Source organism: Contarinia nasturtii, unplaced genomic scaffold, assembly GCF_009176525.2.
Source record: "Contarinia nasturtii isolate CC-2019 unplaced genomic scaffold, AAFC_CNas_1.1 Cnas_scaffold_129, whole genome shotgun sequence".
Taxonomy (NCBI): domain Eukaryota; kingdom Metazoa; phylum Arthropoda; class Insecta; order Diptera; family Cecidomyiidae; genus Contarinia; species Contarinia nasturtii.
Genome location: NW_022197486.1, coordinates 9,253,866 through 9,325,954, shown reverse-complemented (window position 1 = coordinate 9,325,954; position 72,089 = coordinate 9,253,866). Strand labels below are relative to the sequence as shown.

Below are 72,089 nucleotides of genomic sequence, written 5' to 3'. Positions count from 1 at the left end.
AAAATTAAATTAAACTAACCGTTGCTCTGACATCGGCTAGACCACAATTGCATAAATATATTCTTGACCAAAATCAATCGGCTGGAAATCAAACATGCCTGGTTATGCAATTGAGGAATTTGGAGATTGTGACTGTGTAGGAACCCTTGAATTTAACCCCGTTTGTGGCTCGGATAACTTAACTTATAGTAATCCAAGCTCAATTAAATGTCGAAAACAGTGCCCCAACTCGGAAAGCTCCAACTCGAAAAGTACCTATCGTATAAATTGTTTGTTAAGTTTTGTCTTAACACATTTTTTTGGTTATAAATATTTTCAGACTTGACTATTGTACATGATGGTGAATGTGGAACGCGAGATGACGAAAGCTGAAATACAGTGCAGCATTTAAAATTTTGAATATTTAAAATGAATGGTTCAACGAACGTAATTTAGATGCTTTACTGTATAAATCCAAAATAAATACACAGTAGTGTCCAAAAATTTATTACTTTCTCTCAATGAATAAATATTTGAAAAAGCTGTAATCCTCCAATAAAAATGTAATAAACATAAAAAAGCAATCACTTTTAAAACAATTAAGAATAGACTTGTTAATAAATTACGCATTTTCACTTAATATATCAGAAGTTTTACACGAGGTCATATCAATGAGAAACGAACATTTAAGGTCGAATAATTCCATATAATTATGGAATGAATTTTATTTCTAAACATATTTAGAACCGCATTCTCTTTAAAAAAAAAATCCCTGACTCATATAAGTGCCAACATCATAGTTCTTATTAGATTTAAGGTCCATTTTCCAAGGCGGCGATTACAATCGTGTACGATTTCAAATCGTTGGCCAAAATCGTTAACGATTGAGATCAATGGTTTTTTTGACGCCAAAATCGTGAACGATTTATTATTTGTGGTTTTTTTGACGCCCGATTTGAAAAAAAAATCGTGGACGATTGCAATCGTCGCCTTGGAAAATGCACCTTTACGAGTATTCAAGCGGTTGTGCGGTTTCAGAAGGAAAAACACATTTTGGATGCACATTTTTTGAAGCACTCTAATGTTTGATTAAAGGCCATATATATCCAACAATCCATCCGTGTCTCGCTCACATTCGAATGTCGAACAAATACGAAATATACAATTTGTGTCCGTATTACAGGTCTATTTTTGTTGTCGTATGTCTAATAATACAAGCTAATCGGGAGTGCGCAAGTAATTGTTACAATGTGTATGTGAGTGTTTGTGTATATTAATAGATGCGTGTATGTGATAATGTAACAGTGTGCTATAGCGGAACGTGTGCCATATTTCAAGCCCACCTTTACATTATTCACTGTCACCGCTATTCGTTTTATTTCAATTTGGCTATGTATTAAACGGCTGTTATCTCTTTTATAAAAGTCGCTTTTAAATTAAACATTAGAGATAATAATTGTATTTTGACGCTCTACACTCAACAAAAAAACACACAGATGCAAATCATCATTACACTAAGACGATGTATTTTTGATGCAAACAAAAAAGAATCATGCTTTTGAATGTAGCAGAAGAGTAGGATAGTGTATTGAGAATAGTAAGGAAATAACAACAACAAAAAAACCGTTGAAGAAAAGTGATGAATGCTGCGCAAATAATCCTGTTGATTGCATGTGATGTGAAGGACAACATGAACATGCTCCAATTCACATCCATAGAGACACTGTTTTTATTCAAATAGTTAGACTTGTTTGAAACTGATATGATTACAAGGCAGCTTTTGAAAATTTATGAATAATAAAACAAATTGCAATTTTTCCAGAGCATTTTCTTTTATTTGCGAAATTCATCTAGATTCACAAAATTATTATGGTTGTTTTCATTATATAGTGGCAGTTGACATCCTTTCGGCCTGCTTATTAGATGTCGTATATAATAGTTTTTTTGTCAATGCAAGCAAGTATATAACGTAGAATGTAAACAAACAAGAAGTTTTGTGTATGTTAACGGGATATTGCTTGAGTTTTCCATCAGAACTATTATGCAACATCGTCAAAACGGGTGCCATTAACAATCTATTCCTCCTTCACAATTTGCTTAATTAAAGCTTTAGATCACATGTAATAAAAAAAGATTGCTTGATGTACATTAGGGTGTTTTTCATATCTGCAAATGAAAAAATGGTAGTTCTCAATTTAAAGAGGGTCAAATTTCATGCCAATTGATAGCAATCACAAAACATAGAGATTGGCATTACGACTTCCCGAAGCAAACAAAAAACTATGGTCAAGTCAATGCCAATTGCCATGCGGTGAATAAATACTTACATGAAAACTCTTCCCGAATGTACTCTATCTATCCATGAACTATTATCGAAGGACTAAAATATTGGCATAGGAATTCAATACCTATTCTATGAACATCAAATAGAATAGATAGAGAACAACCTATACATATTCTTTCCTCTAAATTCTATCGATAGAACCTGGGTCACTAAATCGACCCAGCTACATATAATATCCTATTACATTAATTAGTTTCAAATTTTAAATTCATCGATCTTAATTCTATCTCGTTAGTGGATTCGAATCCATCTTGGATAGACGAGGCGTTCAACGGTGAAGTTACGATGCAGCTCAAATCCGAAAAGTCCACAATGGCCTTGACAACAAAGAGAAAACACACATAAATTTGTTAATTAAAACAAAATAGTATTATATGCTTCAATTTCAATCACTTTCTCATTCGGAATCCAATTTTAATTCAATGAATAAATTACCTTTGTATATTATCAGCTTTGCAGCTGCAATGTCCCGGTGCCAAATAGTGTTCAGGATGGCTTCCTCTTCGGCGACATAGAAGTCATCATCAAGAAGCATGTAATCCTCTGTAAAATCGATGACATTTTCGTCGCGAATAATGCCTGGTAGCTGAGCAACGTTGTTAACCGCATCGTATGCCGCGTTTTGTCGCCAGTTTTTTCGGTAACAAATGACCTTTGACACAAAACCAACAGCTTGATTTGGATTCGCAACCATTGCATCGCGCAATTCTTGTCGTTCCGATAGCAGCATTCGTTTGCTCTTCATCGTCACGATTTTTTCGGGTAGTTTCAATCCTTCTGGCCAGTCGTTGTTATCTGGCACACACCATTCGCACACTTTGAAACGATGACCCAATGTTTCCAAAGGAAATGGCTCGAAGCAGCGTGCACACAGTCGAGACGTTCGGAACTCATTCACCATTTTCACCACGTTGCCCAGCATTTTCTTAAAACTTTTAATCAGCTTTCGGTTACCAGGGCAGCGAATGTTCTTTTTAATCTTTATCGGCGAGTTGGGTGAGATATTCGCCGCTCCCAAGAAAATTATGCAAGGCTTACCATTTGTCTATTTGGACACAAGAATATATTTTTCTTATTAACAAATCAAATATATTCAACAAATGATCTATGTTTTGTTCTTACCAGCATGGCAGCAATCTTGTCACATACTCGATTCGATTCGATATATTTATCAAATCGTAGACGGGTGTATCTTTCGCTCGTATACACGTCAATGGCTTTCTTCATAATCCTCAAGCGATGACTTATATAGTCTCTCCAATTTTCTCCTTTTGGACTCGGCATTTGCGGATAACGGGTTCTGTCATTTCGATCGTTTTGTTCAAAGGCGACAAACCCACGTGTCCACCGCTTCGCTTTTCGGTTTCGTACTCCTTGCTTCGTCAGGTAATGATATTTCTTACTGCTGGTCTTGAAATTCATCTGTGTGTGTGTGTGTGTGAGAGAGAGAGAGAGAGAGAGAGAGAGAAAATGAATGGAATAAATCACACGATGAAATGAAATGCATACTGAGAAATCACAAACACATACCTCTTTGCCGGAGTCGATATGCCGTCTAACGGTCGCGTTCCACGTTTTCATGCCCGGATCGATTCCCAATTCGTAGATGTAAACGCCATCTTCGTAACGCTTTTTTATGAGTTCATCGCTCACCAACTGTTCCAATGTATTTCGCGATACGTCGTATAAAATCGATGCTGACACACCATCGGTTACAACATGATAATGAAATTCTTTGTTCGCGTTCAATATTCCATTGATTTTGTTCATATCGAAAATCTCATTGAAATAATGAACCTTGTTTTCACAGACATGTGTACCATCAACTTGGCGTCCATACTCATCTAACGGGATGATTTTGGTTTCACACATCATTCGATACAATATATCGGCATTAATTTTAATATTCTTTCGCAAATGTGTGCAAATTGGTAATACTGAAAGATTTTTGATTATGGGAAGCTCAATGTCAGCCGGAATATTTTCGAGGTTGTTTTGTACCCAATTGTGATAATCATCGATCTTTTTTTGCATGTGAAGCCACATTGGCAACGTCGCGAACCAATTCTCTTTTGTATCTTTTGCGATGTTGTCGTCTTTTGGTCCGCCAATATTTCGCACACAAGTGAGCAACCGATTCCGTTTGTCCAATCTAATCGCATCACCTCTGGTTGAATCGTATCTTTCAATGGCCCACTTCACTGCATTGTTGACATCATGTTCATCAAATACGTCGTTTGGATCCAGATTGTCGACGTTGTGTTCCCACACCAACAATCTCAGGTACTCACGAAGTCGTTTGTCATCGTGTGTGGTGAGGTTGGTTATGGCATTTCGTGCATGTTGTTGGAATAAATATCTCATAAGATTCCCAAAATAATCATTATTGGGCCATGCGAACCGATTGTCTCCGTCCAATGCCTCGACTATGTCTCGAAATTCAGGCACCATGTCGTTCTCTTCTTTATATTTGCGCAACACAGCAAAGAAGCATCCTTCAATTATGTGGATACCATCACCTTCATCGAAAAATTTCCAGTTGTTCGTCAAAATGGCCTCTTCATTGGCAAGTTTCACTTTGTGTAAAAACAAAAGCGACGCCAGCTCACAGATTTTTGTACACTCGATACTCTTCTTCGCAATCCATGGCAGCACAATATCGTGATATTCCTCTTTGACTGCCGTTGCGGCGGATACCTTTATGGCTAACAATCCACTTTCTTCTGGAAGTTTGCCCACTTTACGTCTTTTCGGTCTCGATCCACATATAGCACCAACTCCTTTTCTTTTTCGTCCGCTCATTGTCAATATCGAATTCTAAAAATAGAATTTTAATGCAATTGCAATGAAGAATAAATTTTTTCGATACGACATAAAAAAATGCTACTGAACACAATGACTTTCTATTGTTTTTTTTTTTTCTTTGAGAGCACAATAAAATAAATTTCTAACTCACTTTAACTCAATTCCGAGTGCAGCAATCAGTTCAATTCAATTGGCACAAAAACACTATAAAATGAATGTTCAAATGAATCTAATTGCGGAATAGAGAAGAGATAAATATGCACACAAAAATTCAAACTTCAAAATGATCTTACTTTGATGAACTCAGCGACATAACTGATGTCTGAATTTTCGTCTTGTTGCGAAATTCAGATGGCGAACGGTTCAAATACTCAAAAAGATCGAAAAGTGTTGAAATATTACCATATTGTTTTGCAAATATTCTGCCCTCCATTTTATAAAGCAGAACCAAATACAAAATTAACGGAAAAATGACAATAGAATGCATTATTATTGCAAACAAAACATTTTCTTGACTCGAAATACAGTAGTGGAATTTATTGATTATAATTGTTGTGTTCTTTTGCACATTCAGATGACAAACTGAACACTATCGAAAGAGTTGTCTCAAGTTTGATGTAAATGAAACTGGAACGTTGACTGTCAACGAACGGTCAAAAAACGAGACAGTCAGCAATGTATTATGTACAATCGAATCAATGGTATTTGATATTCAAACAAACGGATACATATTGCTTGCCTTTTGACGATGCTAGTCAGTGACTAGTAGTCACATGTATGTGTGTGAGTGAGATGATGAAATTATAGGAGAAAAATATTAGCATACAAAACGCAATACTTTGTTGATTTGAAACAGTAAACACAACGCTCATTTGATATAAACAAAATTGAAACTGCGAAATGTCATCGCAGTATTGATGGACTTTTGAAATTTGGCCGTTAACAAAAATAAAAATGTATGTACATTTTCCGATGTTGTTCAGAATATTTATTATTATTTCATTAGTTCGGCAACGCTATGTTTATGTTTGTTTATTTTGAATTTCCCATTTGGAGCCTACACGACTTTATATAACTAGAGGTGTACGAAATTACGCATGACTCAACAGTCCCGCTTCGGGAAGTCGTAATACCAATCTCTATGTTTTGTGATTGCTATCAATTGGCATGAAATTTGACCCTCTTTAAATTGAAACATACCATTTTTTTAATTATAGATATGGGAAACACTCTAATGTACATATGAAACGGAAATCCCTGAGTTGATAACTGAGCAAAAGAACTTGAGCAATGAATAAAAAAGTACCGCGTAAACAAGTTTTTTTCTCGCCTATGACGGTAGCCGGCATACACTATAAACTACTCTGAACACTGAAATAAATAATGATGGCTACAACAGTAATGTTATTGTAATTTTAGCGTGTGTATGTGGGTTTTTTCACACAATTAATAATAATGAAGAAATGAAATTCATACGATTGGCGACGACAAAAACCAGATGATTCGGTTGACAAGGTTATCACTGTTAAGTAAGATTCCAGTTTGGATTTTTTTTTGTTATTTCGAACAATTTTATTCCTTTGCTTATGGCATTTAAATACGAAAAATTCTTTAGTCTGAATTTTAAACTCTTCGTGAGCACACCTCGTTTCAGCGTTAGTTTAGTTGAAATTGTTAACTAGTTGAAAACGGTTAATTTCAATATTCATTTGATTTTTAAATTTTCAACAATGAATTATTTCACCATCTTTACATTTTGTGGTAAGCATTTGTAAACAATTTTTTGAAAGTATAATCTTTTATTTATATATTTTTTTAAATTAAAGTAACCATTGCCTTGGCATCGGCTAGACCACAAAACTTTGAATCGAATCCATGGCTAAACCCAAATTTTGATTTCCAAACCCCAAGTCCAAACCAAGTGAATAACCCAAATCAAATTCCCCAGAATACATTCACATTTGTACCGAATCCTAATAATCCCTTCTTGACGAATCAGAATACAAACAGCGTGACAAATCCACCAAATATTGATGGAACTCTTGATCAATTCTTACAACCACAACCACAACAGCAACAGCAACAACAGCAACAACAACAACAACAACAACAACAACAACAACAACAACAGCAGCAAACGAATCAAAATCAAAATCAATCGGGCGAAAATCAAGAAACAACAACTGCAAATTCAGCAATTGCTCAACTTAAACTTTCGTCACCATATATAAATTGTAGAGCAAATTGTCCTACACTCAGTCAGTATAACCCTCTTTGTGGTTCGGATAATCAAACTTATGACAATGTACAAAAATTGGATTGTGCAAATAGTTGTGGCCGACGATTAACAACCAACTGGGAAGGTACTAATCGTAAAAATTATTTGTTAAGTTTTGTCCAGAATAAAATATTTAACACACGTTTTTGTTATAAATATTTTCAGAAATCACAGGCCGACGTGGTTCATGTACAACTGGACCCAGAGTTCCATAAATATTTCAAAAAGCCGTAGAGCTTCAATGCTAACTCAAAACAAACAATATTTTTTATATAAACTAATAATAATAACACTTTTAAAACATTTCTTAGATTTGACATACAAAATACTGTTTGTCTGTTTGTGAGTGCAAATTATCATTATCGCACATTCATATATACGAAATGACCGGTCACATTTTTTCAATTTTTTTAAAAACTATTAATAAAATATTTGTTCAATTTTTCACATCTATACAAAATGCTGGTTTTTATATAATCAATGAAACGTTCAATGAACTCAACGTTGACACTTTAACAGTGTGAAAACAAAACAGGTATTTGCTGATATCTTTAAGAGAGAAGAATGTATAATGTATATACTGTAATTTTGTTTCATAAAAATAATAGTGTGTGCGAACTTGTGTACAAAAAAACCCTCAAATAATGCTATCATTGTTCGGATCCGATTAATTTTCGAATTATTTCCGCTATTTTATTAACAATATATTCTACGCTGAGAGCCATGTGCTAAAAATGTATGCAAATAACGAGTTTATCTCTGCGTGAAAATCAAAAATCATCTGATTAAACTAGGAGGTAGACAACGCATGTCGAAGATTGTAGAACATTCCATTTGGATTATAATGAAAACTTTTTCAGTCAGATCAATCGGAGAAATGTTTTAAATAAATTTAAATAAGCTGAATTCTGGAATGGTAAAGTATGAGTCAGTTGTAGTAATCTAACTAGTAAAGCTATTTATTTTGATGTTTGATATCGATATGCCAATGCCTGGCGGACGGGGCCTCATTACAATTTTTTAACACCTTAAAGTGGTTGTTTGGTTGTTGTCATTTAGTTTTTAGATCATGGACACAGGACCACTGCTCCCTCACATTATTTTTAATTTTCTGCCAAACATTGAAATTACATTTTACAAGTCACCGAAGGTTTGAAGGTTTAAAGCTATGTTTGGCAAAAAGTTGAAGTTATTTATAGATTCTATTAAATTTCAGATAAACGTCGACGGTACTCTTCAGCTAACTTAATTGAGATAAATACACACTGATTACGCCAAAGGCGCTGCCCAAATGCACGATCTAAATAGCAATATTTTAAAATCGAATTTAATTGGAAGAGTGGTTTAGTACTTCGTCCTAGTCCTAAACATATATTCAACTTATGGAAGAAAATGAGATAGGTCTTGATCTAAAGTTAAAAAGTCATTATTGGTGATTATTGTCTTCTATTTTTAACGCTATTTCAACCAATTTCGGAAAAAAACATTCAGAATCTGAATTTCAGGTTATTCCTGTTCTAAGTGTGCTTCCGTTGTTGATACCATTGCATTTTTTTAAAAATAATAATTCAAAATAATTATAATCAATTCTATATAAAGACACATGAATAGGCTATGATTAAAATGACCTGCAGTCTCAGTTCACAATAAAAGAGCAACATGATTTCAGGTCATTTTAATCCCACTCATTCATAAATTGCTATCACTATCAAGTTTATCAAGTGTGCGAACAATTCTTAGTCCATTGATTATGGCGTATAAATACGGAAATTTCTTCAGTCTAAATGTTAAAATCTTCGTGAGCATACCTCGTTTCCTCTTAACACAGTTTGTTTAGCTGAAATTGTTAACTAGTTGAAAACGATTAATTTCAATATTCATTTGATTTTTAAATTTTCAACAATGAATTATTTCATCATTTTTTCATTTTGTTGTAAGAATTTGTAAACAATTTTTTAGAAGTATAATCTTTGGTTTATATTATTTTTTGTAATTAAAGTAACCATTGCCTTGGCATCAGCTAGACCACAAATTTGAGTAGGATTTCCAAGTCATGGATCTCAGCAAAACCAGAATTTCCCAAATCCATAGAATCCATGGCAAAACCCATCTGACTTCTCTAATCAACATTTCCAAAATAATTTCTTAAATTCAGTCCCGTCACGTCCAAACCAAGTAAATAACCCAATCCAAACAGCGTGACAAATCAAGGAAATAATGATAGCACTTTCAATCAATTCTTACAATCACAACAACAACAGCAACAACAAACGAACCAAAATCAAAATCAATCGGGCGGAAATCAAGAAACAACAACTGTAAATCCAGCAATTGCTCAACTTAAACTTTCGTCGCCATATATAAATTGTCCTACACTCAGTCAGTATGACCCCGTTTGTGGTTCGGATAATCAAATTTATGGCAATGCAGAAAAATTACAATGTGCAAATAATTGTGGCCGACTATTAACACCCAACTGGGATGGTACTTATCGTATGGTATAATTATTTGTTATGTTTTGCCTAAAATAAAATGTTTATTATCGATATTTTTAGTGTTTGAAAAAGCTCAAATGAATCGTAGCGGTGAAAAAGTGGCTCTTATTTTTCTCCAAATAATACTGCATCAAGAATCTGACAAACGAGGTTTCAAGTTAATAACTGATACCTTGCTTGAAGTAAACCCGGCAATAATTGAAATTTCATCACAGTTTGCAGGATTTTTATTAAATTGCCTATTATCAGGGGCTTTTAAAAAAAGGGGAAACAAGAGTTCAAATTAGAAAAATAATGATAACATAAAAATTGCTTACTTTCAGTTGTTTTCAGTAATCGTTGACTTTATAATTTCCGTTAACATGTGAAGGCGTCAATGTTCCATATAAATCGTTTTTGTAAGAAAATAGTCGCTGGATCAATATGGAATGACGATTATGATATATGGCGATTTTGTATTGAAAAAAATAATCGGCGTCTTGACCTAAAACGTTAATATGATATGGTTGTTTGAAATGTGTCCGTAAAAAATGGCAATACAAAAATGGAATCTGAAGAACGTTACATAATTTGTTTTTACATAGTACAACTCCATACAAAAAAAAATATGTAACGTTCTTCATTAAAATGTTTCTTAATTTTCTGGGATTTTCCTGCTCAAGTTCATTTCAAGTATATCGGTGAATATTATATTCTATTTTAAATCCAATTTCATCCACACCAAAATCAATTCTGGAAAACCCGTTAAGATTATTTTTTTTCCAAGTGTGCTCCATCGATATCATTTCATTTTTTTTTTTAAATTCGAATAATTATAATAAATTCTTCATTAGTCTTTCATGCTTATCACTATCAAGATTATCAAGTGCGAACAATTCTTAGTCATTTGCTTATGGCATTTGAATACGAAAAATCTTTAGTCTAAATGTTACACTCTTCATAAGCACAGTTCGGTTTCGACTTAAAATTCGGTTTTAGTTTAGTTGAAATTGTTCACTAGTTGAAAAAGATTAATTTCAATATTCATTTGATTTTTAAATTTTCAACAATGAATTATTTCACCATCTTTACATTTTGTGGTAAGCATTTGTAAACAACTTTATAAAAATATAATCTTTTATTTATATCATTTAAAACAAATTAAAGTAACCATTGCCTTGGTATCGGCTAGACCACAAATGGGAGGATTTCAAAGTCAAGAATCTCAGCAAAACCAGAATTTTCCAAATCCATGGAATTCATGGCAAAGCCCATCTGACTTCTCTAATCAACTCCCAAATAATTTCGCAAATCAAGACCCTGGATTTACATTTTCAAACCAAATAAATGGCCAAAACTTTAACCAAAATCAAAGTCCCCAGAATACATTCGGATTTGTACAGAATCCAATTAATGCCATCGTGCCAAATAGTGGTACAAATCAAGAAATTAATAATGTTCAGGGAACTCTGGATCAAATCTTACAACAACGACAACCACAGCAACAACAAGCGAACCAAAACCAAAATCAATCGGGCGGAAATCAAGAAACAACAACCGCAAATCCGGCAATTGCTCAAGTTATAGCTTCGTTGCCATATGTAGAATGTAGAGCAAATTGTATTACACTCAGTCATTATACCCCCCTTTGCGGTTCGGATAATCAAACTTATTACAATGAACAAAAATTGCAATGTGCAAATAATTGTGGCCGACAATTAACAAACAACTGGGAAGGTACTTTTTCTAAAATATTAGTAGTTAGGTTTTGTACAGAATAAAATGTTAACACGACTTTTTTTTTTGTTATAAATATTTTCAGAAATCACAGGCCGACGTGGCTCATGTACAACTGGACCCAGAGCTCCATAAATATTTCAAAAAGCTGTAATGCTAACATGAAAAAAGCAATATTTTTTATACAATATGTTTAATAAAGCAATCACTTTTTAAAAAAATTAAGAATTTGCGTGCTCGTAAATGTGATGGCGAACATTTTCAACGAAACCAAAATCATTAATAAAATATTTTCACTTTATATATTGCAAGTTTTATATTATACCAAATAGTCAAATTGGATAATCAACATGCATTGGATTTTTGACCGAAAACAAAATAACCCTTGACATAAAGTTAAAAAAGATGTTGTTGTTTGAAATGTTTTCTGGAATTTCCCTGGAGTCTAGGAAGAAAATAAATATTTACGAAGAGTAAACTTTCCAGTTCTAAAAATCATTCATGCTTAAGTTCATTGTCAAGTATATTGGTGATCGTTATCTTTTATTTTAAACGTTATTTCAACAACAACAAAGTTAATTTAAAAAAACGTTGTGATTATTTTTACTTCAAATGTGTATGGTGGTCTGTGTGTGTGTGCTTCCATTGGTGCCATTGCGTTTTTTACAAATAACATTTAAATGAATACAAATGTTTTTACGGCAAATAATAATTATTAAAGACCGAATGGGAAAGCCAAATATAGAAATGCGTTTAACGCTTTTAATGATAATTGTTGAAATTATATTCATTATTATCGATGACTATGTATACTTTAATGCACTGTCAGTATTCACTGTGCATACGGTGTACGATCACATTCAATATTTAATTCGTATTTTGTTGGGAAGCTCCCCAGACTCAGCGATTCCATATGATTGTATGTACGATTGACGTCTTCTGTTATCATGGGAAAAAACAAAAACCATTTAGTATATTTCAATCAAGAGATTCGCGCAGTCAATATGATTGTATTGTGACGTCACATATCCAAACATTATATTGAGATATTTTTAGCCAGATGAATCAGCTCAGCCAGATATCGTCAGGAGCTGAAATTGAGTGAAAACCTAGGGGAAAATGACTCGTTGTAAGTTCATAAGTATATGTAAGTTTCACAAGTTCGCGTAAATTCTCTTGAGTTCTACATACATTTTTGTAAGTTCGTTTAAGTTTTACGTAAGTTCCCATAGATTATTAGTAAGTTTTTCAACGTCAAGTGAACATCGCAGAATGTTGTAAATGGTAATAAATGTTAGTCATGTTGAATCAGATAGAAAATAATTTGTATAAATAAGTCAAGCAGGTTTTCGGTGAAAAAATACCAGGAAATATAAATTCGTCTAATTAGACGTCATTTTTGAAAGAGTCGGTTTTGTTAGTGAATAATCAGTAATAAGTATGAGTGTTGAGAGCGATGCTTCAATATCAAAATCAGGTCTTTTAAGGATGATATCCAATTTACTAATTGGATTGGTAATTTTTATTTTAAAATACGTTCTACTTTTTTGTACAAATTATTTGCAGCGTGAGATGTAATTAAAAAAAGTTGACCAGTGGCACTCCAGTGCGACTGTTTCGGCATGTTGACGCACATCGAACTTACAGCAGTGTGTTAATGTATATGGACAAAGCGTAAGTTCGTATAAATTCTCATAAGTAGCGTGCGATTTCATAAGTTCGTCTAAGTTTTTTTAAGTTTTTCGTACAATTCGATAGGTTTCGTCGAAGTAGTCATTTGCCCCTAGGTGAAAACAATAGAAGTGATTCTTATGGCTATAATTACACCCACATTGCTACAATCACTATAACAATCACTTTTCTTGTTTTCACTCCTGAGCTGATTCATCTGGCTGAAAATATCTCAAAATAATGTCTGCACATATCTTACGGAAATATTTTCCGGGAATAACGCCATCTGTGTAAAACAGACATACTACAATGTGAAAATATAGCAAGAATAAAAGAGGGGAAGGAGACGAAGAAGAAGGAGCAATATATATACGTTTGTTTTACATTATAGTAAGCCTGTTTTTCGTAGATGGTGTTATAAGTATCTATCAAAATAGCGCTTGTTCTTCAATATCAATATGCCGAATTTATCACCATAATTAAACATGTATATAATATGTTTTTTTTAACTCAGCATATTAACACGAACGACCCAAAAATATTTACTCATTATTATTAGAAATTGACGTGGATGAATCAATCAATATATTTCGAAATTATATCGTTCTATAACGAATTCTCACAACAAAACTTTGTTTTTATAAAATTTGCAACAGAACGGTATGTTTTGTCAATTCCCAATTTTTAATATTCTATTCGCAAAATTTTACTTCAAATTTGGTTGTTCACAATACAATGTAAATAATTTCTAAAATCAACTGTTTAGTATCTCACATGATTGTAAATTTGCCCTTAAATGACTTCATGATTGTGCACATAAAATATGTATACTTTAATATATTTTAAGAGATAAAAAAATGCAAACATTTCAAGTCTTATTTTTAAGTTGACTTCTCCAACTGGTTTGAATGACTATTTGCATTGAAGTCAAATGAAATGATATAAAATATTCGCTTGCACTTAAAACCTTAGTGAAGTGAACAATTTTGATAAATATTAATGCGATTCGTCGTTCACATCGTTGAATTTAAAAATGAAAAGCGACATACAAAAAAGCGAAGCGACCGGCAAAGTAAATAAATAAAGTTCAAAGAGATGTGTAAAAGCCTTGAGAATGTGTCCCGAGATTGTGATTTGCACCATAAACCGATGACGCTTAAATCGTTTCAATGTTGAGATCCTTTCTAGAGAGCGAACGTTTGAAATTTCGTTTCCGTAGTGCACAAAATGCAATGAACAATTTCAAAAATGATAATATTTGTTTGCATTGCGTCTCAATTTCAGTCGGTTTGTATTTTAATCTTCTCTTCGATATTTTATGTGTTTGCAAAGTCCAATTGGGGAGCCTGGAATTAAATCGTGTCAATGCAAATAAAATTAAAATAAAATAAAGCGACATTTCGTCGTTTGTTGTCGTCAATAACGTTTTTTTTTTTGTTCGCTCTATTTAGATGCTAAATCGATGTTTGGTTGGTTTGCAATGTACCGTCGTTTATTTTGCAATGATTTACTTTTGTATTGACAATCATTTACATTCTTTCATTGCCACTGCATTTCAGTTGATTGACGTTTCGAAATCATTTCAAATTACTCTGAATGAATGAACGAGAGAATCTTTTCGAAAAATGCCCAAAAGGGAACCACACATTTCAGGAATGAAAATGAATATTTAGTGGAGGCGAGAGGAAAATATTTTTATTAGTTCCAAATTGGAATGTCTGGTTTCTTTCGCGCCTTTTCGTCACGAGACACACGTATTGATTAACCTCGTCTGCAATAAACAGATAACGAATGTATCAAGAATAAGAGGCTAAACGAAAAAAAAAAGAGAACGCATTAAAATTAAAATAATGGCCAAACACGAAGTCAGTCGAAACGAAGTTATACACCAGGACCAACATCACCGACAACCGATGTGAGGCGGAGATGATTCCGATACTGTCTCTCGACGTATAATTTATACAATATATAATCCTCTTAGCTTGTCTCTCGTGGTGATCCTTAGTCCCGTCGTCTATTATACGAAAAGCGCATTCACACTGTACACACGCACCAAGACACATGGGCCGGTGTATACACGTACACATTTGCCGTCGTCTTCGTTTGTATTTTTTTCTTTTTTCTTTTTGAATACATGAGCAACGTGAAAACATGATCCAAACGAGATATTCATTTATAAACAATTTATCGCAATAAAGCTTCAAAGGACAAAGCGAACAGGCAATCAAAGACATAAGGATAAGAAAAATCTTATCGAAAGAACTTAATGAGCGTGATCTTGAGCAACTCTGCTTTTAAACACATATTTGCTTCTTCTTCTTTTTTTTGTTAAAAATCTTTAATTGCTACATTTGTTTCAATGGTTTTGAGTCACATCGTTATATCGAAAATCAATTCAATTTTATCAAAAGTTTCGATAGATGTTCAATTAGAACTATTTTGCAAACAACGGAAAAGCATTCTCGAATGGCTAACGTGGCTAAAGTTTTCTAACTTTTCAACTAAAAACAAAGTTTAAAGTTAAATACAATATTCGTGGAACCATTGTTGGAATATATAAATTTAATTATAGTTTGGTATGGATAATGAAATTTCCACAAATGGTGCCGACGAGTATAATTTTTTAATGGTTTAAATTTCATTCGTTTTTCAGTATGAAATCGGTGCGCGGACAAACATCGTACATGTGCACGGCTTCCTTTGAATACTTTACATTCCGTGCGAAAATTAAATCTAATCAATGTTCAATGCTTGATACATGAGAATGAGAATGGAAATCTCTTGGAAGAATTGATGCAACAACATTGCAAAATGAATATGCGGCATTGTCGATGGATATATGTCGGTCGGCTCTCTAAAAGCATATCGGCGGTCACTCAAACAAGTGGATGAAGAACGACGACGACGACAACGACAACGACAACATGAACATTTCACTGCATGAACGCCATACACACTTCCATACATAAGCATTGGTATTGATTCAACTCCACGCCGACTATTAGTTTTTAATAATGAAAAGTGTTTGTTTTGCTTTTGTTAGCATCGCAAAGTCAAGATGCAAGAATGGGACAGTGAGTTATATCTCCCTTCCTCCCTGACGACTTCATTCTCATCTAAATCTGCAACCTTTTCATACTGAAGCAAATGAATTCAAAATATTGTAGGGTACTCCACTGAGTTGTATGAGGCTTTGGATTGAATAAAAAATAAACAATTCAAAAGCCCATGGCGGCTCCATTTGAATCCGAAAGTCAATATCGTGTGAATTTTGTTGAACGTAAAAAAGCGGATGCAATCAATATCATCACTCCCATGCGCATTTTCATCCAAATTTGCAATTAACAATTCCTCCCGCAGTTTCCATCTATGCAATCGAAGTGTCTTTATTAATCTCACAGAGTGTATACGTGTCGGCCAATTTTCCCAGCACCAACTGTATCAAGTTCAGGTAAATGTCTGTTCTCGTCGGTACTTCAGCCGAACGACAGCAAGCGTTTTATTTCAAGTTGCCATTTTTTTTTTCTTTTTCGATTGGCTTAAACTTGGTCGGCAATACAATGTATTTTAATTGAACGAATTTACTTGGGCGCTGAATTGAGTTGTATTATGTGATGAGGCAGGCCATGCGAGACATTGTCATGAGCACGACTTTTTTTCTTCTTATTCTTCATGCAAGAACAATTCTTTGTATAAGAAACAAGATTAAATGACATTTTGATTGCAACGTTAAAAGTTACATCGAGTTCACCATATTCAAGACGAAAAAAAAGTAAATAAAAAAAAAATAATAATAATTGTGAGTGATGCCGTACGTAGGCCATGCAATTGTTTTGGCTGCAACCGTATGCAACAGGTTTAATGACATACACGACATTGCAGCGAAACCAAGTGGAAAAAATTCCCTCGACGTATAACGAAATCATTAATACACATAAAACAAGACAGATGGAAGAAAGAAAGAAAGAAAACAAAATGAAATAAAACAATTGCAATGCGTCTGTCTATCGGGTCTCTGTTGTTGACAAACACGATACCACGAATTCATTTCGAATCAATTGTAATGGTCATGGTGTGCAACGACACAGCCCCCTGCAATTGACATAAAAATAACACTACTGTATATGAGTGATCGGTTCAGTGGCTCGGTCGCGAATCCTTTTTAATACTTTTCAATTCAATTGTCAGCCAGTGAACACAGACATACAAATAGAAGCAGACAGACGGGCGGACACACATACACACGCATACAGTCATTCTATCTTACTGTTTCTCTTTCTCTCTCTTTCTCTCTCTTTATCTCTCTCTCTCTCTATCTCAAACACAAAACAACCTCCACGAAATTAATTAAGTTTGAATTCGGCAATTAGATTTCATTGAACATTAACCAATAATCGCCACGAAGCAGTCAGCCATCAAACAAATGAAGAGATTTGGTAAACCTATTGAGGGAATAGAAATAGAATAGAGAAAATTAACAAAAGAAAATGGAAAAGAATAAAATTAAAAGCACGAAACAAATCAAATAACAAGCACTATAGCTCCAAGTGAAGCACTAACATTTTACGATAATAATTATACGTATATTGACACATCTTCGTAAATTATACATGCGAAGGACAATGCGATGCAAGCAGACGAAGCATCATTGAAGGAGAATTGTCTGCAGTTTGCGTGTCGCGTCTATTTCACAGTAATCATTTCGATAACACAAAATCAGTACGAATCATTGTAGTACTCCGGTTCATATGCTTCGATCGTTTAAGCAAGCCCAAAATCGAAAAGGTTCAATCAAAAAAAATTAGTGTCAGTATAATTCTTATTGGACAATAATCAATTGATAAAATCGCTGAACCAACATTTAAAATGAACTTGAACTGATCGAAACAGTATTTTAAGCAATTTACGGATCAATATGAATGCAGTAGTCAATTGAATCAAAAAGAAAAAGCGCATCCGATTTCGAAATGTCAATTTTTTTTGTTATTGTTGTTGTTATTATTGCGTTAATTTAATGATACTCAATGAGCACACAATGCATATACCGTTTAACTGGAACATTATATTCATAAAGAGAAGAGAAAAAAAAATGTAATAACGATTAATTTGTCTCATTTTGAGCGCAGCTCAAATTTCACGTCAAAAGAGTTGCAAATTGTTAATAATTGAATAGCAAAATGAGTCTCGGTATCATATATAGTAGACAACGAGCGGTGTGCTTTGGAGCATGCGACGATACCAAAAATGATCAAAAAGGTACTACAAATAGCAGACAAACAATTACAGAGGTCAGCATCGCATTCAAAATATTAATATGCAGTCTCAGACAAACGACGTATATGCCAAGGAACAGGAGAGAAAAAAAGACACACACACACAATCGACCAGCGAAAAATATCATGAGTTCAACGCAATTTGGCCGCGTACATTGAATGCACATTGACGTTGCCATAATAATCAGAATTGGCCTTTCGTAAATAAATCAAAGCACTCTTTTTTATGTGTACTCTACTGATTGCCGCTGTCAGACGATAATTTTATCAGAATCTCTCTTGTTCGTTCTGTCAGTATTATCATAACCGTCACTAAATTTTTAGTCCAGCACTAACGAAAAAGAGTGTGCATAAATAGTTTACAATGAAATCGCCTATCTAATTTCAATTTGAATTTTATGAAAGGCGATTATTTTTGTTGCGATGAAACGATTACAAAAATTAAATTGACAGATTGCGATCAAAGCAAATCTTCTGAATGCACATCACTAGCATTTCTTTCATACATGCATTTACATTTTGAATGGATTGTTATGTATCGCATATGAATGGTCTTGGTGCATTTTATTTATTTCTGTTTTGTATCAATACGATGCCCAACATTGTCGCCGGTCAAATGCGACTGAATTAAGTCCAACAACATGCGTGAGAGAGAGAGAGAGAAAAGAACAATGAAACCAAACAAAACGATTCAAAACAGCCAACGACGACAGGCCATATAGCAAAGAGTTAAAGCGACACACCGAAGCGAAACAAAAACAACAACAACATCAACAGCAACAAAATAAAAATGAGTAAAATGCACGAAATATGTATACCTATATTAAATCGTATTATTATATATATCGACCTTGATGGATAATTTTGTCTGTTTACGTTCCTTCTTTTTGCTCTCGTTATTCGACGCGCATTTGTGCTTTGTATGTATGCTGCTATATTGTAGCATTTGATACGATGCAGCGATTATAACGATGGTCTGTTAAAATATGTACACATGCATGCAAGGAGGTAAACAATAAACGGATAAATTAATTTCAGGCGACTTGAACACAAAAATCTTTACAATCAACACAAATTGAAAAACCACAGCAATATTTATGTGAACGAAATTTACTTTCACATCATCTTCAAATCGTATCGACTCGATACTATCGAGACTATTTGCCATATTTTCAAATCTTTGCAATAAATTTTAATCCAGAATAATGTCAACCTAGTTGACCCCCTGACGCTATACATCTATATGTAGATTTTTGTATATATCCGTCTGTCTGGCGGGTGTAAAATTATAAGTAGCAAAAATATCCACATACACGAAGGTAAAACTATTCAGAAAAAAAAACAAAAACAACAATAACAACAGCGTCAAAAACACACCGGACCAACCGAAAACTCTCTAAAAAGCATATCAAACGCAGAACGTAAGCGGAATGAAGGAAACACTATAGTGCAGCACACGCAAAATAGCGCAAAAACGCGCTACTTCTCTATCTCTTTCCGCTCACTGTCTGGCGATAACGCGACCATACTTACAGCCTGTGTCTGTGTGTTAGAGCTGTATTTAGAAGGTTCTCTTCCATTTTCCTTGTGCATTTTGCATTCACTTTGGCGTTGGATGTGTACCGTGCTGTCAACGTTTTGTTCAACAAAATGCGGCCGACACCGCCACCCGTCGCCGTTGTTATTGTTGCCGTCGTCGTTGTCTGATTCATTCGCTGCTTTCCCATACCACAATTGCACTCTATGCACTCTATAATTCTAATATAGTACAAAAGGCTTATCCATTTCGATGCAAACACAAATATTAGTGAGAATCTGAATTTCCACCTCCATCTCATCCATTCAATTTTTTTTGAGTCACACGTTCATTTCTCACTCTTTCTCTCTCTGTCTCTTTCTCTCGCTGTCTGCCTCTCATTCTCTTCAAATAATACTTTGATCGATCTGCGCTGAGTCAAGGCGGTCTAATTTGTTTTTCTTCGTTTCGCGACCAAATAAATCAGCAGTCAATTGAATACTTTTGACTTTAACAATCATTTGAATTTCACACTTGAGACAGAGGTTACGTTTTAATTTTGGCGGCAAATGAATTTGAAGTCACTTTGCAATATTCATCGAATGCGCAGACGATACCTTTTTTTGCCTGTCTGTGTGCTGCTTAATTTTGATGTTTTTATTTCAGTTTTGAGAAAATTAATTATTTTTTCCGTTGCTTATTGCATTGGTCTTCTGTACATTTTTGCTGTTTTACTGCAAACTTTAAAAGGTTTGCAGTTGAAATTGCGTTGAGTTTGACATCAAACTCAAAGCCAAAATCAACAATGAAGAAAAAAACTATGTACACACGTTAAATTAATGTTTTCGCATTGGTGTTTTTAACTCTGGAAGTCTTACACCACATCTGCATCTCTTCATGTGCTGCACTTTTTTCTCTCAGTCGCTCAGTTTCATTGGTTTCTCTGTCTCTCTATTTCTCTCTCTGTCTTTCTCCTCGATGGTGCTTTTTTTATTCGGTGTTACTTTTTTCGGTCGTCGTCGCCGTCATTTGTATAATTTTGATTTTGGAAAGAGAACCAGTGGGGGCAGACATTGTCTGGTTGTCAACCATATTTTTCGGTTTTGTGTTGCAATCGCTATGTCTACGTTGTCGAATATGTCGTACGTACTGCAACTTCAACAACCGCACGTATGTAGACACCGAAACACACGACACCGAGAGACCGAGAAAGAGGCCAAGAGAGAGAGAGCAATGGCAAAACGGTAGCAACAGTAGCATAGTACGCGTTTATAATATTTAGTACAACCACATGCACATTTTATATGCGTCTAGATGGATGGCTGGATAGCAAAACTAAATATAAAATTCTATTACACATCCATACCGATTGAGTGCATACTGAGAGTTCTATTGTATATCGATAGACTCTCGCATTCATTTTCGTTGTACGTACGAAATCGTTACGTCGGATCTACTGTACAAAACTGAAAAAAAAATGAAAAAACAAAAAAAAAAAAAAAAAATTCATCAACAACAACAACAGCGCACACATAAAATATAACAACAAAAAAGAGCAGATTTCAAAGTAAAGCAAAGACGAAAACAAAAATATACCGAGAATGAGAGAATGAGAGCGAGCCGAGTTGAATTTACTCGGCGAGTGTGTGGCGAAATGAATGAATACGAGACTGTTTGGGCTTTAGTGAATGTATCAGTTCAATCATCCCTTGTGTTTTTACGTCACTATAAATTGCATTTAAGTCTCGCTCATTCTCTTACAAACGCTGCCAGTCTGTTGTTGCTGTTGCTGTTGTTGTTCATTTTTTTCGTACAATATTCGGAATGTTCTACGTGTGTGTATATGCTTATCGTCTGGCTGTATTATATTTATGATGAGAATCCGTCTGCGGTACTCACACTTCAGTGATATACTTTCAGTTATAGACTCGCTTTTCGACTAAGACTGCAACGACAATGATGAAGGCGCCTATGACTACTGAGCGCTCTGTACTATCCATGATGTTAGATAGGTATTTTTTTATTCGCTTACGTCTTTTCTACTTCATTTTTTGTGTGTTTATTATTATTCAAAATATTTTAAGCGTGATTATTGCTTGCATATGCCATGAACAAGAATGTCCACCGTTTGCTCCTTTACAGTTGAAAGAAAGAAGAAAAAAAAACAGAAGCCGAACAAACAAAACAAAAATTTAAAGAGCAACAACGTCTATGAAGATAAGACAATCAATGAAAAAATAATAAAGGCGAATACAAGAAATAAAATCAAAAATTCAAAATACATAGCACAATAACGTCTACATTGTTCCATTGTTGCTATTGGAAGGAGTAGCGACTATATTGACGGGTGAGAGGAAAAAATATTCGGGAGAAGTTGAAAAAAATCGGTTTATTTTTTGTTTATTAAACGTACTATATATATATACAATGTTTGTATATATTATAGAACATTCAGGACTCTTAACAAAACAAGCTGTAGTTTCATATTGAATCCAGACAGATCGTTCGGTTCTTAACTGCTTTCATCCCATACCTTTTGCGTTTAGTCTCTCTCTGAATTCATTTTTTTGCCCTTTTGGACGCGCCTGCAGCATACAACCAAAATGTCTCACTTTATTTATAATACACCATGGGTTTTTATATGTACCCCATCTCTCACTCTCTATCGCTCTTTCTTTCTCCTGTTGTTTGGTATACAATATTTAAATATCACCGGAACAATCAAAGTCAAATAATAATTGGGCAAATGCGGTTTACGGATCATGCAGCACGATCTTAATAGCATCACTTCACGGAAATCGGTTACTTTTTATGGTGAGTCGCTCGTTGTCTTGGAAAAAAGAGACGGTTGAATAATAGTATTCAATAGACTAGAATGGAATAATGAAAATGACCTTCCTCCCATTTTTTTCGTCTCTTTCTCACTTTCTGCTGCCAAACATAGAAAACAGAAAAGTGGAAAAAATGTGTATGATGAAAAACAAAAGGTAATTGTGGTGATCATTTTGGTGGTAAAATAAAACATTTCTATTGGATGCATGTATATATTGAGTTTTTACATTAAAGTATTTTGGCAATAAATTCCGTCTGGTATTGTAGGTGTCTTGATTTTGAATTCAGAAGGGTTGGATTTATAATTTTTATTCGAGTAAATTTTCTTGGGCCAAAATTATTGTTGGACGATACCATAAATCAATTGTAGAAAGCACATATACCAGATGTGATTATAGCAACAACAAAAAAACTGACTTCACACAAAAACACTCGACATGATCTCAGACTGGAAAATATCTATAGCGATAAACATGATGCAAATATAAAAAAAAATGTAAAAATAATATGAATCTGATCAAGAACTAGACCCAAAAAAAAAGAAGAAATAATAAAATACGATACGACCAAGCAAATGATAACAACCATAAAAAATTCCAACGAAATCATAACCTCGAGAACAATAATAGCAATCACTTTGTAGTCTCCACAGCAACGAGCATGAAAAATTATGCTGATAATAATTCGAAACGTATAATCGAGTTAACGATTGATATTGAATCAATTATAACTGGAATTCAGTGAGTGTGACTCATGCAAGTGTACTTGCGTTTGTCGAATTATTATCATCCTTACTGACGAGTGGTATTCGTTTTCTTCCTTCAAACTTTCCAAATGAACTCAAGATACGACTACAAGAGTTGAAAAATAAAAAAATAAAATATCGTCCCAACGAAAAGCTTTAATACAGATTGGCCATACGCATTTCAGAGCATACACTTATGTGCACTGAATTTCTATTTTGAAAAAAGAAACGAAAAAAAAAACACAGAGAGAGAAGAATGGAATGGTGATTACAGTGCAGACATTGAAGAATGGAAAACATCGAACGAGTACACACAGAAATAATTGAGAATAATTCGAATTGTACATTGTCGCATACAAATATGCATTAGCAGCAATGCATCAATGATGTTGGCTTCACCATACAGACTCTCTATGATTGAAAACTGAATAACGAAACTTAAAATCAAGCGTACTATAGCTGAATAATCACCATTATACCCACAAACACACACACACAGTCTCTCACTCTTCGTACTATCAAAATGCTTTTGCACAGAGATACTTCAAGCGCTCACAGTCACCGAGACGAAATGGACATTTTTCCACATCAGCTAAATGCATACAAACACGCACGAGAAATGCACGACAAACATCCAATGCCAGACGATCGCATCACATCATATCACAGTAGTTTGCTGCTTTAATCGCGCACATTTTAAAGTTCAATTCAAGGGTTATTTTTCAAGGTGAAATCATGCCACCAAAATAACAACAAAATTGATTAGTGACTGTATATTTAATTGGAGCCACCACAGGTCTGGGTGCATTGAAAGTACACATTTTGAAACAAAACACACACACATATATGTGCCCATTTATATATATATATATATATATAACTTAGCAGACAGTTCGAACAATGCAAAATAAAAATCGTATTATTTCCTTTTGCGTCCCATTTCTCCAATAATTGAAAAAAATAAAATAAATAACAATAACAACGAAGTGAGTATGTTTTTATGATTGAAGCTGCTTACAGTTACGCCTCTTGCTTAAAGGTTGCTGCTTTGTGCGTCACATCCATTGTGTGTCAGCTCTTTTATTAGTCGGTTTTTTATTGAATAAATTTGTTTATCGTCTGCATGTTTTGCAATTCTTTTATATTGACCCTCTGAAACTGTTACAATTATTGCCTAATTTTCTGTGATTTTTCGTTTTCTCTCTCTCTCATTCGCTCTCTCTCTCTCTTGTCAGGACGTACTTTTTACAGACTGTCGCAAATATGACCATATCATATCACTTGACTCATAAGATCGTTCGTGTTGGCGTTTTTTTTGTTAAATGATGAATAATGTTCCACTGATATGCATTCAAACAAAAAAAAATCAGTTAAACAACAAGCGAATGAGGCAAAGACAGAAATAACGACACGCCAAAAATATGAATCATCAATGCGCAAAAAAAAAATATTGGATTTCACTGCAAACTATAAATGAAATGTTTACATTTGATTTGATTAAATTAATTAATATCAATGTCGTATTTGAACGAATTGGTAATTCCATTATTACTAGCCAATTGATAGCAAATTTAATAGAGATTCAAAACTTCGTACATCGTATAGATGCGTTTAGTTAGAGAAAGCTCCGTCTAATCGGCAAACTTTCTTTGTCAAAGACACTGCCGCCAAATTCAAAATGAAATAAATTTTAGTGAACCATAATAGCAAAGAGTAATTTATGACTATCACAAAATGTGTCCGAAATGTCAATATTTTAAAGCGGTTAGAACGATAGATTTCTTTGATGTTTGTGTGTGCTATTTCATCAAAAACATTCCTGTCGAACGTTAAATTTGCATGCATAACTCTCTGAGCTTGTTGCATTCTATTTGGTTCGGTTTATATATTATTTCCATAAATTGTACGCTCTCATCATGTGTCTGCGTCAATTCATGGGAAATAATATGCATCAAGTGTTTTTTTTCTCTTATTTTTATTTTTCAACTTTCTCATCAATTCTATTTCGGTGTCCAACGCAATTTTATGTATGTGTGTGTAATGTACCGAATGGAAATTCAAACAGTTTTCCACATAAATTCAAACATATTATGGTTTTACTCCTCATTTGTCCTTGAGTGTTTCTCCTTCTCTTTCTCTCTCTCTTTCGGTCTCTGTCTCTCTGTCTCCCCGAAACGCGCAATGATCCTGTGCTTAACTTGACTCTTTCCATCGTCATTTCCATTGTAAGCTGATAGTATCTGCCGTATGCATACTGCCATTTATTCATTTCATTTCGTTCTTTGTCCCTTCATACATATGGATGAAATTGTACACAAAACGCTTTTGCGTCTAGTTTTGATATCTTTGCTGTAGTTGTTGTCGTCGTCAACGTTTTCGTCTTTTCAGTTGCGTTCAACTTCGTCTTCATCGTTTGTTATTTTCACTTATTTTTTTTTTTTTTTATTCTGTTCATATCATTTCTTGGAAAATTCTCCATTTTCCTTTCGATTTTTATATTTGCTATTGTTTATCGCTGTCTTGCCCGTCGCTCTTCATGTATTATAATAATTGTTATACTGATGTACGTGTCGAATTTATCTAGATAATGCTATATGCAGTTGGTAATGCATATATTTATTGAAAGATGGGGGGAAACATAGTTTTGCTTTTTTTACCATTTATTTTTATTAGCTTTACCTTTCAACCGCTTCAGTCTGGGCTAAAACTGTAGGCGAAGAATAAGTTTTTTTATTGTTTTTCTTTTGAATAAACTGATCACAGGAGATGATGAACGAAGATAAAAACCGCAACGAAGTCAACGCTTTGTATAGAGAAAAAAAACTCGCAAGAAGAAAAGGAGCAAACAATTTTGTTGTTGTTGTTTCTTTTAAACCGATGAATATTGAATTGCTTACATTTTAAATGGAGAATCTATTTTTCATATTTTGAAAACTCATCAGACACATACGAGCGCTACAAGAGAAAATTAAACAAAGCTTTCCCAATTAAATCCACCACCTATGTTCTATTTTGACCTTGAGCAGTAAAAATTTAAAGCTCCAAACTGAATCGGATTTCCAAAATCGAATGCATATCATTCAAAATTTATAAGAGAGTTTATAATTTAAATTAAATTTTGCGTTGCGAAAATCAATGAATTTGCGAACATTTATTTATAAAAGTACCAACGAAAAAATGTAGAGACAATTGTTTGGATAAAATTGACTGGATCAAACAAATTCATAATGTATCAGTTTTGCAAAGTGAAAATCGACGATAGAATAATTGCACATGAGCAGGGATATTCCAAATGAATTTAACAAGATGTTTCCATTTTGTTGTGATTTGTGAATTTTTTCCACTGGCTTTATGCACAAGTTGTTGTCTCACAAGTCAAGTCGCAAGTAACTTCTCGTAAAAAAACAAAATCGTAAGCTAGCTGCTGTTGCACATGCATTATACCGAACAAGGACAAATAAAGGTTGCAAGCGAATGTGTCTGAACTGAATAATACGTCTGCTGGTTGTTGCTTTTTTTTCTCTCTTTTTTTAGTCGTTCGTTTGGTGTGAGTCGTGTGTCGCCGTCACTGCCGCCGTCTTCGCTGTAACCGTCGTTCAAATCACAACTGCTTCGCCTCTCTCTCTCTCTCTTTGTGTGTGGTTGTGTTGTTGTTTTGCCGTTGATTCCTTTATTTCTCCCATCGACAGACACATTTTGACATTCCTAGCCACATGAAAGGATAACCAAATGTGAACATGGAGAAAATGCGCTTACAGTGATAATAATATTGGCATAAATGCATCTAATGAGAAAACTTATGAGCACACACACACACAGAGAGAGAACACTGGCACAATGTAAGCGCTGCAGAGGACACAAAAGACACAAGCATAAAGTGTATGTGGATTATAATTGCTTGACGTCTATTTTTGTTTTGGGTGAATTTCGGAGTTTGCACTTTTTTGCTTGTCTCCTTCTCTGTCTCTAAACCCCCCTCCCCAATGGCACATAATGCGCTTTGTTATTGGGCTATTGACTGAAGAAGGATTAACTTCCAACTCATAAAAATATAATCAACCGAAAATAATATTGAAAAGTAGTTACTGCCAAAAGTTGTTTGTTTTTATTTTGACTTGAAAAAAAAAAACGGCAGCAACATTAACAACAAGCAAACTCAAATTGTAGATTATGATGTGAAACGTAATGCAGACAGGTCAAATTGCATGCAATTGCACAGATCGATTGTGAACTTTGTGAAGCATTTTGGCGTTTAGACCATTTGCCATCGTTAGTGTCAAAGATTTAACAACGAAAATCCAACGACTAGCCATTTATCCGCATATTAATATTGATTCGACAGCAGCTTAAACCAATTTAAAGCAAAGAAAGAAAAAAAATCCTGTCAATCTTTTCGTTATTTTTTATTTTCTTCTTTTTTATACAATGTTTGCCCACTGGCACCGATGGAGACTGATGTTTTCAAAAGTAATTTGTGATTGTTTTTTTCTCTCTTCTTTTTAAATAAAACTTTGATCCTTTGTGAGTGTTAAATGCGTAGACATATCGCATGTGACATTGTTTGATGCACGATGGAAAAGGCTAAGATGTAAATTTGTTTTTGGAATTTAAATCAAATGAGAATGCCCTGTCGACAACGACGATGGCAACGACAACGGAGACGGAGTACATTCAAATGTTTATCCAGACTCGGCGAAATAGAAATAGAATGAAAAGGGAACAATAAAGAGAGGGCCAAAGAGAAAGAGAGAGAGAGAGAGAGAGAGAGAGAGAGAGAGAGAGAGAAAGAGACAGAAAGAGAATTATGCGAATATACGCTTTTATGAGCATTTCAATCAAACGTTTCAATGTTTGCAACGAAATTATAAATGCATTACAATGAATTAAGAGGCGAAAGAGGGTATGAGACAGATGTTCAGTGGTGCGATAAACTTTAATTTTAGCATAATTCATAAGCTTTCATTTTATCATTTTCTTGCTGTTTTTGAATTCAGTTTGCATCTCATTGAAAGCCATCATTGCTGTTGTCATTTACCCATTCCTTCCGTTGCGCCCAATTGGACTTTAATCACACTTAGTTTATTGTTTCAATTTAAAACACATACTTACTCATTTGGTCGCGCCAGTTTTTCGGGAACAGCGGTCAAAAGAGAGCGAGATCGAGAGATGGACATAAAAAGCGACGACAACAACTACTTTTAAAAAAACTGCTCATAATTCGTATATTAGCACTTGAAGTCATTGTATATCAATATGATGTTAAGCGAAATGGTGAACGTGTAGGATTGTATATCGTAGGTATGGTGAATAAGCAATCGCACACTTTCTATATAGATTAGGGTGATATGCATGCATACTATGGAAAAGAAAACAAACATGTTGTTGATTTGATCACGTCAAGTAATGTCAAATCATTCGATTCAAGTTCAAAATAATCATAAATTCTAATTGCCACCAAATAATGTCACATAGAGTCTACACTCCCAGCAGAGACGAAGAGAAAAAGAAAAGAAAATAAAAGCGGGCAATCAGGTTCATAATTGTGCGAAACGTTCCTCCCTATCATACATAGATAGCAGAAAAAGTACATATATCCTTTATGGTGTGATTATTAACGAAAACCAAAAGAACGCAATGAACAAAATGTGTAGCCCAATGCAAGTGCATTGACAAGGTCATGTCAAGTTCAATGAAAATGTTTGGATTGAATGCGACGCACTCGTTTAAATATTTCAACGATGACTGCTGCTACTTCTGCTGGCGTAATTGATCTTGGTGTGTTTTTTTTCGGTGTGTTGTTGATTTTTTTGGCTGGTGTTGTTGTTGTTGGCAGTGGTGGTGGCGAGCACCAATAAACATAAAGACTTGGTGATATACTATAGTGTCATATTGAAGATTTTCGGTGTGTTTTTATTTCATTTTTTTTTGTTCCTTTGTTAAATTTTTGGGTGTGCAATACAGACTGCAGGCACTCAATTCACACCGCATATATTTTAGCGATATTGTCAAAAGTCGAAAATATTGTTTTACGTCTGCTCATTCATTTGATTTTATGTTATATTTTATCCGTTCTCTGTCTCTCTCTCTCTCTCTCTGTGTGTGTGTTTGTGTGTCTCATTCTTTTTTACTGCGGCTGTCGCTGTTGTTTTTGTTATATTTGTTGTTGCGTATGTGAGTAATTTTCTTGGCACTTGCCATTCGTCATTCGGTTGTGAATCTCTTGTCGTATGTTAATGCCTGCGAGTCTTGGGAATTGAAGTTCGACGAATGGCGAAAATTCCAGCCACCAATTGAATAAACCAATCGTATCAAAAGTCATATATTTTTTTTGGCAGAGACTCGTCTGCCATTGACGCTTTCGATGAATGTCATTCCTTGTAGCACACACTTAAAATGCAATCAAAATCTACTTTCGATATGAATCGAAATTCTTGGCGAATTTTATGATTTTTGACTGGTTGAATTTTTTTTTTCGTCGTATCACATTTCTCCTTTTTTTTGGTAACCAATTAAAATATCATTTAAACGGTGTTTAATAAAATGTCTCTTATATAAATATATATAAAAGCGGTTCAACGAAATCAAGAGCACACAATGTCAAGTAGATGAGTTTCATACCATCAATCGTTGAAGTAAGAGATAAAATTTGCCGCAATCGATTATACATTCATTATTAATTAAACAAGCACAATTGTACGACACAGAATTTGTCCCATTGTGATTTTGCCGTTGGTTTGGTGGAGGCAATGACTTAGTTTTATGCATTATTTTTGTGGTACTTTTTTATAATTTTGCTCATGGTCAATCTCTCTCTCTCTCTCTCTCTCTCTCTCTCTCTCTCTCTCTCTGTCTGACAAATACTAAACCGCTTTTAAACGGAAGAATGATTTATTATTTACCAGAGAGATAGAGTGCGTACATGCATTTTAAGAGAGAAATTTAAATAATTGCATGTGATCAACCATCTGCTTTTCGATTCGATCACGCGCAAATATACAGCTTAACAATTGCGCTATTTTATAAACATCGTTTCGTCTTTAAATATTTATTAATAAAAATGATAATAATGCACTGATCTACATCCAATGTCTATGATGTCTTATTAAAATATTTCCACTATTAACGATAATCTATCTTATCGTATGAAAAATATTTTTACATCGACCTGTTATGGGATATCTTATTAATAAAATGTCGTGTGTAAAGCTATTCGCAAACATGCCTACGAATGTCGCATCGTGTCGAGACAGATATCAAATAGAAAACAGATGTCCTCGATATCGTTCGTTGTGCACATTTTTTCAATGCGTTGATAAGTGAAATATGATCGGTTACTATGAACATGGAACTTTTACCGATGAACAAAAGAAAATAATTAATAACAAAAATTAAATTCAGCTATCAATTTCAAATTTGGAATATTATTGCATGGAAACATGGTTACATACGTTTCACATCCGTAGACCACTTTATTGGAATAAAATTACTGAATTCGTGGAGAAATGCGTATGAAACATTACTTGTGGCAATGACATAAATAAGCAAAAGAACAAACTCAAACAAAAATAAACCACCAACTGAAATATGTATCGTATATTTACACAATGTACTATCGTCAATGCTAAATTTAGCCAATAATGTGGTATTTTTATCATTGACACAACATATTTGTTTCAAACTTTTTGTATTTCTCCAAAATAAGAACAAAACATATTGTTCAATGATTAAATCCACGAAAAAATCTTAGATTGGTATGATCTTTTACATATTAAGATAAAATTGTTTTGCAAATAAAACAAGATCATGTCAGCTTCTTTTCAGTGTCAATTTGCATTTTAATACATTTTAAAAAAAGACCGATTTCAATAAAACGTCGGTGTAAAAAATTAATGTGAGAAATTATATATGCTACAGAACAGACGCCTGTTGATGATTAATTTCTGACGTATTTTTATTTTGTATTTATAGACTAATTATAAAATCTGCTCACAGAAAAAAGTGCGGATATCTTGAACCCAGAAATCGGTCTTTCTGCTATAGGCAATCTTATTCAGTTGTAATACGCGTGACTCATGATGTTGATCATATCGTCACGCTAAAAAAAGAGACTTCAATATAATTGAATTGTTTAGCTCTGAACGTTGAAATACAAATTTAAGTCTCATTGAAATGCAAATGTTAGAATCCTCATCCGATTTTTCGAGTAACCAAAAATCATTTTGACCATTTTAAATCAATCAAAATTACCGCAAAAGCTCTATTGCCTACTACCATCAAGACAAATTTGTCATTTCTTTTTCGGTAGACATATGAAATTCAGGTTTTATTCTAAAAGTACTTGAATAGTCCCATTTCTATGAATTATTGAGTGGAAAGAGTGTTAATGATAATTTTTGATTAGCAGAATGATATTTTTGAATGTGACATTACTTAGAACGCAGTTCGTATCAAAAGGGTCACTATTTTCTCATCATGAATGCCGGTTATAAGTGAAAATGAGTGAATATAAAAATGTTATTAATAATCTGTTGTTTAAAAATACAACAGTGCAATCGCCATACCGGCCACTTCATGGTACGTTGCATATAATAAAAAAATGAGTGTAAAGCGTAATCGAGACGGTATTTTTTTCGTACATCAAAATATATATATATATATAAAGCAGTTAAGAGTAATGAAAGCGATTTTCCATTTCTCGTGAAATGGCTCGATTTTCGTTGACTGCGCCCATTCATGTGTCACACAGTATAGCGCGCATTTAGTTTTGAACTGTACCCCAATCACCAACTCAACTGCATGTTACGTTTGGTCGGCACGATTCCACGTGGAAAATACGTATATATTTGTATAAAGATATCTGCACTCATTCAATAATAACACACATTACATTGTATAACGCAACACAGAAAATTTTCAAGAGACAGACAGACTCATAATAATAATCAATGTGCCGTTTCAGTGTATATTTGTTATGTGTATGTATCCCCTCATTCGAAGAATTCGGTAGACCCTTTCACGAAATAGACTTTCAAGACGGCAAAATGACGTGAAAAAGAGAAAAACATAAAACCAACAACAAACAATTTTGGCTAGACACGAGTCGATGAGAGCGAAATATATGCGATTATTTTTTTTTTCGGTTTTTTTGCTCTTCTGCGTTCGTTCGGTTGCCTTCGCATCTCCTTTTCATATCGGCCACATTCCTAGCTACGATGAATCGGTTTTGGCTGTGCAGACGTGCGCTTGGTACGTATTTGTATATATTTTTCTGAATAAAATAGGAAGAATTTGTCTGACAAAAGAGAAAGAAAAAAAAATCGTTTGACTCTCTAAACAATCAAACAATTCGTGGAAAAATACCCAAAAACTAGTCAAAAATTGAAGGCGCAAATGATGTCGTTTGATTTATTAGTGGATTTCAATGTAGCCTCTCGATACTTTTTCTTTGTCGCGATTGTAATAAAATGAATGAAAGCGAATTGTGCATAGTATGCAAAGTAAGCAAGACAAGGTGGAACAGGGGAAGAGTTCGAGTGACAAAGAGCAAGAGCGAAAGTATCTCGGTCGTTTTTCCATCACTCTAAAACGCAATGAAAATGGTTATAGACAATATAGCGTTAATAATTCCTTTAGACTTACCCCCATTGCGGTGACAGTAAGACAATATAAATGCCGTCGTTTTTAGTATCCAAATATACAGATATATGTATATAATACTTGGCAGACTTTGTTAATTTGTTCTCCATTTCAATGTCTGAAACAAATCATCTCCCTTATATAGAGAAGTCTATAAACGAGTTCTAGCATGCGGATGTACTCGGCAAAATCAAAATGATTCGGTAACGACGACGTTTTGTTTTTGTTTTTTTTTTCTTCTTTCTCAATCTCTCTCCCGTTTTTTGTGTGTTTCAATTTTTTTACTGTCTGGCCGAAAGACGCTGTCTATGTCTGTTGTTTCTGCAGTGCTTAAATTGAATTGTTTAAAACGATTTTAGCGATACGTACTAAAAAGAAATACATTTTTTCATCTGATATCCATTTTTAATTTTGAGTCTATTAACATCTCACGAGATATGAAGAGAAGATAGAATAAGCTGGATTGAATTTAATCCAGACCTTTGCTTTCATGCAATAAACGATGCACACGTTCATTTCATTTTAATTGTTGCATCTTCTTTTTAAGTTGATTTTGTCTAGTCGAAAACCAAAAAATCCAATGAACATCCATACCGAGTCGATACATCCGACTGTGTGTGTGTGTGTATTTTTTTAACATGAAAAAGCTTGTTTGCACAAGCATTGAACTTAATGCATTGCAAGTGAAATACATTTTTTGAAATAAATTGCTCACATCGATTTGTCATCAAAGACAAATGTTTGGATAATGTTTTGTTCGCTCCCTTTTGTTTTGTTTTTATTTTCATTCGAAAATAAATGATTCTTGTCATCAATAATTAACATTTATAAATTATTTGAAATGAAAAATTGACATTTCCTTGACGTTTGCTTTCATTATTTAAAGCAAATAAAATATACTTCAATGAGGGAACATTCACGCTATTTATATTAACTGAATTGGAAAGATCGACAAATAAATGCGAGCCAGAAGAAGAGTGTTGTTAGAGATATTGTTTTTTATTGCTGTCGATGGATTTTACTTATGACGATGGTTCGAGTACGCTATACGTACTCGCAGTAAATAAGATTAAGTCAAATATGTCATTGAATCTGCTTCCTTCGATCAACGGTCAAATGTAACCATTTGATTTTGCAATAAATCATCGAAAGCAGTCTGACTAAATTCGTTCCCTTTAAATCGTCGAAATGTACAGATTGCCGAAAATATATCACTCTATTATAGTGCCGGCTGCCAAGTTAAAATTGTTAATGTTAAAAATGACATTTCATAAATGAAAGAGACGACAGCGGTTGAAATATTTTAAATACAGTGAGAGAGAGAAAAAAAGAAAGGAATAAACTGACAAAAGTGTTTTCATTGTCATTTTTTTGGTGCTTTGTTTCATTGGTACGACGAATGAAGAGAAATAGATGGGGATAAAAAAAAAGATTGTGTACAACCTCCAGTCTAGTCATCGGGTTCTCGCTATTTTAAATCCGTCTACGAATACAAGACCATTTAGTACATAGAAATGCACCGTATAAGCGGATAAACGAAAACTCGCCATTAGAATTTATTCCAAGTTAGTCTGATTGCACACATAATGCGAAAAAGTGGCAGCAATGATTCAACAACAATGTAGGGGTACTTCAAAAAATTGTAGATAATGGGTATGTTGCGGCCACTCTCTCTCTCTCTCTCTCCCTCTCCATTTCCCTTTCCATCTCTCTTTCTCTCGCGCGCGCTATCAATTTTTGTTCTCGTTTTCGGCATTTCGTTCTCACTCTACTGCTGTCTGCGTCGCTGCTGTAGCAACATTTTTCCTGATGAGTTCATGAATTTTGCACAAGTACACTCGGCGAAAAATTGCACATAAAATGTCTACAATGCGTGCAGAGCCGAGTGATTTGAGACACTTGTCCAGTATGTGTTTGCTGTGTGCATAGCACTGACATCGACAGCCAATCCACAGATATCTACGAAACGAAATAGAATACTTGCATCCTCTGAGACTACATAACGGATTTATCAGTTTGGATATACAAAAAAAAAACACACACACACACACATAAAATCCACAAAAAGTATGGATAAAACAAAAACAAAAAAGGTCTCACTCACATACTTTGCTGAAGCAAAGCTAGATATTGATTAGAAGCATACGTTGCAGTCTGCGATAAACGAACATTTTCCGTTAGTTTTCAAAACGCAGCATTTCAAAAGTGCGCCATTAAATCATTATCGTTGTCATCAAAGCAAATTCATGTTTCAGCAAATTTATCAAACCAAAAATAATGCTTTTTATAGCACATTGAATTGAAATCGATTTTGAAATTATGCAGTCTTACCGAATGACATTTTGTATACGGTTATTTGCGTGGCACTTTATGAGGATCAGTATTCACCTACACAAATATCATTGTGATTACGAACGGAAAAATTAATAGAAACGGTGACGCATCGTGATCTTGTTGTGTCCTCAGGCAAATGGCAATGCTCTCTGTTCAAATGTGCTAACACACATCGAATGAAACTAAACATTTAAAATTGAAACGGACTTCTGAAACTAATATGCTCATTTCAAATGAATAAAATCAGAGAGAATTCATCAATTTTGATGACCAACTTTCTTCCAAATACATTGCATCATCGCAAAGAAAGCAAATAAAATGACTTCAAATGGAATGAATGGATTCTAATCATGAGATATAACTAAATTAGTTTACATGCACTACACACATCTGTGCGTTGAAAAGAATACTCAACAAACGATTTGTGATCTTTGAACTTTGAAACGATCCAAGCGAATTCTTATTTTTTTAAACCGTATTTTCACGCGTTTGAATCTGTTTTGCGAGCATTTCTGCTGGAACGTGTCATTGTAATGTCCTTGCACTGTTTCTGCGTCGCTTCAATCATTTCCACTTGGCCCATGACAATTGCGACGTAGTTTTTTTTCGACAAATAAAAACTTGAGAGACACTTTACACCTAATGAATACTCACAGAAAAAAAAAAACTTCATATCATAGAATGCGCTATTCTGCATTCAAAGCGGCAAAAGAGGAGTGTAAAAGAGAAAACGAAAACCGAAGAGCTTTTGGCAATAGTGGTGCTACATTTCCAGATGGGATAACCCTCAGATTCATTACTCACTCAGAAGAATTTTCAGTTAGAGTTTTATCAGCTCTTTTGTGTTCATTCAACATGAATAATACAATTAGTTTCTGGCGCCTTATTTCTAAGATAAATTCATTGCAAACCTTTGAGATGTGAGTGTGCGTACTTCTTTTTTTTTCGTTCATGTTGTCATCGTTTATTCTGCATTTTCTCTGTGCATTTAGTGATTTCAATGGATTTCATCGCTGTTGGAGTCATTTTAAAAATGCATTCTAAAAGAAGTAAATGAGATTTAAAGCAAAGGGCTTTTATCTATGTGACTGAACTTAATTTGATGATGCTGACATAATACAATATGCGCAATCTTCTTGTTCAAAATGAGTTGGTTTTTTTTTTTCGTTTTTGTTGCTGTTGCTGTGCATTATGTGTATGGTGGTTGTCAGCTGTAAAAACGAAGCGTCAATTTTCGGGTCGTCCGATCGGAAATGTGCGGTCTGGTAATGTTCAGTCGCAATCTCCAGCATTTCATTGAAAATATACGTATGACCTTCATTATGTCATGTCCTTCAATTTCTTGTGGCATCACTTTTTTTTCTCTTGCACCGTTTTTATTCAACAACGAGAAAGAATGAGATATATTGGTGAGAAATTATGTCGTAAGTCGCATTTGTATCACGTTTTCTGCTGACCTTGCATACAACTGGCTTCAAAATGATTATGTTTAACCTTAATTCATTGGTAAGAAGGGAAATAACTGAAAGGGTCTTATAATTTTTTTCTTTCGTCAAATCGTACATATAAAATGACATCGATAGTCTCGATTTTCAAGTTTTCAATTCAATGTGGTTCGGTTTGCTATTCAACAAACAGCAAATGCTGATGTACGACATCATGTATGAAATGACGAAAACAAATTAAATGAAATCAATAAACAATTTTCAATTTTTCGGCGTAATACACATTTTTCATTCTGTAAATAAAAAAAGACGAAATGTCGTGTTAGTTGTGCGCACGGTAGGTAGTCAAATAACAAAAATCGAATAGTTGATATTTGTGTTTATAACGTATGTAGCATGAAGTGGTTGCCGTACATACGGTGCGAAAGCATTTGAGAATGCAAATCGGTTGGTCGCAAGAATGGGCACGTTTACGTTCACTAGATCGTTATGTTACATTTTGTACGATGAATTTAATTCTCATCTAATTTCTATCTTGTTATATATGTATATATTTTCAATGGAAGACAATTAGTTATTGTCTGTCGGTGGCCTTTTTTCTATCTCTCTCTATCTCTGTCGCTCTCTCGATCTTTGTTGGACTTGTCGCTGTCGCTTTTTCTCCCAACTTCTACTGCTCTATTAACTTCAGACGTAAACAAATAAATTGCAATCGCAATAAATATGGTAAAAATACATATATATATACTCTTACACATAAACTTTGAGTCTCGCTCTCTCTCTCTCTTTTTTTCACTCACTTGCTTGGAACTCACATCCCTGCATGATACGTGCCATGTTTGCGAATTAAACACAAGCCAATTCTTCGCTCCGTTGTCGTTGTCGTCTTCTTCTTCATCGCATTCCGACTTTCTTTGTTTTGTTCTTGCGCAATTAAAGTGTGGTCAATTTATTTAATTTGTAATTAGCAAGAGTTTTGCGGTTGTTGTTTTTGTATATATATATTCTGCGTACTGTGCTATGTGTGTGCACCGTTTCTCATTGGCATGTTTTGAATTAATTCGACACAACTTTTCGTCGACTTTTATTTATTTAACTCTCTTTCTTTCTCTTCTCGTACACTTTCATTTCATATGGCCATTGTGATAAACGTGCATCGTGCAATATGCACTTTTCATCACTATTCATTGTTATGTCTAACTTTGGTTAAATTATACGTTCGTTTCTTAGTTTCTGATTTCAAATAAACACATTTAATTCGGTGTATTTGAGTTTGTTACCACTTCATGCATACATTCAATACAGTGTGCCGCAAAATAAGGTGAGCCATGCTTTTGTTTTGCTTAATGAAAATGGATGGATCTTAATTTCGTTTTTTTTTTGTTAAATATATTTTTGAATTTATAGATTCAAAATCTTTGAACATTTTTTAGTTTAGATTTTCATTAAATTTTCAAAATTACATAACCAAAAAAATCGCCAAAATTAACAGGAATGAAATTGAAATCCACCGGTCTGGACTTGCTTAAGACAAATTATGATATTTAGCTGAAATTATGAATTTTGGCACTATGCGATCGTCTGATATGTTGCCTCGTTTAGGATTTTATTATGAAATTTCTTTGAACACAATTAATGAAATGTCATATTTGGTAAGAGTTATAAAATACATTTCCAGAAATATTAAAGACATTTTGTTGAATAATTTATTAAATGGTCAACGATCGTTTAAATTTGAACTAGTTTGAAGTATCTGAATTCATTTTGAGATACCCTGTATTTAGTAGTTGTTGATGTTATTGTTGTTATTGTTGTTATTATTATAGTAAAATATCCTCGTTGGTGATGTTTTGGTTAAATTCAATAAATTTGAAATTGAGTCATCATCGGAACATTTATTCATTTACATGAGTTTCCATAAATGATTGAAATTGATCATTGATCTGTCCAATGCAGTTGCACATATATCTTAATGCATACCGATGAGATGAAAAGGCATACAAACTACTTCATATTCAGAATACCGCATATAACGCTGCCATGGCGGCATTGAAAGATGCATATTTGACATCTTGCATATTTTATACAAATATGTACATATCACGGATCGTGTCGAAACCTAATGCGATTGAGCAAAGTACAACGAGTTGCGATATGTCTTTCTTTGACTCTGCATATAATAAAAATGAAGTATATGCGTGTATGCCCAAAATTTAATCAACGAAATTGAAGCATATGCAAATCGGAATGGCTGAGCGTTTGTTCACAAAACTCAGCCTTATCAACATGAATCGTCAAAAACGTGCGTTCGAAAAGGGACAACGCATATCAACTCTTAGTGATGTTAGCACTAACATTTTTTTCCTTCTTCATTGACAACTTTCTGGAGGATAAATGCAAACTGTGAAACAGTGTTGGGTGTCTCTGTTTCTCCGAATGTGCATTTGAATGTATGCGTACGCAATTTTTTTGTGAATTCACTTTTCGCTGTGTATGGATTTTTTTGCGTCGCATTTTGGCACGACAAACAGAGTGCACATGTGGCACGTTTTTATGCATTCAACACATCGTGTGCAATGCAAGACGAATGTCAAATCCAATCCATTCCAATCCAAAACCAAAACATTTTGAGATAACATGACAATTTAAAAGTTTGCACCGAGCGTATCTCAGTCTTTCTGCTTGGTTGGCCAGCTGCTTGGAACATAAAACGAACGGACTAATATCAATCATCTAACAACAAAAACAGACGAAGCAATACGGTAGAAATGTTCAAGACCTTGGAAATTTCTTAAAACTCCCCGAAAATTGAAATGTTCCAAGAAGAAGAACATATGTATATGAATAATGGCGATCATCAACAACGAGATATTTTATGATATATCTGAAAGTGACCCTTTCTCCACACATACCAAATGCGGATAAAATCTTTTATACGGTTTCACATTATTGAAGCTAATGTATTCAAATTAAAAGCAGACAATTACATTTTGGGCACAGACAGGCACACTCACCGACAACGGAGACCGAGTGAAGGCTGAATGAGAGGAACTGTTCGCGCATATACAAATGCAAATGACGCATTTGATTGAACGCAATTAATGCAATTAGGCTTACAATCTATACAGTACAACTATGCCGTATTCCGTTTGCCTTTAGTCAAAGATATTGCGTTCGCCAACATATAGAATGCGATTAACATTGCCGGCCACATATACAAAATGGACATGAACGCATACAATGCAATATAATCGCCATACAATGCAAATATTGCATTTTTGTATTATGCAAGCGCATTTGTGTGCGTGTTTAAATACAAAACGTACTTCAGAAAATTCAATACACCAAAGCCCATACACACTCTATATTCATTTCGAGTTCAATGAAGAAAAAAAAAACCAACAACAACAACATTCAAACAAAACGAGTCAAATGGGCAAACTTAATTCTTTTTCGTTTTGTTTCGAGATATTGCGCGCAATTTAACGCTTTATTTTCTATTTTAGAAGAGAAAGAAAGGATGTGAAAAGTGCGTGTTCTGTTGTCGACACTGAAATCTGTTTATGGAATTTCTGTTTTTTTTTATCCATATTTTGTCATTAAACAGCAAATAATGATAATAATAGTGTGCGATATTGTGTCTCCTGTTAAATGAATATAATTATATTTTTCTATACATTCTCTCAATCAATATTCACTCTTTGACATTAGTTCGGAGAATGGTGGCGCACAAATTTAAAATGACTTTGTGCGAAATGTGAAAATGTACAATAAAAAATCGTTAAAAGTTTAAATGGAAAAGTAATAATACAGACAGACACAAATAACCAAGATAAACAAGTAAATAAATGAATCCACAAAATGGGAGCGTCACGAATCAAGTTTTTTTTTCCTTCTTCTCTGCCATGTTCTGATGCTTCCACATGCATCTATATCATATTTGTATATTTGCAATATCACCGCTTTTTTTCTTCATCGGTACATGTAGTTTTTGTTGTTGCATTTGTATGATACTGATAATATCGGCTAGCACACAAACTTGATATTAACTTGAACGGGTTTTACACGTGTACTTGAGTATATATGTATACAACATAGTATATTGCACCGAGTGCATGGCTGCATGCAAACATTCTTCTGTCATGTCTTGTAATCAGTGCTTTTGGTTGTCGCGTCTCATATGTACGCACTCGACCATATATAATATAGAGGAAAAAAAGAGAAATACTGATCGTCGTCGCGAGTACGAAAATCATGTACGGCGAACTGTCAAATGAAATGAACAACAAACGTTCTAAGCTGGACTAACTGGTCTTGGCTAAGTATCCATATTTAAAGCAAAAACATCAAATTGCTAATGATACACACGTAATGAATGGACGATTGGCTGTATATTAGTTTTGACGACGGTGTCATTTATTTTGTCTGTCGTTCATATGGAAAATATTGAAAGCCCATTCTATAATTGTTTCATTGGCATAAACAGAAGTTAAATTAAACTTTTAACAAGTATTTCTTATTGGAGATAACAAACAATTGCAAAAGGTATAGCAAGAATTCGATTGTGATTCTCATACGCATGTCGCAGCATCAGACAAACAGAATACACGTTAACAATACAGACATTACAGTCCGACTTCTTTTTTCTTTCGTTTTTTTTTTATGGTTGTTGTTGGTTTTTTTTGCTAACAATTTTAGTTATTCATTCGGCATACATGGCTATTCTATGTGTGTCTGTCTCGCCTAGTATCGCTTTTGCCATGTCTGATTGCCTTTCAGCAGAACCGTGAAACGTTCGGAAAATATCTTTAGAACATTCAAATCGAATGAGAACCAGCAAACAGAGTACGTGTACAGTTTAACCGAAGTAACGTCATCAAATCGATCATACAAGTTGAAGTAGAGAGAGAATCGTTCAAATGGTATGTTATAACTGCCGCTAAAGATTTCTTATTGTATATTTTCCATTCGTAGAGTTACACATTCATAGACACCGTGAATGGAGAAAAGGTTTCCCTCTGCCATATCGTTATGCAGCTCGTATGACGACACAGACACTCTCTTTCTTTTCCTTTTTCTCCCTCTCTCTCTTTCTTTCTGTCTCTTCGTTTCTCTCTTTTCTCTATCGCTCTTTCTCTTTTTCACATTGTGTGTAGTCGTACGTGCGAGTAGACGCAGAGATGGTTGTTCAATTATTTAATACCATCTAATTGGCATTTCTGCGAAACGCCGCATTCAATTGCATGAATTCGCAACAGATGCGGTGTTTCGGGTGCGAGCTTAGTCCATCACTGAGAATGTGCGTGAATTGTGTGTGCGACTATAAGCGGTAAAGAGCCGCGATCCGTGTGTATGGACGAATGTGTGAGTGTTCCGTTCTACATGGTTTGCATATACACCGGACTATGATACACATGAAAACATTACGGTTGAATTCCAATCAACTTGCTTTCGTTTTGGCACACGAATTTGCCGCTATCGAATAACGCTTCCGAAAAATTTAATGTCAACTATATATTTTGCTGAAAATTGTCTATTGGACGAAATGTCTCAACAAAAGACAAGTATATATATTTTTCTTTTATCAAAATGTTATTCACAAAAGTATTTGATCAAAATTCTGTCAATGATTAATTTCAACTTGGTCTTGTTTTGTCGATCGTTTATGTTTAAATCGTCTCACCAACGGTGTCGGTGTGCTGTGTTGTTGTTATTGCCGTCGTTCAGAGCCGCTGACATGGCACTCGTTCGTGTATTAGTCGTCGGTAACATGGCATCGTCTATGTGTATGTGAGCGCGTTTGTGTGACGTTTTTTTTTTGTTTTTTTTTTCCTCCTTTTATTCGTATGCCGCACATGTGTGTAATTGTGCTTACTGAGTGCTGAACTGGGTTGGTGATATAAAATATCTTTAAGGCAATCATTTAATCAACGAACATGTCTATAACATAAAATAAACTTCACACCAGTAAATGAATTTGGTTCAACATCTGAATGGAAGGTCCATTGATGAGCTTTTAAAATGTTATGTGTGTTGAATAGTAGAAGCGAAGCTTAACGGTTTCAGTGAAAATCATTTGAAACGCTAAAGATTTTTTTTATTCCGTTGAATATGACGACATGACGGCAATGTCGACTGTCGACTGTCGATGTTGGTGGTGCAGAGTAGTAAGTTGAATTCTGTCGTTCGGAGTCATCGTCATCGTTTCGTTAACATCGCGCGCGCTGTAAATTTTCCTTTTTTTAGTTCGTTTCACAAAATGTTCTCGTTATTATGTTGTCGCGACGAATAGATGATTTTATTTAAAAATCGAACAATTTTTTTGTCCTGAAATTAAAAAGGCCATTTCAATTTTGTTTTATTTTGTGTTTGACATATAACACATCGAACGATTGAGCAAACAAATTAATATTTTGATGTATATTCCAAATGAAAAAAAAAAATTTAATTGAACACGAAAACAGCCGATAAATAGAATAAAAAGAAGAACGAGAGAAAACAGTGACCTTTCCGAGAAAATAAAAAGAGAAAAAGACAGAGAGGAAACGAAAGGAGAGAAAAAAAAGTAAAGAAAATTTTAATGTTACTAAAGAATAGAACAAATAATTTTTTTCGCCAGAAAACAAATAAACAAGTCAAATATACGTATATAAGTAAAGTAAAAAAGGTGCATCTATATTTTGGCGAGACAGTAAAGTGTGAGAAAGAAATATATACATTGTGACACATACGAGAGGGAGATATATATATATTATTCAATTGAAAGTCTGAATACTATGGGAATGAGCGTCTGAAGTGGAAAATGAAATGCGAATTATTGGCAGAGGAAAAAAAAAATTCCGATTGTGCTCCGGTTTTGTGCATCTAATTCTATAATCATTATCAACAGCCGATAAGACTGTTCAACAAAATTTGGGCCGACTCAAGTAATTTGAAAAATCCTTTATCGTGCGGCAAAAGTGAGAAAGAGATAGAGAGAGCGTAGCATAGAGATAGTACGAACGAAACGGATAGAGAAAAAATATTTAAGATTTGCTTTCTTTTTTATTCATTTTCGAGAAAAATAAGACTGAGAAGCAAAAAAAAAACAACAACAAGAAAGCAAAACCTAGCCGGGGCAAACACGTAAAAATGAATAAGCAATGAAATGAGAAACAACAACACAACAAGCAAAAAAACCAACGAAACTATTCCGCAAAAAGTATTTGTGGTGTTCTGTTGATGTCGCACTGTCATTCTAATACAAAGTAAATCATATACACACGCACATACGTGCCGCAGTTGTTTTGAATGAGCGCTTCGACGAGCAAAGTGTGTAATTATTGTGATAGAAAAATTGCAAACTTTTTTTTTGCATAAAATCAAAAAAAAATTTATATCAAATAAACGAAAAGAAAAACAAACGAAGAAAAATTCACATAAACTTAAACTCTATGTGTTTTTCGATTTCTCAATAAAAAAACTTCTCAGCCTAAGCCAAGGCATCGGTGACGAGCACATAAAACAGTGTGGTTGTGTGATATGCTGTTGTTGTCATACTTTCTTTTGATTCGGTTCATTTTAGTTAGAGCAACACTCTCTCGGCTGCTCATTCAATGCACAAAAACAACTTTATCAACTGAAGAAAAAGTAAGTGCCAAGCAAACAAACAAACAAAACAAGAAACAAAAAATACTCCACATTTTCTCTATCTCCATATCTCTTTCTCTCTCTATCTCTATCTCTCTGTACAGAAATGAAAATAATATCATTAAATAAATAAATTATTAATTGAATAAAAACGATGAGCCCAAGTTGCATGCGGCCAAGAGAGATTTTGGTGGAAGCATTCGCGAGAAAGGAAGACGTTTAGTGAAACTCGTTTAAAGTATAATAATAACACGCGCCGACTGTGAACGCATAAACATGCGTTCAAAATCATGAACATAAGTGTGAGAGCTAAGAATATTATTTATACTTTTTTGGTTAACATAAATATGAATTTCCTTCAATTCAGTCGCTGTGCTCAAGTTGATCTCTTATCAAAAACCATCGCGAAAATTTTCAATGAAACGAATTTTCTTACAAATTGACAAACGTCTCTCTCTTTCTCTATTTCGCTTTCTCACCAAAATACCAAAAAGCTTCGAATTTTCAATTCGATTAAAAAGCTATTTTGAATGGTACAAAACATTTGCATATCAAGTCACATACATGTTTTTTTTAATTGAGAATAAATAGGGCCAATTTATTCGTTAAAACAATTTTAGCATTACGAACGTGGCTCGTCATTTGGGCAACTTTTGTTTCTGTATGGCTAATCGATATTGGATACAATGCTGTTTTTTTTTTCAAGGAACATCGGCCATTCATAAAGTATTTAGAGATTTTTCATTAATTTTATTTTTTTGGTTCAAGTATGCATAACTGAGCGATGATTTCAACCAATTAGAAAAACACATGCCAAACCATAATAATGAGAGAATTAAGATTTCAACGCATGAATATAATAAGAGTCGATGAGTTGAAATAGTCCGCGACATAAAAAAAACCTGTACACTTTATTTATAAACATTTCATTTTTTTTGCCTCAACAAAAGAAGCGACAAAAAAACAACTGCTTTGAATTTTGCCATGACCGGTAGCTCGAAAATTTACCGTAACCATATTGAAAACCAAAATTGAAAGAAAAAAAGGCGAACAAACGAGTATACGCAAGCGGCTAAATGAAACAACGTCAGCTCAAAGGCATACACAAACACACAAAACTCACTTCAAAGCGTGTTTTGCTTGCTTTCGATTTTTTTTGTTTTGACGTTTTTTTTTGCCTTTCCGATTTGATTTCATAGCGCTTTTGATGGCTAGCATATGTAGAATTTTATGCGCGTGTTTGTGACGTATGCACGGCTACTTGTCTGATTCCACGTTATGAAAACTTTGTATCACAAAAAAGATATGATGACGATTGTGCATACACGAAAAATAGAAGATTTTTGATTTGTGATCAATTTTGTAATATGACATGGTTCACACTTACAAGTAGTTCATGTTTCATTCGCATTTCGTCTTCGTCTTCAGCCCTAGGGTTTTTTTTTATTGTGGACTTTAAAGTCTGTCACGGCAAAACAAAAAGAAAAATACCTTTATTCCAATTCGAAACGAAATCTACGTTCATAATACCGAATATTCTTGTATTTATTGCGAACCACGTCGAAAGAAATGAACGGAAAAGCATCTGAATGATTTGCCATAGCTTCCGTTTTACTATGGTTTCATATATAACAAAAAAGTTTGCTACAAATCGACGGATTGCTCAATCTGTCTACCGTTTCGTATTGATTAATGGCCAATTTGACACAATTTTGTTAAGCTAAGCAAATATTCCAATATTTTTACATTAATATTTGAACCTTATAGACGTAACAAAAAAAGAAATACACAAGCGGAAGGAGAAGTAGAAAAAAACGAAAATTTGCTGATTTTCATTTTCCCAGTTTGTCGAGTGTAGAGTGCCTTAGGCGAGCGTGTATGAGTGCGTTATATATTGTGTTCAATGTATATGCACACATGCATGTTCGCCGTACGTTTGTATTAATTAATCTATTATTCTCGTATCATTATCAATTAATATTTATTTCATTTTGTTCTATGTCGAGTGTATTTATTTAATAAATAATTTATTCATTGCATATGCGCCTACAATATAATGTCTACGGTAATTGCTTTGGAGAGCAAGAAATAACGAGTCATAAAAAATCGAAAAAAAAAACTGAAGAGAGAAAAAAAATGGAGAGACGTAAGTAAGAGAAGAAAAAAACAGCGGAGAGCTGTGCTGCATTGAGCAATGCAACGAAGAGCAATGAAACACATTCACATACAAAAAAAAGAAAAGAAAATAAAACAAGAAATAATATATACACTGAACCCTGTTGTGTATTGACCTTAAAATTTTTTATTTATTATTATCTCACCTGAGTAAGATAGTTGCGAACAAGGACCGCAGTCCCCTTTACTCAGTTTTAATCGTCAATTCGTGGTAGAATTCCACTTACAATTGCGCCTTTCAGTGACTTATAATGGTGAGACCAAATTCAATATATACGCGCACTGAAATTAATAAATTCCAAAGTCTACCAGCGAATCATAATTTTTGCCAAAATGCAAAATGTTTCCGATATCATTATACAATTCTCATTATGCTCTTTCGATCGTATAAAAGACATGAATATATGTACAGCATCATCAACTAAAACACACACACACACACATATATCGATTCGCTTTTTTTTTGTAACTCATGTCCAGTATAAGAAAGAAAGAAACAAGGAATCAAACAAACGAATGCAATGTGTAAGTTTGAATGTATGCTGAAAATGTTGAATTATTACCACCAAACAAAAAACAACCACACCGATTCAACGATGGCAATGATTGTCACAATGTTGTTGTCACTGTGAATCTTTTATTTTATAGGCGAATTGGAATACTGTCTCTCAACTGAAAAGTTTAAAGTCTATTTTAAGCGTTTCAAAGTAGGTGTTTCTAACGTGTATCTCTTTCTCTTTTGCTCGCTCAGTCTTTCGCACATTATGTATATAATTCGATTGCGAAAACTTGCAAAAGTTCTACACACGATTTTGCAAATGTTATTATTTCAATTTAGCTCGAAGACGCGAGTGCCGTCATCTTCTTGTATTTAATTAAAATGTGTGGCGCGGTTTGTTGTTCGCTGTTGCTGATAACGAGAAAAGAAATAGTCAAGCAAGCACGAAACCAATTTAAATGTCTCTCTCATCGCAAAGATCAAATGCACTCGGAACAAATGAACGAATAAAAGTACGAGATGAAGAGACCAACACAGAGAGAGAGAGAGGGAGCAGAGGTAGAAAGAGAAAAAAAGTTGGAGATACTCTCGGCGAGAAATAAATCTGAATGAGCATGATTCAAAAAAAAAAGCACTGTCTGATGCACTGCATTTCAAATGTATGAAATTCAAGTGGTACATTAGAGACGGTTTACGTCTTGCAGTTCATTATTAAGTGCATGCTGCACCGACCAACAAACATATACATACACACCGACATATATGAATCTTCATTTTATTTCTCTTCTTTCATCATCATCTTGAGTTAGTCGACTTGGGTTAGATGTATCTCGGTGTATCTGCAAATTAAAAGGGGTTCGAGGCTTAATGTCTGCTATATTTTCTGACCATCCGACAACAGAGCAAATAAATACGACAGATACGGTCGACTCACACTTTATATATATTATAAATGAAGAAGAGGAAATGTTGTAAATGCACAACAAAGTGAGATAACATGTGCAACAACAAGTTGTTGATCCAAACCATTCCAGTTTTGGTCGTTGCAAGTTTCAACATAGTATACAATTTCAAGCGAAAAGAACAAAATCAAAATTTTACATGAATTATAAGCATATGGCCAACAGCGACCACTAAACATTTTCTTATACACGACGTCGTCATGATCGTCCAAAACAACGCTACATTCTGCACACCAACGAACATCACACACCGCTGAAACAAGGAATATTGTTGATGATTCAAAGATAAAACTCTGACTAAAGATGATACGCGCACAATTCAATTTGAATTTTCCATTTATTTTTTGTTGTTGTTGTTGTTCTATGTCTCTCTTCGTATACATATTTTATTTATATTCTCTGTTGCAAATCATCTTCTCGATATGAAATGTGTATTGAACACGTCGTAATCACAAAAAGTCATTTTAACCTCTCAACGGCAACCAACCAGAATGAATCAAATGAAAAGAAGGAAGAAAAAAAAATGCAACACAAATTGTTGTATATCATGATTGATATCTTCAGGCATATATGAATCTCGTTCAGTTTTTCGGTATCAGGCTATCGAATTAAAAAAAAAAACGTTTTTAATTGCATAATTTTCTGTTATTTCAAGAAGTAATTTAGAAAAAGAAAGATTTTAGTTCACTTTGAAATGAAAGAAGATTTTTTTTTGTTCCGAATGAAATCGTATGAATGAAGCTACTGCATATTTGTGGCAAACAAAGTAATACAAAGCATGAACACAAATCAGAGAACGAATTTCACAACGAGACGAGATAGTATTTCTCAATAGTTTGCTATTTGGAACAATTTGATTTTGCAATATATTTTTTTTTTCAAACGAATAATTATTGTACACAATTCGATCGATCTCACAAACACACCGAGTTTTTCCATACAATTGTTTGATATCTGTTTAAGTGGTGTGCATCATTTGGCCGATAAAGTTTTTCCTTTGCTTGCACTGTTTTGAAGTACATTATGCATATACCGGAGAAATCTACGGATTTCTAACATCAAACGCACCGTCTTCAATGTTCAATTCATTTGCTGTTTATAACGCGTTTGTTTCTTGTGTTTGTTTGTTTTTTTCTATAAGCAATTTTTTTTTAACTATCGGAAATTTACCGCAATCGTCGTTTTCGCAGACACGTTTGTCAGCACTATTCACAAAATAAAAAACAAATAACCGCAAATAAGAGGAGAAAAAAATCGCCATTGACGTACATATCGAATGAAAGATGTTTAATAAATAAGAAATAGTAAAAGAGGCTCTTTTTACACATTAGCATACTGTCATCATCCGTTTCAGTTCATTATTTATAAAAAAAATTCTCCATTCATCGCGGACAGCAATTCGTTTACTTTTGACTTGCATGTATGCCTTATCAAAATCATTGCAAATAATATAAATTAAACAAAAATACACATGAGCTTTGGAATTTGTTCATTTTTTTTAAATCATTCAAACACGATTGGTTAGCTGATCATAAATTACGTTCACTTCACGCATAATAACGAAAGAAAAAAATCACCGTGATTTTTCTTACGAAAATATATAGAGCAGACAATAGGTGGAAGTACTGCAAATGAACAGACAAACATCCGATTACATATATCATCATACATTACAAAGAAATGGATTCAGCACAAAGAAAACACATTGAGTGTGAATGAAGTGAAGAGGGAAAAAATCGTGGACTCAAATCAAGACAAAAAAAGCGTAAACAAACGCACTAATATCATTAAAGCAAAGCACATTCCTAGAGAACAATGTCTTCAATTCGAACTCAATTCACCAGAGAAATCCGCCAGATAAGGTTTTCCGCCATGAATTATTCCAATACAATAATTTATTCGGTTAAGGTTTTCGAGATGTTTGTACATTTCGATGTATTCTCTGAATTTTGATTTCTATTTTACTAATTTTGATGTCAAAAAGTGTCTATGTCCCAAATCTGATTCAGATGGAATTATTCATTGCGAATGAGATTATCTGACGGTATTCTTCCTGCAATTCTCCGAGGGCATACATTAATTGTCTAATGCATCATTGTTTATATACTTCTTGGCTATTTCTATTACGATGTACTCGTCTATCTGTGAAAGCAGTATTCTTTCATTGACATTGCTTTCACAATGGGGCCAAAGTTTGTTTGAAAAGTACAATAAAAAGAAGAAGTCTATATAATAAACACAAAAGTCAAACGAATACAACGAATTTTTGTTGTTGTTCAGTGTTTATTCAACTTCATGTGAAACTATTAATTTAATACAAGGTTTTTCATGTAAAAATGCATTTTCCATAGCGTTGCGTGTGTTTAAACATTCGCACCACCGACAAATCGAATCATTAAATTCGCACATTTGCTTATTAGCGAATTTTAATAAGCAATATCAACTGTGGCTATGATTTTTGTTTTTTGTCGAGCATAAAACGTGTTATATTGAGGCATTTGGCTGGAAAATTGCTGTCGTTCCTTCACAAATCAAGCCACTCAATTTTTTCTCTTTCGATTACTGACGAGACGGAAAAAATACACACAAGAAATTCTCATGAATTCGAAAGAAAAATAACATGTTTGTACAAATATGTTATTTTTCTTTCGTTATCCACTATTTTTTGTGGCCGACAGAAACTGTCTCGTTTTGACATTTCGAATTATGTTTGATAGCTATCTTTGATTTATTCTTGATTCATTGTATATTCTAACTCAATTTCATTGGGGAAAAAAAGTATACATGCATTCTGAGAATAAAAGTCATTCAAATAATAAAAAGAAATGAAAAATCGTCTTCAATTTTATCCGGTATGAAATGTGAAGCAAAATTATCATCGAAAATGTAATTTTCATTTCAAAAGAATTGATAAAATGAACAACAATTGGTTTTGATTTGCATGCAACACATTTTCACTCCTGCTTTAATCGCGTATCTAACATATACACAATCCCTATAAATATGTGTGGACGTGTGTGAGATGGATCTCAAAATAGAATAAACAATTCATTTTACGTGTTCAATCAATTCAATTTTGAATGCTAACCATACGTTGTCACCTCCATCAATTCTATGAATAGTTAATATCAATAATATAAAGGTGAATAAGCTGATTTGATTTGACTGAATGTATGCGAAAACTCGAAAGAGGCAACATTACTCTCTCTCACACACTCTCTCTATCTCTCTCAGTGTGTACAATTTGTTATACATGGTAATGCAAACACACTGGCAATTATATCAATTCCGATGAATCAAAGTGGCAAAAAGGCTGAATAAGCGACTATTTTAACAGCTTCAAGCTCAACATACTTTCAATTGACCATTGTGACATCAATTGAACAAAAACCATGTCAACCATTCAAAGTTCACATTGGATGTGCTGTGATCTCTTTCACTCTTTATATCACTCTTTTCACCTATTTCGTTTCCGTTGTTTCGTCGTCGTCGTTTTCATTTCCATCAATTATCTGTGAATATTTTCCAATTCAGTAATCCTTAGAATGGTTTTGGCATCCAATTAAATCGTTTAAGTACGCGATGCTCAATAATATCCATATATGCATAGATGCATAAGGGTTTAGTCACACTCTATTTCTTCAATGATCGTTTTTTTTTGTGTGTGTCGACATTGTATGTGTAACGTTGGCTCTGTTGCTATTTTGTCACTTTCAATACAAGCAACGCTTTTTATCTATCTCTCTCTTTCATTTAATATTCGTAATGGAAACATTGAGGCAACAAATGAGTTCATTCAATTTAATGATTGATTTGACAGTGAAAAAGACGTAAATAGATGCTCTCAGTACACTGTTCCTATTAAAGATTGCTCCAGTTTTTGACTATGATGACTTTGGTCACTAAACAATTGGCCACAACTCATGTGTGCTTTGGATCATCATCACATTGAACAGATGCTCTGAAAATATCAACAATAAAAAAACCGACTACATCTATTGAAATTGTATATGTCGCTCACTATCAACGATTGTCCATCCGTGAATGTATTACTCAGTTGAGAGAAGAAAAAAAAATTATGGTGTTCAGCGCACGTCAATGAGATGAATGTTCACATCAATTTCTTATTTGAAAATATTCTTCTTTTCACGCTTTACATCATCGATGTACAAGCGGAATCAAGAAAAAACCACAAAAAATATCTTGAAATAGAAACGAAATTCTTCTGTCTTTAATTTTTATATTTCATAACCATTAAGGCGCTGCCATTCGTGCTACGCTCAACTCGTGTTTTGTATGACATTTTATTTTTCTTTTCCGTGTTCTTCTTCTTCTTTTTTTCCTCATTCAGTGTGTGGTTTTTTTTGTCGCTTTCGATTTCAATTTGTGCGCTTTTTTCGGATGCCCCTGACATATGGGCCAGATTATGCCTCGTGTCTGGTGTCTGCATATACATTAATCATGTTCGTCTGACAGGTGAATAGTATGACTATTTATTTCATGCAATGAGCAATACTCATTTGCGTCATTTTTTTTTCTTCGCCGAAATGTTTCAATAGAAGCCATTCGAACCGCATTCAATTACAATGAATGTTCGAATAAAATGTTGCAAAATGTGTAAATGAGATGTGCCGGCATCTATAAGTGGGAGCGCGTTGATGTCAATCATAGATCGATGGCTCGCTAAATCAATTTAAGCTTATTTGAGATGCGATCTCAAGCACGACTCAATTAATTGGTCTAATTGAACAGCAACATAAAAAAGAATCGCCAGACGAAAATAAAAATCAAAGAAAAACACGATAGAAAGATCGAAAAAGAATCAGTATTGAAATCGAAAGGAACGCAAACTCATTGAAATATGCTAGTTTCAAAAAAAAAAATCAACGCTATTTTTGTTTTGAAAACAACTTTCGATTATGTGATTTTTTTTACGTGGCAACAAGCCGCACTACTGAAACTATTTTTCTTCACATGATTTACTTCTTTCGTAATAATTTAACTATAAAATTAGCATCAGATTTTTCCGGATGAAATCAAATCAAAGAACGTTAATAAATTGTGGGCATGGAAAGGCAAAAAAGTAAAATATATGAATCAGCTGTAAAAAAAACTGATCCAAATGCAATAAAATTATTTACAAGAATAAAAAAAAAAATCACTAAGACAACTCGCTGACTAATAGTCGGTAACTATATTCGTTGAAAAGTTTTGCGTTTGACATTCCCAAGCATCGGTGCAAATTATCAAATACGTCAAGCTATAAAATATATGAGTGGAATAGTCAAACGTGAGACAGATAAGCATTTTTATGACTTTTTATTTAAATAACGTCGTCCTTTCTCGTACATGTGCGAGACATGAAAATATATATATATTATGTCATCGAGAGAGAATCACTATTTTACGTATATGTGAAATAGAGAAACGACACGAACAACAGCATAACAATAAATCGTAGCGGTCTAACATTGTACGGCGGCAGCTAAGAATATAGTGAATAAAAAGTCAACGAAAAAGAGAAGAAGAAGAAGAAGAAGAAGAAGAAGAAAAAAATCAGCAACAAATGCGGTATTAGCAACAATGACAAGAGTAATAACAAGCAACGCAACGCGATAATGGCAAAAACGAGGCACCAAATTTGTCGCTGAGACAGACACTCGAAAATGGGGAAAAAAGAGCGGCATCGTGCACACACATACACACAAGCGTACAAAATATAATGTATTCATATGTGTAGAAGCACGACCATACGTACATTAAGTGTGTCTGCTTAAATACTAGGTGATGATACCGTTGTATTTACGATTGTGATGATAATGAAACGCGAGCACACGCCAGCCAATTGAATAAATATTATTGGTTTTAGTATCGTCGGACTATTTTCCTTTCGGTTTCTTTTTTTTCGGGGCTCCCTTGAGCCCGTTATCACTTTGTGTCACCAACAATCGCTCGCTTGTCGCTCTTCGATTACAAAGAGAACTAGAGAAATCATGACTTCGTTTTCCTATCTGTTTTTATGTCAGCAATCTCAGATGATAACACAAAACACACGCACATACACACACATTTTGAGATGCGCACAGACACATCAGCCACAATCGACATAAAAATAAAATGAAACAAAAGTGACAAAGAGCGGCCAAGTTTCGAATCAATTCGAACATTTTTCACGTTGATATTCGGCGCTTAGCCATGCAATCGGTAGGGCCTTTTTCGCCAATAACTATGGGAAATTACAAAATCAGCAGAAATTCAGATTTGGATGGTGGGAAGTAGAGTAAGAGAGAGAGACAAAAGCCACAATAGAGACAAAAATTACCGCAAATTGCTCGTAGACATTTTTATTGTTTGTTCAATGTATATTCACTCGTGTAATGATAAATATAGGCCTTTGTGCGTCAGATGAAGAGGAACACACGCTCTGCAAAATTTTAAATCGATTTATTGACGTATGGAGTAACTGTATGTTATGTACTGTCCTTACCTACACGTATGCTCAATCTCGTTACATCTCGTCTTTTTTAGTCTTCTTTTATTTTTATAATTCGCATGTATGTGCGATTTATTGGTATTTCATTTTGAGCAAAATTTGGTAAAATATCTTTCCTTTTTTTGCGTTCGCTTTCGAAATGGCAAATACTCAGCCACTCGCCGTTTCTACAATCGGTCGCTTCCATCAATTTTATGCGGCCGAGAGAGTAATTGAAAATGCAAATAGAATGAATCTTCAACACAAATCAAATGAAATGATGACGAATAATTAGAGAGACATGTATTCGGCAAAAAGGAGAAGGCGAAAGAAGAAAAAAAACAATGCAAACCGACATGGAAGTATCGACGCTTATATCAAATACTTATTTCGAATCTGGGAATGTTCATGAAAATATCAAGTAGCACCCAAAATGACAGACAGACAGACAGTGTAAAAGAGATGGCTACAGAGGGATGGATAGAGAAAGAGAGTTTTGTGTGTGCGTGCCTGTGTTCAAAGTGAAAAATCAGACAAACAAAGATTTGACCTTGACGGTGCAACTGCCGCAGACAGTGAGCAAAAGAAATTTCGCGTGTGTGCTATATATGTATGAGTATATGTATATGAATGTATGAGTATATGTAATATATATATAAATAAAGTATACCAAATCGTACGACATCATGCGCTAGCTACAGTCAGCTCGATATTCTCTGTTCGACTTTTATTGAAGTGAGTGCACAGACTTTATAGTCATACCGCCGACATACTGAATGACGTATACGTTTGAATTTCAAACATTTTGATAATATAGCCAAGCGTTAGACGGCAGCGACAACGGCGACCACAACGATCTATGCACATTATTGTATTCGTTCTATACATAGACACAGCCAAAAGCCCAAAGCCATAACGCCGACACCGAAAATTGCTCTACGCGTACGGCTACATAATAAAAATTGATATGAATATTTTCGCCGATAACGAACATTAAGACGAAATGCAATTGGTACAAATACAACGAAAAAGATACACACAGACTCATTTACGTAGCAGCCAGACATCGACTGGCTGCTCCTGTTTATTGAATGTTTCTCGTCGATTTGTTTATTTATTCCTTGTTGTTCTCCATTAAATAACTGCGTTCATACATGTTTCATTGCTTTCTGTGTTCGTCTTCTTTTCAATTTTTAATTCCAGTATTGTACAAAGTGGGATCTAGTTTTTTCTCTCTCATTTTTCAAAATATTTTATTCGAATAAACGCCTTTTTTTGTGTTATTGTTTGTGCGATCGAAATTTTGTAATTTCAATAAATCTCAATCGACGTAGGTTTGTTTATTTTATTTTATTTTGTTTGTGCGCGCTACTACTTCATTGCATTGACTTTAGATCCGTGTGTGTATGTGTGTGAGTTAAAATTCAACGGCACAAGTAAATTGTTTAGTCCTTGAGAAATATTCAAATGTTATGATCTCAGACGGTTGTCATTTAATTGCATCGTTATTGAACGATCTTGGTAAAAAAAAAAAAACGATTCATTTAGACGCATTTGATTGAACAATTTTGTGGAATTATACTTTTCTTTGATGATTATTTCACTGATTGAAAACAATCTTGAATCACAAAATGACAACCATTCGGTGTTCTCGATCAAAAAATGTGATACAAATCAGCAGAATTTCATGAGACATATGCACCAAACCCCTTCGGATTATCATAAAAAGGGGGAAATATACAGAGATATATTGGAAAAAACATTTTGAGTAGCCTACAGTTACGTAAATGTGGAAAATATAAATATTTTTTTTTTTTTTTTAATTTAAAAAGTGTATGAAAAAATGTGGTTGCGATCATTGAAATAAAATGGAAACATTTCAATATATTTGAACGACGCCTCCAAACGATCTTTGTTCGTTTGAGTTTTTTGTCCGAAATAATTCACGGGTTATGCCAATACCAACGGAGTTCATGGCGAGAACGTTAGACAATTTTGGAATTCATATGTGAACCAAATAGAACTAATAACTACTCTATAGGCCAATTTAAAAGAGCGGTTGTACAAAAATAAATGAATTCGCGTTCGCATGACATTTGACATTTCTTTTTTTTGTGAGTGAATGTAATTTAATAGAGGCAGAAATAAAAAAAAATAATGAGTATCGTCGTTGCTGTAGACTTTGGCTTCAAATACAATCCAGACAAATCAATCAGCTTCAAATTGCTGATTGCAAGCGGCTTTTATGTCATGTGCCTCTCATTCAAAACCAACACGAAATTGACCTCTTGGCTGCTGCACAAACCAAAATAGCTGGACAGTGGTATACGCGTGTATTCACTCGAACCAATTTGATAAAGCTATTAATTATCAACATTAGCGACGCCGAATGCATTGAAATATCCATATAATCAGACACATAAAACTAACACACACACATACACTCCTCCCTCTCACTCTCACACTATGTATATATTTATATATAAAACTACCAACTGTATGAGCAACTTTTAACCGAACTTGTCTGTTTCGAATTCCATTGCAGGTTGATGTAAACAGTCGTGATTCGTATTTTGACGTTAGCTAAATCACACCTTATTTCGTTATTCGGTATTGTGCTGGTTTATATATATATCAATGCATACGATCATCGTATAAAAAAAAGTATTATCAACTACAACTAAAGCGCATCCATTGTGTCTCGTGCAACAATAGTGACCAAAAACAACATTTAACCAGTGTAGAATTTCATTTAATTGAGTATCATTGCGATTGTTCGCGTGAGAAGAGCAGTTGGCCTGTGCAGCAACAGAAAACCAGCAAAATTATCATCTATAACTATTGATTCAAAAAATCAAACAATTTTTACTCCAGAAGCAGAACATCCATTACCCGTAAGTAGATTAAGGATTATTATTTATTATTTTCACAAAGTCTGTTACATCGAAGAAAAAAAAGAAGAAAATATGAAGATTAAAATGTAAGAATGAAGAAATCCATTGAATTTCAAGTATGAACTAAATAAAATAAAGCCGTCTCAATACGAGGGCTAGACAGTGAATCACAACAACAACAACATCAAAATGTTAGCGAATCTCAAGTAACAATTAGCTTCAAGATAATTAGCTGAATTGGACACATCAATTGTGGGTGGTATTAATTACAAGTTGAAGGAATGCTCTCTCTTTTAAATCGAAAAGCAAGAAAAATAAACCAATTGATTCTTTAATACAGGTGATTAAAGAAAGCTGCGTTCTTGATATTGTTGTTGTTATTATTTTGATTTAAATCCACATGCTGGTCCACAGATTCCTAAGTGACAATGGCCAGCCAGTGTAAGACTTTTGTCAACCAACACAACAACAACAAACTGAAAATAAGGAGAGGAAAGCATTAAATGTAGAGCAACCACTTGAAAATTGTGGCAAATGTTTTTTATTTACTTTGCTTGGATTGAGCGTGACGATGCCGCATTTCTCAACGTTTTATTTACTTATTTTAGTGAGAATGATTGTAGTAATGTGTTTGATATTTTAAAAATAGGTTTTTTTGTCCTCACTCACTCACTCTCTCTCTCTCTCTCTTTTTCTCTCTTTTTCACAAAAATACACACATGCGCGAACGCGCGCGTGGATACGTACGAAAGCATTTACACACAAAGTTGTAGTCGTTTGCTTACAAAAGTTTGAATAAAATTCTCTAAACGTTGTATAATATATTTAAGAAAAAGTAAACACATTTGTGGTGTATTACAAGCGACATGAGTCTGGGTTTCAAAACAAAATAAGGCAAAAGAAATAAAAACAAACCTAAAACGGAAGAATAATAACCACTACAACAAATTAAGAAGAAGAAGAAAAAACATAGTCGCCGAAAGACAAAATAAAATTAAATATCGGCCTTTCGCATCCCGAGGATAGGAATATTACAAAGTAGGAATTTCAATCTTTTTATACTGTGTGCAAGAGAGAGAGCAAGAAAGAAGTCAGACATAGCAAGAAAAGGCTGCGTGGCGTTCATTCGTGCGCAAACGTACTGTTTAATTTATCATTATTTGATGTCTGGTGATCGTTGTTTCGTTACATTTGATAAAGTACAATAGCAAATCAGCAGAAAATGTGAGAAAAGCAACCAGAACGCGTTTATTTATGTTTCATACTCGGTCTTCTTATCAAAAGTGCTGTTCGTCACAATCATCGTTTCATTTCATTTCGTTTTTTAGGGTCTTTCATTCAAACAAATTAAAGATTGTCAGCGTGAAAATATTTTGCGAGAGAGAAAGAGAGATAAAAAACATGCATGCCCTCAAAAAATAAAATATATAGACATAAAAATTCGGAAATGAAAATTTAAAAAGAACATTCGGTTGAGATAGAAAGCTCTCAAACACATTCCAAAAGCTACAATCGGCCATTAAACCTGTACTTGTAATTCAAAATATTAAATGTAAAAACATTGCCATGGCATAGATATTCAATAGAAAATAGAGAACAATACATGGAATGAAAGAAAAATCCCCGAATTAAGTCAATAGTATTAGACAGATACCGCGACCGTAAATTTTTTTGACATTTAAGAGTCTGTGTGTTGTTTTTCTTTGTGAATTTGTAAAAGTATTTTTCATGCACTTGTATTTGTTTTAGTCGATTTGAGTGTGATGCTCGTATTTATTATGTATCGTCTGCGTTTTTTTCGTTTGCCAAGTCAATCCTTCTTATCATCAGTTTTCCAAATACACATTGATTGAGATGAATGGCAAGCAATTGATTCAAATACGTTGGTTGATTTGCTCTTGTACTTTTATAGATGCCTCGTTTATCATTCAATTTGACAAGCCCATTCTCTATATTACCAAATTAAATTACTACCTCTCCCGCACTCTTTCGATTGTATTTGTTGAAACAGTTGAAATATTTCGGTGTTTTTATCAGAATCAGTTGTAAATGTATCACTTTTTAACACAATGTTTTATTTTAACAATAACATATCTCGCTAGTCTTCAACGCACACCGATTGCCTTGAATTAATACAAATATCATAGACATACGTACGCACTATTTGAACATTTTTCTCCGTCTGTCGTTTCGTTGTTTTTCATTTTAAATGTTGATTATAAATTCATCTGTGAACAATTTCTTTTCCTTCATTTCCATTGCAGATGATCTCAGTTCAGTCAGGTTATGCAGGAATGGAGCGTTTCGGCGTTGATGTTGGTTTAGGATCGCCACCAAATCATCGGTAATAATTTGAAAAAAAATTGATGAACAATTACAATTGATTTTAGTACATGAGTTTAATACGCTTACCATAAGTTCTTTCACCGTAAAAAAACCTTTAAACTGTTTACATATTGTGTATATGTTTGTGTGTTGGCTGATAGTGCGTAATCGATAATTTATTTCTATCTCTTACATATTTTTAATTTACAATTGCAGTCGACGAATGCGTTCTGATTCTGTGCAAAGTGATCTTTTGATTGGTGCCAATACATCAATATTGAGCAGTAAGCAGGAGAATCGCAACAGTTTATTGACCGAAAAGCATCATCATCATCATATACATCATCATCGGCATCACTGTCATCGATGTAGTGATGAGATCATTCGTTGTCCACACCATGTCGCTTTGCCAGACGGTGAATGGAGCCATTCTTATAGTAATTTACAATCGGTAAGTTTTGAACAATGCAATATAATAATATTCAAATTCCGGTTTTGTCGTGAGTCACTTAAGAGTTTACGGTAAGCAATTTGCCTAGTCACCAATTTTGGTGGACATTCAGATACGAATATGGGCCGGAATTTAAATGTTACGGAGACATGAACAATATTAAATACGTCAACTCGATTGAGCGGAGCATAAAATGAATTTAATGAATTAACATAAAACAAAAGTATTGGATTTTCGGCGATAAACACTTCACGAAGTGCTGATAAACACACTTTTACTGTTATTATCGCCTTTTGTTTTTAATTTATCGCAATGCCATATATGATATGTATAAAAATAACAAATGGATTTCAATCCACTTGCCTACTACCAATTCCAATTCAAATTTAATGAATATACTGTTGCGCTGTTTTATTTAATTCACCGAACTGATTTAACATTAAAAGGCGCAAACGATGACAAATCGGTAAAGTAATTTATAGATGTACTGAATTTCTTCACACCGTCAACCTGATTTTATGACAAAACAAACATATTTTCGTACAAATGCATTTGAAACTGATTAGATTGAATGATCGATTGTGTTGATTGATCGATTATAAGTAGTTATTTAATGATTACATCACAGCTCATATGTTTTTATTATTATTATTTATTTACTTATTTGTTGTTGTTTTTTTTTCTTATCGTTGCAGCATGCGGAAATAACCCGTTCGTACATTCGTGCGCCGCCGAATAAAACGGCATTAGAAATCAATTTGCCGGTACAAAAGTTGAATATGTCAGTGATGAAATTGAATAGTCCGGCCCAGGAATTGAATATACCGATAACAATGTCATCCGGCGGCAATTCAGTAGCCTCATCTATTAATAAATCCAGACAAAATCCGTTAGCGAAATTATTCACCCGTATCAGTAGCGTACCAACGGGGACACAGTCAAAAGGTTCATCACAATTCCACAGCAGTACAGATAGTCAGTCGACATCACCATCACCCTCATCGTTATCGTCGTCATCGTCATTAGTTTGCGTAGCATCATCACCTTCATCTACGTCATTATCACTGCTGCATACCGAAGATACACGATAATTATTCAGCAATCGAACTATAAGATAACAACAACAAATGCAAAATAGCCACAAAATAATTTCAAACACCACAAACAACATTAGCAACTGAATTAGCAACAAAAACAAATAAACAACAACAAACAAAAACAACCAAATTACAATAAAACAAACATCGATGAGAAGAGTTAGATGAATTTAGCAGAAATGTGAGCACACTAATTGGCCCAAGAAAAAAATTATTATTTTTGAAGTGTGGCAGTACATCGTGATATAGTAGAGCAAACAGTTTGCTCGATACTTTGAGTGTAAGCCATGGCTCTATGTTCAAAAAAAAAAGAAAATATCGGCATAGTATCGATGACATCGATCTTTACAGCTGAGAAATATTATTTTTATCCAGTATTTAGGCGACCACACTGTGACCAAAAATATGCCAAAACAAAATGGAAGATTCGTACACACATTTCGATGCAAAAGCAGCAATATGGTGAGGAAACGGCCCCATTCAATGCGGTTTAGAGCGTATTAAATAAGAAACAATGAAATCAATGTAGAAACCATTCTGTAGTTACAACATCTTTTTTTGTTCTTTAGCCCGTTTCGATTCTCAATGTGTGATGAATGGAGAAAGAAAGGATCATTTGATTGATGGCCCAAATTCAATTGAAACTTGAAATCGAAAATAATATTTGCATTCTTTCAGTCTTAATTGAATTGAAAAAAAAAAACAGAATTTAAAACAGAGAAAAAAAACGACGATGAAAAACAAATCAAACCACACGCACACAGCAATTGAAAGATAGAAAGAATGAAGATAATTTACAAATAATTTAACAAACCGAGTCCATTCCACTTGGTACACATCACTTAGTCTTTAACTTTTACGATAATGTAATTTTTTAAAGATACAGCTGTTTCACATTTTTCTAATAAAAAAAAAACAAAACAAACGCTTTTGGTGTGTGTGTATGTGTGTGTGTGTGTGTGCGAGAGAGTGTGTGTGTGTGCGTGCGTGCGTATGCTCAGCAAAAGTGCGATTGAATTGATAAGAATTGGAAATGTAAATATTATTTGATAGATCAATGAATAAAAAAACAATGTTGTCGCTTCTTTTGCTTAGTTCTTATGATCTTAAGTTCGAGGCAAAAAAGAAACTATCGACGCCAAACTGATTTCCACAAGCTCAAATGCAGCGGGAAATTTGAATCATATGCTCGAAATGAACTTCATGAACAATATCATTTCATTGTTTTCTTTTTCTCTGCAACAGTTTCGAATTTTCCATCATTATGTGCTTTTTAGCAGCACCAACTCTTTGCAGCCTTTTCAATAATAATAAAAATAATGATAAAAATAAATTTAAAATTAGTAGTAATTATAATGAAATAAAAAATAATCCAACACTAAAATCAAAATAGAAATAATAATGTCAACAACAACAACAATAACAACACGAAAGAAAGAAAGAAAAAAAAATGAGAGAACAGTTCGATATTTCACCGAACATTTTATCAAAGAATCACAAAGTTTTGCCATCGATTTATCAAAAAAATTCCGATGTGCAGTCAAGTTTTGAATCGACGAATCCGAAATGAAGCGAAATAATTGAAATATCGAAATATTTCGAAGAATGCAAAACGCTTAAAATATCCAGTGACTGGATCCAGTCAAAACAACTGAATATTTTAAATGACGACATATATGTGTTTGCTTATGTAAATAATGAAATTCAATTTGTAATAAGATCAAAGATCTAACTATGAATAATAACTGAAATAAAAACAAAAATAATTTTATTTTTTTCGCAATTTTAACTTTTTTTTCTCTTTCTCTCTCTCTCAGTTTATTTTTGAAGGAATTTTTGAAGACGTAGAATAAAGAATATTTTGTTTTTTGTATTCGTCTGCAATCGAGTACCAGGCAATAGACTATACTGTGGATGAATTTTAAATACAATGACCTACCACAATAGAGAGTAAAAGAGGTCGTAAAAAACACACAATTTATTCAATTAATCGAATTATTAATTTTTAATTTTATTTTCATTTTTAGTTTTATTTTCTTTTTCTTTTTCATAATTATTATTGTATTATTATTATTAGCTTCATAGATGTAATAACAAACAATTCCATGCACTATGATTAATAGATAAGTAAAAGAAGAGATGAAAAAAAAAAATAATAGTTTTAAGCATTTTTTTGGGTTAATTTGATAAATATTTAACATGATAAAAATTCAAAACACAACAAAAATACGTTCAGAATTCGAAATTTGCGGACAAACATTTGAATAAAAAAATCTTACATTTATTTGATTCGATGTAAATTTGGGTTCGAAAGTTGTGGTTGTGAAGGAATTGTGTGTATGATTTTTCTTTCTTTCGAATTATTGTCATCTTCCTATTTTAAGGCTCATTATAATGAGGATAAAAATGGAATATTTCTTCGAAATGAAATGGATGAAATTGTGAATGATCGTGACGTATTATATGCAAACTAAAACAAAATATTTATACACTAGAAAAGACTGCAGTTCATCAAACAAACAAACAAAAAAAATTAACTTTAAAATATAAAAGAAATCAAGTCAACGACATTTTCGTTTTTATTTGACATGAATCAATGTATTGAAGTTATATAATATAATAAAGGATATACAAAGAAAAGAAGATTCGTGATAATGGCGAACGCTTGACTCAATTCTGATTGATGAAAAAATAAAACAAAAAAAAAAGCAAAACTAGAAATTGATTTTGTTAAAAAAAAGAAAACCAAAGTTTCTATCTTTTGATTCGTTTCCGTTAGTAGACTTGCAAAATAATCATCTATGATACAATGAGCCTCCGTCGTCAAATGAAATATCGGCAAATGAAAATATTTTATTTTTCTCTTCCCATTTTAAGTGGATTTTAATAGAATTTTACGCCAATGTTGACGTTGCCTACGGCATTTTGTGTCTGAGTTTATTAAATTTCAGTACTATAAGTACTAAATGTGAATGAGGATTGTGTTGCATTACTCCAATGCACGCAGTCAAAGCCTTTACAATTCCAGCCCAAAGGAATTAACTCTTATTTTGACATGATATTAGACATATAAAGACAGATTGATATGACTTGCGGGGGTGGGAGAGTAAATATGAATTTAAGACTTAAAAACAAATGAAATGAAACAAAACAACACGGGGTGCAAAAATCATGAATCGAACGAATTGTAATAATGAAAGGGAATCATCTCCAATGTGAGAATTTCAAAACAAAAAGCCAAAATTTCGATTTCATTTTGATGTTTTATTTTTTTATTACAAACAATATATATATATATATATCTATATATATATATTACAATTACGAATTTGAAAATTTAGATGGCCCAACTGCAACAATTTTTGTTTAATTTTATCCAAATTCTCTAGATAATAAAAGAATATCCCGATTTATTGTGAATATTGGGGCAAATTTATCCATTATCGGGGTATATATTGATGGTCGAATGCGGGGTTGCAGTTGTGTGTTGTTTCAGTCGTATTTAACGTCATAATGAAATAAAAAAAAGAGACAAAAAGAGCTATGCATATAATTTCCATTGAATTGAAATCAATATGTTAATTAAAATAGAGCTTTAAAATCAGCACCAATAAAAATTGTAATCAATTAGTTGGTAAAATTATTCTTACCATGGGATACTTTATACATAATATCTCAGATATTATGTACAAATCAAAGCCACAAAATACTATTTTAGTTAACATGTTTTGTTTTCTTCAATTGCTTGATGCTGGTTGATCATTATTGTTTACTTGGACTGGAGCAACATTTGCATTTTCTCTTGGTTGTCTGCGTACCGGTGGTTTTTTACGATACGGTGGTCTTCGAGGTTGTGGTGGTCTCACAAACGAATTTATCAATGTTAAATCGAAAATGAAATACAGAGCTGTAATCAATAAATTTTAGTTAATATTATTCAAAATAAATTAATACAGAAAATTGTACCTTTGTACATTATGCACCTTGACGCAACAATGTCTCGATGCCAAACAATGGTAAATCGCAGCTCTCGATATTTATGTTCTTGTTCCGGTTGTTGTTGTTGTTGATGATGATCATTGGTGTTCGCATCATCGTCTCCCATTTGAAGTGCATTCACAGAGTTTGGCGGCCAGTTTTTCCAATAGTACATTTTGGGTGACGCTAATCGCTCTGGTTTGAATTCTTTTGGCAGATTTGCTTGATTTACTAGACCTCTGTCGATCAACTTTTTCACGCAACGGTCCAACGTTTTGCGTCGTGAGCCCTTTTTTGACACAATTAGCGGCGGCAACGACATGTATTTGGCAATCTCCGGTGGTATTGTTGATGCATATGCTCAAATGCATTTCCCATCAGGTCACGAGATGGCCACTCAAATTCGTTGTTAGTCAATTCCTCGACAATTTCAATAAACTCGTCTGGCATAGCGGTGAAAATTTGACGAATTTCTTTTTTTCCATTAGTTTTAATAAAATAATCGAAATCATCGATATCAAACGCCTCGTTGACTTTATACAGCAATAAAAGTGACGCCAGATACGATATTTTTGATGCTTTCAAGCATTCGCCATAAAGGTGACCGACGAGGTAATCTGCATATTCATCTCTAAATATCGAGTTGGCGGGTCTTTACGTGTTCGTATTTCGACATTTTCTTCCTTTTTTTTTCTTTTCTTCTTGTTTTGCTTTCTTTCTTGGAACACCGCCAAAAATTTTAGGTCCTCGCCTTTTTGCCATTGTGATTCTAATGAAAATTGAGAAAAAATCCATTTTTATTTTGTACTCAACAACACTGTTACAATCACCGCAAAAAAATGCTGTATCAAATGCAATTGTACGTTTATTCATAAAATTTATCGAAAAAAAACCAACGGAACAATTATTAATATGATTTGCATTCGATTGTGAAATTCATACGACAAACTATGTAAACTATCGACTGAAACACACAAAATGACAACCACAACGAGTTCTTATGAAGCGACTTACTTCGTTGAAATCTCAGCTAACTCTGATGCATTCGATGCCAATATTTGGTGTCGTCAGCTCGTTGTAAAAACTGTCAACTAATAATAACCAATACCAACCAAAATATTTCCACGTTATCCTTAGTTGATTTTATTATGAGAGAGTCTCTATTTAAATTTGAACAATATTTCGATGTATTAATACCTTTATAAAGGCAACGATTGGAATCTTTATCCCATCAGCTCAATATGAACATCGATTATACGATGTGGTGAAATACTTCCAATATTGATAACGAAATTCAAATATTTTGCTGCGTCACTTTAGAATTGTGAATGTAAAACAGAACAATGCTAAAAATCATATGAAAGCATTTGTTTATACTAACAATACTGTCACACGATGCGAACGCTTTGAATGCAGAGCACATATTTAATATATACAAATATCGTTCGTATATGTGTGCGTCAACCGAAAAATGTCAGAAAGATTCGGTTGCATTTCGAAAATTCAAAATTCTATTTCAACACTTGAAACAAAGAAAAATAAATGCAATAAATGACGTATAAAAAATGTTCTTCTTCAGAATTTCAAATCAAATTACGCAAATCTCTTCTCAAATTAATTGTTTATTTTTTTATTTGAGCGTGAATAAACAAATGAATCGTTAGATTTGCAATTTAAAACTTAATGTATTGGGTTGTGTTCACATTATGTTGTCAAATCAAATATTATTGGAAGTGAAAGAAACAAGTGGATCCATTCCATTGGAATTCGTGGAAACTATGCATATAATCTCCGTTCCATTTGAGACGAAAATGACCACCAGAATGGGCCAGAACGTTTCATTTCTCAACGTTAGAATGTACTAAAACCATTACAAATTTGTTTGCTGGGATAGATATACAATTAGTTCCTAATAATTTTCTTTTTTATTTTTACAGTTCAATCAAGCATTATTTTATTGCATTGAAAGAAAATTATTTTTGAAATAAATAACTGAAGAGAATTAAAACAAATTATATGCACGATTATTGTCGTTATATTTAAAATTCCAGAGCCAATTTTGTCTCCTACAATATCACACATATTATTATTTTTTTTTTTTCAATCGAAACGAGTGGCAAAATTCATTTTTACCGAAATTATAAAGTCAAACGAGAGAAAAAAAATTATAAGAAATGAATTCGATCCTCTTGCTTATTGTTATTCCATGCAAGTAGAAAAAAAGACAGTTGAGAATAAAATAGCAAAAAGAAAATAGATTACACATATGCAAGGAGGAATATAGAACTGAAATGAGTTTAAAATGATTTAAAAAAATAATAAAAAATAAATTATTTAATAAAAAAAATCAAATCACTATTTTCGTATTTGCCATTTACGGATTTAACTTTTATGCAAATTATAGAAAAAAATATAGATTCTTAAATATGTTAGTTTATTCATCAATTACATCACTTACTTAAACAATTTCTTCACCAAAACATTCAATCATCGTTTCATTTTCAAATGGAAACGATTTATTGACTATTATTAATTTACAGATGTTGATTGTGTGTGTGTTTCTTTGTAAACATTTTATTTTCTATTGTACAATGGTGAAAAACAAAATCGCTGGTTCTTTCTTTAATCATTTTCATATGTTCATCAAAGGATACCACGACCAATTAATCTAATATTTTAATAATAAACGCGATGTTTTATGTATGAATTCTCCAAAACAAATAATCAAATGATTTTGATTGAAATTCATGGTGGTGTGATATAGCTGGTATCCTCCTTGCTTCTGAGAACAAATTCATAAAAATTAATTCTTTATATGCAAATCGACAAATTATATGTTTTGAATGGACACTTTTTTTTAACCTTGTTTGCGAAGAACAAAAAAATAAAATCCCAGCTGAAAACAATCATATGCTGATGGTTGGGAACTTGTTTTGATGAAACAACTATTAGAAGCAACACACAATCAATCTACTTAACCAAATCAGATGATAACTTATTTAAGCGAATTTTTTATTTGTATGTATAAATCAAATAAAAATTCACACCAAATTTAAATTGAACAATTTATTATCAAAGTGAAACAAAAAAGATGCTTGAAATAAAATGAAAATCACTATGGAAAAACAAAAAAAAATTAGAAAATTGTTATTGTATGTTTTGATTGAATTTAAACGAAAATAAAAAAAAAGACGAAGACAACTTTGTCATTTTTGGGCTAAAAAAAATATAAGCCCAAAGTCATTTTGTGATGGAGAAAAAACAAATACACACACACGACAAGACGGTACATTATTTTAAAGCAAAGCAAATTTAAATATAAATTATAAACTACTAAAATTAAATAATCGATTCGAAGCAACATCAATGATCAATCACGTTGTATGTGCAACTAAACGACAACAAAACTATAGTCATTAAAAAGATATGATTCGAATTCATTGATTCATACTTTTTGTCGAATACATTTTTGTCGGCAAATGGTGAGAAAAAAATATATAACATTTTTGAATTGTTTAATCTTTGTCCTTTCATTGCATACACAACATTGTATTGAACACAAATCAAACAATCTCTATGTGAACCTATTTTAACAATGATGATGGAACTGAGTGAATAAAAGAATAAAAAAAATGTAACAATATAAATTTGAAGATTTAATTCCTTTCTCTATACGTAGATAGAAGGACGCGTATGTCCTTCATAAGTACCATTTCAAGAAACAACTTTATATCTCTTCTCGCTCTCTACTACAAACTCAGACGCCATTAAATCTATTTGATCTTACCGATCGATTTGATCGAACTTTTTGATTTAAAAAACAACGCTCATAATCTACTTTAAACAATCTATTGCTCTGAACCAGTGCACGCGTAAACTAAAAAGAAAGACCTTATATCACGTTTCAATGCTAAGGGAAAAACACACACAACTTGTTGCGTTCCGTGAACACGGGCCCGCAGAAAATAGGGTGATGACATATCTGACATGAAAAAACATCGATGTCGTTAATGACAATTCAATTAAAAATAATTGATACGGTAAGTGTGCGCACATAACTTGGCAAATATGTTCATTTCTGCAAAAGTTCTATCAAATCGAAGCCAATCACTGGAACAATCAACCTCAATGTCATCGAAACAAGAGAGTAGAGAGAACGTCGAAAGTCAAAAGCGTTACACCATTGGTCGAATCAATAAAAATCGACTCCCGTTTTTGGTCAACGAGAGTTGCAAGAGTAATTGACAATCTATCGGGATATGCTTTTCGATCGTTTAGTGCTCGTGATTGGCTGCTTCAACAACAACAACAAAAAAACACGCTCAACAGAATCGTCTAAATTGCGAAAGCTGCAAATGAAATAAAATAAAATAAAATAAAGGAAAGTGTCACGGAAGCTTCAAGTCACACAATGGGTGTATGTATCACCAAAACGTAATGCTCAATCACCGTGATCTGTTCGCTTGAACAATATTATTCGTTTGATAGATACACATGTCGATGATATCGGCTAATATACCGCTACACGAATTGTGTTCACCGATCGATCCATGTAACAAAGATGTAGAAAACGCTTCGTGATTTCAAACCAGTTTATTATTTTCAAGTCGATAACTGGCCTCTATGATGATCACTCCCAAAGTGACAGTCGGTAGTATCTATAACACAAAATGTCTTAATATTTAATAACTAAAAAAAGAAGAAGAGAGATTCATATGTTCGATTACATTTCAAAACGGGTAACTTTTTAGTTTAGATGATTTCGGAAAACATCTCTGTGATTCGAATAAGATCGATAAAGATTTTCATTACCCCTCTCTCTCTCTATATTGAAAAATTTCTTCGCAATTTGCTGATTGTATCTATTTGAAGTGTATCAAAATTAAATGTAATGTCACATGTAGTTTATTATACCTTATAATATACGAACGATTTGTTTGTCATGTGATCTCCTCCCCGAAGTGGATGGCCAATGTGGTTTGGAATATCTGTCTCCATCTTTGTGAATATACCATTCGTTCGACATGTAATTTAAATGTAAAGGTAACCGTTTCGCCTTAAATGGACATTGGTAAAATGTTCCATCGAATGCTGTTGATTTGGTTCTTTGCTGGGTTTTGCCAATATTTGGAATTTTCAAGGGCATTACGTCATTATAAGTTATGCATTATTTGTGTGATCTGTAGTAATGGTGATGTTAACTTACGATTTGCATGTAATAACACGCATTGGTCACGTAATATGCAAAAAAGCACGTAAATGTCACAAAAAAATTCCAACTGTGTGCAAAATACAATAAATCGATTTCATGCAATTTTGCAAAAAAAAAAAAAGAATCCGTTCGAATAAAATTGAATGCGCGACGATGATTCAATTCGATTGATTGGCATCGCAAATTGAGTATCGCAACAATTATCGGTAGAAAATCGTGTATCGAATAAATGACCAATAAATTTTGTTGCTATGTATTGCACAGAAAATGGCAAATGTTCTACACACATTTATTTATTACAAGCCGTAACACACATTTTAATCATCATTTTGCCGCACACAGAGATACCATCTCTAATAATTCTTATGGTTTCCAGCACATTTTCTGCATTGCATTGACCTATTCCATTTGGATGGCTGGCTGACTGGCTGTGCGTTGAGTGTTTGAATTCGAGTTTATTAAATCGAATCGATTGGACACAGGGTGCATTGGACGAAATACCTTTTCATTCAGTTGGGACTTTAGTAGGCCAGTAGTAAATGTACAACTTCTTAGTAACTTCTGGTCCAAAAAATCCCACCCGAACCCGAATAGGTAACGACGTTTTATTAATATATACACCATTGATCAGACGCATCTGAAATCAAAAATAAAAATTGAATAAATTAATGTTGTTTTCAGTTTTGTTCATTGGTTAAATAATCCATAAAATTTGTTTCCCCTCTTAGAAATTAGATAAGGTAATTATTTCAATTTGCTAGGTTTTTCGACTAAAATTCTCCTCTCCATAATCAATTTTAATCACTTTTTTTTACAAACATCTTTCCCCGGATCCCCTCCAAATGTTTGTCATTACTCCCATCTAAAATCTTTGGTGTCAACCAATGTGGATATACAACATTTTCTTTAACATATGACCCACAGTGATTTCTCAAACTTTTGGCAAGTGCATGGTGGCGAAACAAATATATGGAATCTAAAATAAACGTAAACACGCGATCAATGAAATAAAATAATTTACCAACTAACAAACTACCATCTTCCTGTACCTCAACATTCACCTTATTAGCTAAGACAGTCACTGTTTAGACATAAATCAATCATTAATTATATATTTTTTGTGTAATAAAATTGATTTGAATGATTAGCTTTGAGTCCATGCTATAGTTACCAATTGCCCGGTGTGACTGATCAAAATAAATGCATTCAACGAATTACACGGTTTCGTTTGTTGGTACATCAAATCGTATCAAAAATAATTTGTGAACATTTATTAGACGTTTCGATATCTTTTCCTTTTTTGGTGTGTTGATTTTATTATTCTTT

The 72,089-nt window shown here is 33.6% G+C and overlaps 6 protein-coding genes across 11 annotated transcripts; 4 read left to right on the top strand and 2 right to left on the bottom strand.

Moving 5' to 3' along the window:
• Positions 1-2,720: 2,720 nt before the first annotated feature.
• Positions 2,721-5,558, bottom strand: LOC116349170. Its single transcript, XM_031780480.1, has 5 exons — positions 5,422-5,558; positions 5,280-5,357; positions 3,854-5,140; positions 3,446-3,745; positions 2,721-3,368 (listed from the first exon to the last, which is right to left on the bottom strand). The coding sequence occupies exons 3-5, from the start codon at positions 5,123-5,125 to the stop codon at positions 2,721-2,723; spliced, it is 2,220 nt and encodes a 739-aa protein (XP_031636340.1). The 5' UTR covers positions 5,126-5,140; positions 5,280-5,357; positions 5,422-5,558.
• Positions 5,559-6,640: 1,082 nt separating this feature from the next.
• Positions 6,641-11,918, top strand: LOC116341902 (dr1-associated corepressor homolog). 2 transcript variants are annotated; one of them, XM_031769249.1, is made up of 4 exons: positions 6,641-6,819; positions 10,911-10,980; positions 11,048-11,617; positions 11,703-11,918. In XM_031769249.1, the coding sequence occupies exons 2-4, from the start codon at positions 10,950-10,952 to the stop codon at positions 11,750-11,752; spliced, it is 651 nt and encodes a 216-aa protein (XP_031625109.1). In that variant the 5' UTR covers positions 6,641-6,819; positions 10,911-10,949; the 3' UTR covers positions 11,753-11,918. The 2 variants fall into 2 exon arrangements, with proteins under 2 accessions (XP_031625109.1, XP_031625119.1); XM_031769259.1 differs by lacking the exon at positions 6,641-6,819 and having other exon boundaries at positions 10,910-10,980; positions 11,073-11,617.
• LOC116341912 (probable serine/threonine-protein kinase fhkB) lies at positions 6,778-7,866 on the top strand. Of its 2 annotated transcripts, XM_031769284.1 has the most exons (4): positions 6,778-6,889; positions 6,955-7,049; positions 7,128-7,491; positions 7,572-7,866. In XM_031769284.1, exons 1-4 carry the CDS (start codon positions 6,859-6,861, stop codon positions 7,619-7,621), a joined length of 540 nt encoding a protein of 179 aa, XP_031625144.1. In that variant the 5' UTR covers positions 6,778-6,858; the 3' UTR covers positions 7,622-7,866. The 2 variants fall into 2 exon arrangements, with proteins under 2 accessions (XP_031625144.1, XP_031625133.1); XM_031769273.1 differs by having other exon boundaries at positions 6,955-7,491.
• Positions 9,593-10,897, top strand: LOC116349142 (the record flags this gene model as incomplete). The annotated part of the gene is made up of 2 exons (XM_031780436.1): positions 9,593-9,890; positions 9,962-10,897. Coding segments are annotated over 2 exons (525 nt in total), but the record flags the coding sequence as incomplete, so codon positions are not given.
• Positions 11,919-43,266: 31,348 nt separating the features above from the next.
• Positions 43,267-63,356, top strand: LOC116342528 (putative protein TPRXL). 4 transcript variants are annotated; one of them, XR_004201259.1, is made up of 6 exons: positions 43,267-44,698; positions 57,352-57,700; positions 59,965-60,044; positions 60,242-60,476; positions 61,172-62,035; positions 62,143-63,356. XR_004201259.1 is itself a non-coding variant. In XM_031770195.1 (5 exons), exons 3-5 carry the CDS (start codon positions 59,965-59,967, stop codon positions 61,565-61,567), a joined length of 711 nt encoding a protein of 236 aa, XP_031626055.1. In that variant the 5' UTR covers positions 43,267-43,634; positions 57,352-57,700; the 3' UTR covers positions 61,568-63,356. The 4 variants fall into 4 exon arrangements, 3 of the variants coding, with proteins under 3 accessions (XP_031626055.1, XP_031626063.1, XP_031626046.1); XM_031770195.1 differs by having other exon boundaries at positions 43,267-43,634; positions 61,172-63,356; XM_031770203.1 differs by having other exon boundaries at positions 43,267-43,995; positions 61,172-63,356.
• Positions 63,357-64,914: 1,558 nt separating this feature from the next.
• LOC116342553 lies at positions 64,915-66,526 on the bottom strand. The gene is made up of 3 exons (XM_031770217.1): positions 65,540-66,526; positions 65,224-65,480; positions 64,915-64,958 (listed from the first exon to the last, which is right to left on the bottom strand). Exons 1-2 carry the CDS (start codon positions 65,871-65,873, stop codon positions 65,311-65,313), a joined length of 504 nt encoding a protein of 167 aa, XP_031626077.1. The 5' UTR covers positions 65,874-66,526; the 3' UTR covers positions 64,915-64,958; positions 65,224-65,310.
• Positions 66,527-72,089: the final 5,563 nt, after the last annotated feature.

Coding starts and splice junctions, on each gene's coding strand:
- LOC116349170 (XM_031780480.1), bottom strand. CDS start 5,125: ATGAGCGGACGAAAAAGAAAAGGAGTTGGTGCTATATGTGGATCGAGA. Junction 3,746..3,853: donor ATATCGACTCCGGCAAAGAG/GTATGTGTTTGT, acceptor ACACACACACAG/ATGAATTTCAAGACCAGCAG. Junction 3,369..3,445: donor ACAAGATTGCTGCCATGCTG/GTAAGAACAAAA, acceptor GTGTCCAAATAG/ACAAATGGTAAGCCTTGCAT.
- LOC116341912 (XM_031769273.1), top strand. CDS start 6,859: ATGAATTATTTCACCATCTTTACATTTTGTG. Junction 6,890..6,954: donor CACCATCTTTACATTTTGTG/GTAAGCATTTGT, acceptor TTTAAATTAAAG/TAACCATTGCCTTGGCATCG. Junction 7,492..7,571: donor ATTAACAACCAACTGGGAAG/GTACTAATCGTA, acceptor AAATATTTTCAG/AAATCACAGGCCGACGTGGT.
- LOC116341902 (XM_031769249.1), top strand. CDS start 10,950: ATGAATTATTTCACCATCTTTACATTTTGTG. Junction 10,981..11,047: donor CACCATCTTTACATTTTGTG/GTAAGCATTTGT, acceptor AACAAATTAAAG/TAACCATTGCCTTGGTATCG. Junction 11,618..11,702: donor ATTAACAAACAACTGGGAAG/GTACTTTTTCTA, acceptor AAATATTTTCAG/AAATCACAGGCCGACGTGGC.
- LOC116342528 (XM_031770195.1), top strand. CDS start 59,965: ATGATCTCAGTTCAGTCAGGTTATGCAGGAATGGAGCGTTTCGGCGTT. Junction 60,045..60,241: donor GGATCGCCACCAAATCATCG/GTAATAATTTGA, acceptor TTACAATTGCAG/TCGACGAATGCGTTCTGATT. Junction 60,477..61,171: donor CTTATAGTAATTTACAATCG/GTAAGTTTTGAA, acceptor TTATCGTTGCAG/CATGCGGAAATAACCCGTTC.
- LOC116342553 (XM_031770217.1), bottom strand. CDS start 65,873: ATGTCGTTGCCGCCGCTAATTGTGTCAAAAAAGGGCTCACGACGCAAA. Junction 65,481..65,539: donor AAGGTGCATAATGTACAAAG/GTACAATTTTCT, acceptor TATTGATTACAG/CTCTGTATTTCATTTTCGAT.